The sequence below is a fragment of the Erpetoichthys calabaricus genome, chromosome 9 (genome assembly GCF_900747795.2).
Source record: "Erpetoichthys calabaricus chromosome 9, fErpCal1.3, whole genome shotgun sequence".
Classification (NCBI taxonomy): Eukaryota; Metazoa; Chordata; class Cladistia; order Polypteriformes; family Polypteridae; genus Erpetoichthys; species Erpetoichthys calabaricus.
Genome location: NC_041402.2, coordinates 37706439 through 37778527, shown reverse-complemented (window position 1 = coordinate 37778527; position 72089 = coordinate 37706439).

Genomic DNA, 72089 nt, shown 5'->3' with positions numbered 1-72089 from the left:
CTGGGGTTGTTTGGTAGGCAGTGCCAACCCTCGAGTGGTTAGATGTTTGCTGGACAGTGCAGGATGGCGGAGAATTGAAAAAATGATTTCCTAAACACCTTCTATTTAACACACCAGGTCTCTGTGCTTCACTGAAACAGGAGCATCATACTGCTGGGCTTCTTTTCCATAACCTAGAAGGAGCCCATGTAAAGGTTCCTTGGTGGCTTTTTTTCAAATTTAGTGCCATCAGGTAAACCTCTTGAGCAGTACATGAAGTTCAAGATGCTACTCAGGCTGTTCAGTGTAATGTCTATACAGTTCTGGCATTGATCAGTGGTACAGGACTAATTTTACATCTTTATTGGCTTGTACTGCATAGCCTTAAATGGGAAAGGCTAAAATAAAAAAGCACCAATTTTAATGGAGAGAATAAAAGCTCGTAGTCTTTAAGTCCCCATCCTTAAAATGGAAGGTTTACACTCACTTGGGGTAAACCTAGATCACTGTGGGGCCAGTAGAGCCAGCACTTCAGCAGGAAACCAATTTCATATAATGCAAAAAAGAAATTTTCCTCCAGATAAAGAGTGATAAGACATTACATTGAGCATATAATGGAAAATTGTGAGAAAAGTGCTTAAGAAAACAAAGTTAACGGTTGGCATGGATTTAAATAATAAGTTAAATAGATGAGGGAAGCTTATTACTAATTTTGCGCGACATCTGGTGGGGCTGTCTCCCTCTGGCCCTTAATGCAGAAATGCCACCATATGTCAAGGTAATAAATGTCCCAAGCTCACTTCACCAAGCTAGGCTTAAATTCATAAGTCTGCGATGAACTGCTGAGTGAGGTGTATTCTGGCTTATGGCCTCCTGGGGCCTCTGTCACTTCGAAGATGACAATTCTGACCCGGTTTAAATGGCTGACTATCATAATGCAGATTCCAGTTGCTTGCATGTTTGTTGGTCCCCCTCAGAGATGCCAGCTCTTTCAAGAGACTGTAGCTTTAGACACACAAAATCCTGAGAAGGAGCATTCACAATCAGAGGTGTCTGGATTCTTTTTTGGAAAGTAAACCTATCACTAGTGCAGAGTCATCTAGTGCTAAAACTAAAATGAGTTAGACAGCGTGCCAGCACACCTGTCTTTCATTTCTTGCAGCATTCACTGGGTACGCACTGGCGACAACCACCCCAGAGCCTCTAGGGCATTCTGTGTAGGCTTTTCCCAAATTGCCAGCAATCTCTAGGTCTGATCCCAGGTGAATGAAAAGTCAAAATGTCATTATATGCATGATTGCCTTGCCCGCCATCCCACCATTATGCAGGTTTATTTGACAGAGCTGATCCTGTCATGTTTATTTACAACAAAAGGACTTTGGCTGCTTTCAAGCTTGTAGCAAGCACCCTCAGGTGGCTGAAAAAGGAAGTTACTGATGAGGGATTTTAAGAGAGCAAATGGGTCGGGGTAAAATCTTTATGGGATGAAACAAAAAGAAAAAATATTAATCAAATCATTTCGAGATGATCAGCTTTCCTTTCGCAGTTTAGCTAAGTAGAAATCCACTCTAATCTGATTGCTGTGGGATAAGGCTGTTTCAGTTTTTCCTTTGTGTGACAAGCATTACAAGAGACCCCCTCTCATCCCCCACCACCAGCTTACATACACACACACACACGCGCACACACACACACACACACACACACACACAGAGCACATACACACACTCCACCAGTGCACTCCTTTCCATGTAAATATTGAATTGGGTTGCTGGGGATTCATGCAGCTTGACCCAATGGCTTCCATGCAATCACAGGCAAAGACTGACATCCATCTCACAGTAATTTCCAGAAATTGATATTTACATTTATACTTACACCAGATAACAAGGATTAGTTTGTTTCCTCCAAAATTTAACAAAATGACAAAATTTAATGCATACCCCCATCTCCTACGATCCATCCACTATTTTATTTCTTAGAGTATACAACACAGTTGAGGGTTAAAGCCAGGAAAAAAATGCATAATTATAGAACTTTCTACAAAAATGTGAATTAAAAAACAAAATAATAATTGACAAAACTGATGAAAAAATAAAATGCAATCATTTTATTGTGAAATGGGCATTTATGAGAAAATGTTAATTATTAATTAACTAGCTGTCCCCCGCGGCTCTGCCCGCATAGTAGTGAAACAGGACAAACTTTAAAAATTATAATATTATATTGATAGCTTTTGTATCCGAGGTCCTCTTTATATACAATATTTTTGGTTTTTCTATCATGGGCAAGAATGTAGCTGTGATCACTTTGCCAAAAATGTAAACAGTTGGCAAGGTATCTCTGGCCAAGCGGAAGGTAGGTACCCTCCAACATCAAATGTTGTCACTGTATCCGATCGTGTTCAGCTCTGATGGGAAAGCGTCCCGCTCGTGGGGTGAAGAGCAAGGGGCCGTGATATCTCTGCCAATGAGCAGGTGGCAGGTACCCTCTAAAACACATGTAGTTGTGATCTCTCTCTCTCTCTCTCTCTCTCTCTCTCTCTCAAACGTTACTGTTTAACAATCTCTAGATGATAATGTCTGCTGAACAAACAGGTATTGGTAGCTATGCGGAGGCAAGGTACACTCCAACATGTAGTGAGAGGTAGAGTGACTCGAACGGAGGCTGGCATGTGAGTGAGGAAGGCTCCACCTGGCTCCCTACTCCTGAGGTCCCGCCTCCCCCTGCCCCTCGGCCCGCAGCTTGTCTCTCAGACTGTCTATAATACTTAGCACAATCACCCTGTGATTAACTGACTTCCTGTCTGGAAGTGTTTCTTATTTGCATGTAACGATACTGCAATATTCAATTCAGTCTTTAACTAGAATAAACAGGTTGAAGGAAGCATGGTGAGTCTTTTACAGGGACATTGGGGTAATAGTAAGGGGGTGTTCACTTTTTCTCTATCCTCCCTTCTTGAAAACAGAGGAACACCACCTGAATGGAGAATGGTGTCAGTTATCCTCCACCTATGGCTCCACCTTTTCCATTTAGGAAGAATAAAAAGCCCACATCCGGCTCACACCAGAATCATTGCTCCTGATGGTGACAGGAAGACTGGACTGAGCTCCAACAACTGTGTTTAATAACTGGTGTGATGTCTGCAGCACTACAACATTGCTGCTAGCTTTTTACTACATTATTTACACATATAAATGTCCCCAACTTCCATTTGAAGCCCCAACTTATTATTTGACTAATTACCCTTTACTTTAACGGAAAGTTCTGTTATGTTTTGTTATGTTATGTTACAGTATGCCAGGTTGTCTTATACCATTTGGTGTTATGCTCTGTACATGCTTTGCTACAATTTATTTCACTTCTCCCTTTTTATACCTGCTTAATTAGTTCTTTTAAGTATGCAATGATGGTGGACATTGAGACATAACAGTTTGTAGTACTGCTGCCATACATTTTTAAAGTTCTACTGTTGAACTCCATTGATTGTGTATCTGGGTCTCCCTGTATTCTTTGCATTTGTCATGGCTGCTCCAGTTTGCTCTCACATCCCAAAGACCTGTGGGTTAGGCTGATTAGTGACACTGAGTCGTTCAGATACAAGTACGTGCGGCCAGTAATGCACTGATGCCCTCCCAATGTCATTACATCTGACATTGCCGCCATGTCCCTTCAAGCCTGCACTGACCTAATCGAATTCAGAACTTGAATGAACAAGTCATTTGGACCTCTTCACACTTCTGTTTTTGCATAGTCCATATTTCCTAACTTTATTTTCCAATTTGTAACTTCTAGAATTATCCCACAGAAAGGTATTAAATGTCCAATGATCTTTCCATGAAAAAAAAGTGTATTTTATAGATTTTGGTGTGCTGAATCACTTTCTCAAAAAAGAATTTCTCTACCACAAAAGGTTTGCATGAGATTTCAAGTTTTTAGTAAAAAAGTTGATTTGAAAAAAAAATAAAAGATTTTTAAAAATTGAATTACATTTGTTTTATGGCATGATCAGAATATTATTTGAAGTATATTTTGAGCTGACAAATAACAGTCTATCTCATTCTTAAAGTTAGTTAGATTATTTAGATTCATACAACAGTAGAAACATAAATAAAACAAGGATACTGTCCCACAGGAGCACCAGAGGACCACCCTTCGAGTTCCTCCTAGGCGTGTGATGCCACCCCAAACCAAGAGTGGGCACTGCAGCTAAATATATTGTCTTCTTCTTCCTCCACATTGAGAGCAATTGACTCCACCCCTTCTAGTCCTTGAGCTCTAAAAGTGAAACCACCCAGAAGGAGACATCACTTATTGTCTAAGCATCTTTGAGCAAAGCAACTGCACATCCAAATAACGAGTTTAGAAGCCACTAAGAACGATTAAAACACATTGTTATGGGGGCAGCATTTTCTCTTTCTTTAAAAACACCATTGTGCGTTATTTTTGTTTAAAAACTTAACAACTTTAAAACTTAAAAAGTTAACAGGAATGGCTGATTTGGTGCCCAAAAAATTTACCTGCATATCAGCCTTTTCATTCCCTCAGACAATCACAATACATTCTTATAGAACAAATAATACAATCAATCAATCAATAAATAAATAAAATGAAAGTGGCAACAACCCAAAAACAAGTATTTGGTACACATTTTTTGTCTGTTAATCAGTATTTTGTTCTCTCTTGTTATTCCAGGAATTGATATTTGGAACGTTAAAAAGATGCTTTTTTATTGTCCAGAAGAAAGACTTTTTTTCATTAAATGGCTTTTGCAGAAATGTGCAAGGTTGGGTTGATCCATCCATTCTGGCTGCTCCAGTTAGCTCTCACATCCCAGAGACCTGTGGGTTAGGCTGATTGGTGACACTGAGTCGTTCTGATACAAGTAAGTGTGGCCAGTGATGCACTGATGCCCTCCCAATGTCATTACATCTGACATTGCCGCCATGTCCATTCAAGCCTGCACTGACCTAATCGAATTCAGAACTTGAATGAGCAAGTTATTTGGACCTCTTCACATTTCTGTTTTTGCATAGTCCATATTTCCTAACTTTATTTTCCAATTTGTAACTTCTAGAATTATCCCACAGAAAGGTGTTAAATGTCCAATGATCTTTCCATGAAAAAAAAAGTATATTTTATAGATTTTGGTGTGCTGAATCACTTTCTCAAATAGGAATTTCTCTACCACAAAAGGTTTGCATGAGATTTCAAGTTTTTAGTAAAAAAGTTGATTTGAAAAAAAAAAGATTTTTAAAAATTGAATTACATTTCTTTTATGGCATGATCAGAATATTATTTGAATATATTTTGAGCTGACAAATAACAGTCTATCTCATTCTTAAAGTTAGTTAGATTATTTAGATGCATACAGCAGTAGAAACATAAAAAAACAAGGATACTGTCCCACAAGAGCACCAGAGGACCACCCTTCGAGTTCCTCCTAGGCGTGTGATGCCACCCCAAACCAAGAGTGGGCACTGCAGCTAAATGTATTGTCTTCTTCTTCCTCCACATTGAGAGCAATTGACTCCACCCCTTCTAGTCCTTGAGCTCTAAAAGTGAAACCACCCAGAAGGAGACGTCACTTATTGTCTAAGCATCTTTGAGCAAAGCAACTGCACATCCAAATAACGAGTGAAGAAGCCACTAAGAACGATTAAAACACATTGTTATGGGGGCAGCATTTTCTCTTTCTTTAAAAACACCATTGTGCGTTATTTTTGTTTAAAAACTTAACAACTTTAAAACTTAAAAAGTTAACAGGAATGGCTGATTTGGTGCCCAAAATATTTACCTGCATATCAGCCTTTTCATTCCCTCAGACAATCATAATACATTCTTATAGAACAAATAATACAATCAATCAATCAATAAATAAATAAAATTAAAGTGGCAACAACCCCAAAACAAGTATTTGGTACACATTTTTTGCTGTTAATCAGTATTTTGTTCTCTCTTGTTATTCCAGGAATTGATATTTGGAATGTTAAGAAGATGCTTTTTTTATTGTCCAGAAGAAAGACTTTTTTTCATTAAATGGCTTTTGCAGAAATGTGCAAGGTTGGGTTGATCCATCCATTCTCTTGACCAGGTAATAGGCAAACAAACAGTAAAAAAACAAAAAACAAAAAGAGTATGCCATGAATTTCTTTGGAAGACAAAGTCAGAAATCTATGAGGAACTAGCTGAGGAGCTTCTCTGTTCCTACATAGCACTTGGGTGCAACAAACCATATCATAACATACTATTTTCTAAGCCTGCTTAAACCTGAGCAATGTCACGGGGAGACTTGGGTGCAGCATGTCTTTACAAATTCACTTCCTACATACTAATTTGTTATTTTTTTTCCCCAAAGCGGTTCCACCTGAACATCATTCAAATGGATAGACGTTACAGTGGACAGCGGAGTGAATGTGTCTGTGCTTGTAGACATCCACCGTGGCAAAACAGTTTCACCCTATTATAAGAGGAAAAAAATATCAAGTGACTACTTTTTGTAGTTATATTTAAAACAATTACAGGTATATTTTATCTTAATTTTTTTCCAAGTCTAAATAGTTCATTTTAAAAGTTATTATGCTTTTTCTCCAAAAAATGTTTTTTCATTTTAAACCTTCATCTCTCAAAGACTGAATGTTAGAGCAACCATGTTGTCCACTATGAATTGAACTCACTCAAATCTATAAAGAAGACCTAAAAATTTTGACCGGAGTGAAATTTGTTTTGTTTTTGTGCAGACCAGTGTCATTAATGTTGTTTTGTTCCTTCTTTAACATATATTTTAGTTCCATATGTAATGTTCATAATTAAAATTTGTGTAAAAAGACATTCATAATTTGTTTCAAATTACTATAACATATATAAATTATAAAATGATGTCAGGCTGGCAAGACGGTGTGGGGGTAAAAATGGACAGGAAGCAAAAGAGCAAAAGGACACAATTTTGGAATGGTTCATATTGTATGGAATTACCTGCAGCTGGCAGAATGCAGGGAAGGGTCTGCATACCTCATTAATTCATGAAATGGAGGCTCACCAGTCACTGCAGTGCTGTCTGTACCCTACAGATATAGCTGAAAAGTGGCGAGTAAAGGTGTGTTGGGGTAAGAGCCCACTTGAAGGATTGTGGCAATATATTTTGAATAATGGGCAAGTGTTTGAGCCACCCCACCTTATAATCAGGATTAGAAACCTGATGAGATATGCCCAGTGTTGGGTCTGGGGTTTCTTTTAGTTTATTTACTTGTTAAATTGTGCTCAGTTAGTATCTGCCCCTCTCATGTTTGTTTGATTTGTTTAATAAATTCGTTATTTTTGGGGAAAAAATATCTGAGCAACAGACAGAGGATTATGACATATATTTTAAAAAGGATATAAAATCGTTTTCCAAAATCAATCCCCTTTCATTTTATGTCTTCAGTGAGAAAGTTTTTGTATGAAAAATGTATGCAATTAATGGTGAGGTTTTTAAATTGGGAGCAAGTTTCAACTAGGTGTTCCAAAAGGCATGAGTAATTTATATTACTTCATAAAGTGAGTAGCACTATGGTGTAGTATCTGGTCCCACTGCTTTATAACTCCAGAAGACTGGATTCAAATCTCAGCCTGGTCACAGTTCTGTGAGGATGAAGCACGTTAGCCCCGAAATACGTTGGTTTTCTTTGGCCACTCAGATTTATTCTCACATGTGCTGATCAGGTCAATGGCCAAGTCAAAGTTGGCTTGGCCATACTGAGTGGAGCGAATTTGAAAACATAGTGAAAAATTGGAAAATAAATGGTGTTCTCTCCCTGCGAAATCTGTACCATTGGCAGAAGAAGAAAAGAATCTTGTTTCTATATGGAAACATTTACAGGTATTAATTCATGAATCTAATTTTTAAATAAAGATGTCTAACAAGAAAAAAAAAATCACCGAACTCATTTCCTAGCTTGGGGTACACATTCTGTTGAACTGTAAACCATGTGTTATGGTTGTTCTGGTGATACAATCCCCACTTTATCTATTATAATGACAACCTTGCTGCTCACAATCCTAAAGATGTATAGGAGACAGAAAAGAAACTCAAAGATTGACATTGCACAAAGCATAGTACAACTAATAATAATTTCTTTATATTTATGTAGCACTTTTCTCACTACTTAAAGTGCTCCCATGCAGGGAGGATCTAGGTGATGATCTCTTGCAAGGCAGCAGCACTACCACTGCGCCACCTTCGTGGTCCACACATCATGAACCGTTCAGTAAAAGCAGAGGTGGGAATCCGAGCTGCAGCTTCCCATATAGTGAATTTTTCTGTGGAGGAAACACTGTAATGCATGTGACTGTGCAGTTTGGGGTGTTTTTATGTGTAAAATATGCAGCATTATTTAAAAACACAATGCACTCCTATGTGACAATGTGAACAAGAGGTTTAAATAGAAGTGAATTTGCTGAAGTGCCTTATGAAGTTGTGGAAAAGAATACAGGTAAACATGGAAGTGTGAATGAGGTTTTAGAGAGCCATATTCCTTGTTTTCTATCCCCAAAAACCTGCATATTTTATTCCACATATAATATATAAAACATGTCATGTGTATATTTTGTTAACAAGTATTAGAATACCTTTGCATATTAATGTCTGCATACAGCAAAACAGAGGTGTTCTTACTTTCCTTTCAATTGCATCATTGTTGAAATTTAAATAACACTTGCTATTTTTTAAAGAAAATAATATAACATTTCCAAACCCACTTAACCCAATTAAAGGGCATATTGTTAATGCTTTGGGACTGATCCTGCGTCCTGTGTGGGTGCTTGAAATGACAGGAATTGTGCAAACGTGCCACAAAGAGGCTGGGCCCAGAAAGCTGGACCCTTCTGAAAGGAGCACTAATCACTGCACCAATGAACTGCCCTTAAAAGAAAATGTAAAAATCTTACACGTATAATATGTATGGTAGGACTTTTTGATTATATGTGTTTGCTATGCCTTCACGGAAGTATCAAAATGAACATGTTTAAAGTTATACTAACCAATAAAGATAATTATACTTTTGACTCACAATAACAGGTGAAGATAAACAATAATTTACTTACCTCAATGACATATTAAAAAGAAATGTATAAGTTATTTTCCAAAACAAGGTGAAAGAAAGTAATTAATACTTAACTCTGTCTTTCCCACCCCATAATTTTTATAAACAATAATAACACTTGCCTGTCAATCTTATTTATTGTTGTGTTACAATTTTGTTACAATTTTGGCTGCAAGGCAGAAACCAACTCTGAATGGGTCCCCAGTCATGTGAAGTGTATCAGGATACAGAATTGGTTTCTGCCTTGCACTCACACTATACATTAGGCCAATTCGTTCGCTCTACACATTGAGAAGGAGGCCACTTGACAATCTACCCAGTCAGAACACCCATAGCCTGGAAGGACAGGGGGAGACAGCTTGCACAGGGCTTTGTCTCCCCCAGAGTTCTAGATGGCAGCCCCCCTGTCCTATGGCATTGCTATGGATTCCCACAGGACATCTTGGGAATTGGAGTTTGTTGACACTCTGGTTCCATGGGGCTGCTGAAGGTACTGGCGAGCCCTTCTTGGTCTGGCTCCAATATCACTCAGAAGTGTTTCTGAGCCACAGCTTCAGGACACCTGAAATACTTCCAGTCATAACATAAAAGGAGTTGCCTGTCTCAACTCTGGGAGCCAGAGTCGGGATGAAGTGAATGAAGCTTGCTGCAGGAGTGGAGGATGCAAAGAGAGAGAGACAGAGAAGACAAAGACAACAGAGAAGCAAAGTGTTGCTTTGCTTAATCTGTACTTTGGTTGTGGCATGGGAAGCGCTTGCTGAAGGAAGAGTTTCTCCACAATAAAACTTTTTGTTTGTGATGAACTTGTGTTGTGTCGAATGTTTGGGGAGCTGCAGTGCCCCCTGGTGACCACAACATGTATGAGAACTTTAAGAAATCTGGTGTAATGCAGTAACCTTCATACACCAGACCAGCTCCAACAAAAACTATAACCTACTACAAAACTGACTGGTTATACTTCAGTAACTTCAGTTAGAAGATGATGAGGGATAAATCAATCAAAAGCATTTCATCTTGAGTGTTTCATTTTTATACTGTAGATTGTCTATTACACAGGCCAGATGACCATCCTTTTGCAACTGTCTGTAGCTCCTGAGTTGTGCTCTGTATAAAGAAAAATGAATCCAGGTCTCTGGAATCATAAAACACTAGAACTAACCACTGTACCACCATATCCAAAATTCAGTTTAATGTCTAAAATTCAGGCAAAGTGTGTTATGTCTGGCAGTTAACTTTATGTGCCTGATTATATTTACAAACTTCTATCAGTATGGTTCATGTTTCATTTGTGGACAGAGCAACGGGATCTGCTTTATTTGATTGTTAAATTCCTTTAAATATAAATCTGTGGCACAACTGGGCAGAACTGACCACAATCCTGATCTAAAATACTCCCAACCTAAAAACCTGTTATTAGACAGCAACGGTTCTCTTATTTTCAGTCAAGTCAGAAGTTCCTGTGAGGCAAATAGAACTGAAACCCTAGACAGGGTGCCAGTCCATCACAAGGCAGACACACCAAACACACACTAGGGCCAATTTGCAACACTGATTGACCAAACTTGTATGTCTTTGGACAGTGGAAGGAAACCAGAGCTCCCGGAGGAAACCTATGCAGAGAAGGGGAGAACATATAAACTCCCTGCTGGCAAGACCTGGGATGTGATAACAAGAGAGCTACTGCCACCTGATAACAGGCCTGTAGGTGGCAGTAAGCTGTGCTCAGATCTGCCCGGTTGTGCCACAGGTTTACACTTAAAGGCATTGACATTTGTTTAGAGCAGGTTCAGCTTATTGTGTCCTCAAATAGAACATGTTGATAGATGTTTGCTCTTTCTAAAGTTCCCCTGGTTGAATTCACTAGCAAGAGAGTCAGAGTGCTGATAACCGAGTTAATCTTTTCTGTTGCGGAGTTAGTAAACATTAACATGGATGATGTAACTTAACTCCCTTGGCAGTAACATGGATAAATTCTGAATCTCTCATTAAAAGAACTCAAATCTCAGAAGATACCATGTGTTAAATGTAGGTATTATGGCACACAGCAGTAACTGGAAGACACTGATACATTTTTCTGATACTTCACTTTTATTTTTATGGATTCATTCTTGTTGCACTTATATTTTGCTACAGGCCTCTCTGCAGACCTCTTGACCCAGAAGGCCTATTGCCTATTAGAATATACTGATTTTGTAACTGGAAGTGACTTTAATCCCATCAGGAGAATGTTCAACCTTCCTTGAAAACCACATGCACCCCATCTCTCAAAGGAAGAAGTACAAGGAAGCAGCTCTCTCAGATATTTGCTGGATACTCAATGAACTCCCTGGGTATTCTCTTGGGACACCCTCTCTGGGATTCTCTCAGGGAGGGAGAAATATTCAAAATGACCTTCTGAAACTTGGTTTCTGAAGCTTACAAAGCTATGAGCCACTCTTTATTGAAGAGCTGAATCCAAGATCTAGTTTACCAAGCTAAACAGTGAGCCAGTCAGAAAGCTGAGAAGCAGCCAGCACTTCAAGAAGGAAACTTCAGCATCTAATCTCTTGTGCCAGAAAGACTGATGCCTTTTCCCTACGAAGTGGCAAAAGACAGCAGAAGGCAAGCTGAGGAAGCAGCAGCACAGCACTGACATGCAGCAAAGACAAAGAGTGCACTCCAACACATTAAGAATCCTACACTTGAACCCGAACCAATGACAAAGGAACAACTCCACACAACATTGGACATTATCTTTTAAGACTTGGTATCATTAAATTATTTTTCTATGCCAAGATAAAGTAGAACTCTAAACACCAGTAAATGGCCAGCTTATATGTTATATGTTTGTATGTCTGTGTCCAGTCTTATATGTCTTTGTTTATCAATAAATTACATTATTCTAATCCTTAAAAGGAGTGTGCCTCAGTTATCTTGATTTAAGTCTAAATGCTGGAGTGGTGGTTAAGAAACTGCACTCATTATTTAAAATTAGAGTACAGAAAACAGCCTTACGTTGCTTGACATTTGTCATGCAGCATTTTCTGTTATGGATGGTATGTTGTCATTCAGAAATTTAAGGAAAACATATTGCTATGCTTTATAGTTCATAAGGAGTCCAAGAACACTGGAGAGATCATTGAGAGTGAGGTGATTGTGAGTAGTCAAAAAATGGAAAAAGGACAGCAATCTTGGCATTTCTACAGATGATTTATTTTGAAAGAATTACAGATCAGTGAAAAAAACAAGAAATAATCCTAAAAATCCTCCTGACATTTTATTATGCTTAACAATATGGACTCAGAGGGGCCTGCTAATCTTGGGAAGTGTGAATGTTAATCAGAGAGTGCTGAACTAAGGCAGATTAAAGAGAATTGCTAACCAAGTTCTTCTTCTTCAACAACACCTTTTCTCCTCATTGAATCCATCAATGTATCCAAGTCAGTCCACTTAGGATTTAGCTCTGAAAACAAAAATTTGGAAATTGAAGGCGCTGGTGAAAATGACATCATATCTGGAGTGGGCAAAAAATACAGCAAAATTTTATGTTTACCAGCTTCTTGTGATCAACTGCTGGAAAATGTAAGCCTCTTTGTTAAATATAAGAAGAGGAAGTTGACGATCACCAAGATCAGGAGCATAGCAAGATGAAGCATATCCTAAATATCCAATTGACTTTGTCCAACTTTGTGCACATGCTAAAATGATTGTTGGGCTCTTAAAAAAACAAAAGGAAAAGAGATTAGCTGAAATGTCAGGATGTCACAAAGATCTCACCCTTGATTTTATTTTATTTTTTATTTTCTTTCTTTTGATCTCTTCTTTTTTAGTAATCTGTTCTTTATTAGTTACAATATCATTAATTGTTAATTATTTTTATTAGTGATTGCTGTTTAACTTTAAACTTTTCAGATCACTTAGTACTACCATATATACTCATGTATAAGTCGGGTCTTGAAACCTGAAAAATCGATTATAAAATCAAACCCCAACTTATACGCCCATTCAGACACTTACATTTTTTTTTACATTTTCTTACCTCCTCCAATCTCACATCAGTTTCTCAGATGCATCAAATTTTGTTGCAGCAGTGCTGTTACCAATTTCTTTCGCCACTTCAACGACATTCAATTTAAAACCAGCTTCATATTTTCTTCTGATTGAAAGCTCCATTGTAGATAAGAGATGCTCTTACAATAAACGTGTATGAGGGTGTGAGATACAAAAAACACAAATCAGTGCAAATGTTGCTTTAGAATACAGTAGTTCAGGTATTACCATGTGGTCACGTAGGTATACAATACAGTGTGCTCCGTGGTTACTCTCTATCTATCTATCTATCTATCTATCTATCTATCTATCTATCTATCTATCTATCTATCTATCTATCTATCTATCTATCTTAGTGTGGACTAAGCCTCAAGCGTCCAGCTTTGTAGGTACACTGTACCACTTTCTTTGGTCAAATCTTTTCTCTTATCTAGCTGGGCAATTTTTTAGCCACATTGACACAACACTACACAGTTATTCCATGTTTCCATGCGCTCCAGCTGCCCCTCTTTATTCCACCTGGATAAACCTCATAAACCTTTCTGCAGTTAGGTGCCAGTACAAGATCATTACAAAATGGTCACAATCTTCTTCAGCAACCATTTCCCGGTCACCATCTCACCACACGTCAAGTCTTTCTTGCAAAACAGTCTGCTGGTTGTTCTGTGAAAATCCCATACACTTTTCATGATCTCCATCTACAGTGGGCTCCTTCATGACCATCTTGTCATTCTTTTATATAAACTCCACAAGCTTTACTGATGGCACACTCCAATGATTGGTCATCTGCTGCTGCAATGTCTCCAGACCCTAGTATAAAGAACTCTTTGTAGTGTGTTCAGCAGAAAATGTTTTATTAATTGCCATATGTTTATTGATTTCTCTTTCATGTTCCTTCTTTTGTTCTCCCTTTGTAGTGGCAAAAGATCCTTCTGCATCATCATTTGCAAGTTATCCGAAATGTCAAAGGTGTTCTTTTGATGTTTATTATAGAGTGCAGGCGAGGCGTCTCCTGTTCTGATGAGGCACTTGTCTGATTTATCAGCTTTCTGGACTGATGTGGCAAGGCTTATTTCATGACTTCTGCCCATTAACATTCACGCTGACAGCGCTACAGACATTCACCTCATGTCACCAGCTAGTCAGACATCATAAACTTTAGGCACTGTGCTTACTGGGTGTGCTGCTGAGACCGGGCTGGGAATTGCTTCAGTTGCACTGTTCACTAATCTGTCAAGTGTCTGTTGATATCATATACATAACATTCTCAATCTCTCTAGATCCAATTTAGGGTGGCAGCAGGCCCAAACTAAACCAGCCTTAACATGAAGCCCAAGCATTGCAGAAATCACTCACACACATGCCCATGTCCACACAGGGCATATCTGGAGTTGTCAATTAACATCCGAAAATGTCTTCAGGGATGTCAGAAAAAAATGATTACGGACACTGAACATGAAAACTTCCCACAGACATTGATCCCAGGATAATGGATCCATAAGGCTGCAGTGTTAACTAGTGTGCTGCCATACCATCCTATATGAAAAAATGAAAAAAGCAATATTGACTCTAACATCTGCTTTCTTTCACCCCTCATTCTAATGTTTGTATAAAAAGATATCAGTCTCCCATCATGTAATTTACAAACTAAGACTAGATTTGATGCTCTCATATTCATTATTAGAAACAGTAAAGTTATTAAAAAAATACTGTCGAGATCAGGCCATTCAGCCGAATAAGCTTGTCCTTTCTATTCATCTAGAATGTCCAAAATAATATCAAGTCAACATCTGAAGGTCCTTAAAGTCCTTTTCTCTACCACACTACTTAGTAATTTATTCCATGTGTTTGTGCTTCTTTGCGTGAGGAAAAATGTTCTAAAAGTTGTACAAAACATGCACTTAACAAGTTTACAGCCATGTCCCCATGGTCTTATTGCAGAATTTATTTTAAAATAACAATTGAGATCTATTGTGCAAATTTTTCTTTTCATCATTTTAAAATATCTCTATCATTTCCCCTCTTAATCACTATTGCTTAACTTTAGAGGTTCATCTCGTTCAATCTCTCTTAATAACCCATACCTCTTAGTCCTGGATTCAGCCTAGACACTTTTCTCTGGAGATTCCTCCAGTGCTGTTATGTCTTTTTTGTAACATGGAGACCAAAACTGAACACAGAACTCCAGGAGTGTTCTCACTAGTACATTATTTAACTTCAGCAAAATCCCCTCCACAGCTCATGAAATATCCTGTTAGCCTTCTTGATTGCTTCTGTACTGCCATCTTTTCTGGATGGGTGAATGTAAATAGTGATGAGTCCACAACGACTCCCAGGTCTTTCACATCCACATCCATTTCCTTTAACTTCTTACAGTCTTAAATAACACTAGATAAGAAACCATTTTAAAGTTTTGTGACTGTGATAGATAACTTCAACTTGAACTGAATTTCAGATTAACTGTATCAAATAAGAATTAATGTTGCGTATTAATTGCTTAATGATAATGATTTAATGCATTGGTTCAAATGAACTAAAATGTTAAGATGCTTATTTTCATCTGCACTCAATGTCTGCTGTTTCTCATTTCAGTGTCCAACAATAGTCAGCCAGTATTGTTGGATTGTACTTGTCCTGATACTGCTTTTTCATCATTGCAATGCCCCGGTGAAACCTTTCGCCATGCTCATCACTGACTGTACTAAGACTAAGAGGGAAGAAGTCCAAGTGTAGATGCGGAAAATGAATCTTAGCAACTTGTTGCACTTCATGGTTTAGTATACATGAGCTTGTTGTCAACCAGCTGGACATAGTTTGGTGCTCTGTAGATGCCAAAAATATGTCTCAACAACATCCTCGAATGCCTTCAATGTGATTTCCTACACTACCAGATTTTCAAAACTGCTTCTCATTGTTAACGTGCCTGATTTGTGGACCAATGAAAATGCCTTCTTTAATCTTAGCATCTTAGAAACATTTGTCTCAAATATCGAAATCTTTCACCTTCCATGTTTGTTGTTTTCACAAAATGTTTCATCAGTCCAAGATTTATAAAAAGAGGAGGCAAACATCTGTTTGTTGGGTGGATAAGAGGTTTATGTGCCACACTTTTCTTCCAGTTCTTCTTAATGTAACGAGACTCTTTAGCATGGCTGCCCCCTTTGCAAAGGAAATAACAGCACTTGGGTATCCAAACTGCATTCCTGGTAGCAAAGCCACTGTACTTACAGTAGATCACCATAGGGGGTCCAGTTATGGTTGTTGTACTGTGTATGTTGTGATACAAAATCAGACAGCAGACAGAAAAAGGTTTGGGGGTGGCCACCCGTATACTGAAACAAACAGCAAGTGAAGAGAAGTGGAGTTCACAACTGAACTCACTAACAGATTGAGACTGCTCTATAAATATGGTGAGTAGGAGGAAGAGGTGGAGTCAGTACAGCTGGAATAGGAACTGATGTGGCAGGGCAATTTTGGGTAGCAGAAATAATGTCATCAGGGTTGGCCAGAATTGATGTCAACAGGGGGTGGATTAATGGTGATGTCATTAAGAGTCAGGATCTTCAGCTGGTCTGCAAAGGAACAAGAGGAGAGAGGATCAGGTGAGAACATCAACCTCCCCATGTGCATGTGTGTCACATACAACATACAATATACATATACTTACAATACAAGTGGAAATCACAAATTCAGTTGATTGCAATAAAACAGTATGTGATAGGAAAATTTAAAGGTGACTTGACTCTTGTGAGCATGAGGCAAAAATCTATAAGATACATCCAAATTGTGTTCAGCAAGCATCAAATGTATTGTCCATGGAACTGTTTTTTTTTTTTTTTTTAATTTTGTCACTATTTTATTTAGCTATTATTATTGTAAACTACCCTCAGCTACCTTCATGTGTGAAAATGTGTTATATAAATAAATGTTAATACTTCACTTGAGGGGATTTGGATCCATTACCAGAACTGGAGATTTGAGTCACCATGTAAGAAGATAAACATCTCTGACATGAAAACTAGCAAAAAATGAGCATGGACATGTAGAGAAGATGCATACTCAGACATTCAATGAATGGACAATTTAAAAAAAAACAGTGTCATTCCGCAGTGAGGGAACATCCCTAGCCACTGTTCCAGACTTTCCTTAGCCATCCATTTAAGTATAATGTGATTTTTCATAAAATAATAAAATAATTCTATGTAGCTGTTTATATAAATTTAGATGAGTTTAAACTGGTAAAAGTTAAGGATGCTAGATAGTAACTAAGCTTACATTGTAAGAGAAGAGAACCGACATGTCCATGGCCCAGTAAAGTGTAAAGCAAATGTATTTTACAAAGATAACAGAGACAACTTTTCAGATGTGAGTCCAACTAAGAACTGAAAACTTCCAGTCATATGGGCTCCAGGCAGGAAGGGGTGAGTCCAGGAGGGCGGACAATGGAAGTAACATTAGTGGTGGAATGGCCATCAGTCTTCTGTTCTGCAGAGGGAAGAAGAGAGAAGGTTTCAGAAAACATTGCCAGCCCCTGGTTTGGCAGGTAACTACCCTCACCAGAGCTCTCAAGCTGCTTCCAAAGCTCACATGCATGACCATATGTACCCCATCATCTCTTGATCTGCTTTTTAAAGTGTGTTAATAACGAATGATTAAAGTCGTGTTAAACTTTCCTGTAGCATATAACTTGCTTCTGTACCTCAGCTGCCACATACCCATTCACCATACTTTCTCCTTAAGATTTTAAGAGCTCTGCCAGCAGAAGCACCACTTGATGATGGACTCATCTAAGCTTATCTGCTGGATTTATTAATGCTATATTGAAGAAATATTGGCTCTACTGAGAAATGCTGTTTACTGTCTGATCATTAGTAGATGTCAACCATCTGTGTCCTCTGAGTGAAACCTTGACCACTGCTGATGAAAGCCAAGATTACAACTATGAGCCCTCCTTGGAGTACAAAGAACGCTGACAAAATGTGTGGAATAAGACTCCTGAGATAACACAGCTCTTCAGCAAAGTAAGGTGGTCTTCTGCGGATAGGTGAAAGTCACTGGACTCACGCTGGATGTCCACTAGTGAAAGCTGTGATCCAATGGATCATGAATGCATCCTATAAAATACCTTAAAATGGGAGCTATCAAGGAAAAGAAATCTGGAAAATCTGGAAACAGCTTGGTACGGAACAATGATGGAGGAGCTTGGCAAGATGAGTCTGTTTTGGGGCAGAAGAAGCCACTAAGGCTGACAGCATTCAAACCAGTTGACTGCAGCTTAAAATCCTTCCAGGACTGTAACGATTATGGAAGTAGGTGACACCTACAAAATAATTTTAATGATTGGACATCTAAAGAATTTGACTCTAACTCCCCTGAAATATATCTGAAAACTGTTTTTTCAATCGGCAATGTAAGTGGATTTCTGTTTTTTTTTTCAGTGAAAAGACTAGAAGTTTAAGCCTGATCCAGAAAACAGGGCATAAGTCCAATTATCATCTAAAATGCGGATACTTGTTAGCTCTTGGAATGTCAGGGCAGAACTGGTTAAAAGTTTGCCACTGTAACTCCTTTAGGTGGTAGATCCAAAGACAAACCTCTGCCTTCAATGTAGTCCTAGTCTAATGAGATCAGCAGCTGTGGATAATGACTAGGACTCTGTAAACGTGCCTTCCTGGGACTATGATGATGAATTCAAAGGTAAACTGGCCTCCATGAATGTTTTATGCCAAATACACTTCATTGGTTTTGAGCTTTGATAAATTGACTTAACAGATGCACATCCAGTATGCAGAGTTGGCTAGAATGATATCGGGAAACTGTAATGCTTTTGGTCAAACACTGGCATGACGTAGTTGGCGGGATACCATGTTATAAACCCTTACTCCATATTTCCATCCATATATCCTGTTCCCAAACACAGGAGCTCACCTTGTCATGAACTTATGTCATAGCCTCGGTGGATGGCCAGGCTGTCAAGCCCTGTCGGTTTTAAATGTATTTACATTTTCATGTAGAAAAAAAAAATCTTCAAAATGAAAAGCAAGAAGCCTGTGGTGAAAAGAGCATTGAGCTGATTGCTGCTTGCTTTGTGACACTTCCTCTCACAGGACGGCATGCGTCTCCAGGCATTCGGAGAAACAGGCAGACACCAAGCCCCATCTGCTCCGTTTAATGATTTCTGTTTGATGAATATTTTTTTTTCTGCCTGCTCGCCCACAAAGGGAGCTGCTGTCACCGGGGATAGCCTGCAGCACACACACCCCTGTAAATTCAATCAGACTACCAGTGAGGCTCGTACCGGGACTTCTGATTAAAACCGGAGTAAAATCCAGAGTCATCAGTCATCTAACAACTGCCACTTGGCTTCTGATCCTTGGACCGTTAGCTTTGCACATGGACTGATTGAATCAGTGTTAATTAGGGGTGAGGCATTCACTCAAGGCAAACAAGAGAGTGCATCCGGGATCTTGGGCAGCATTCAGCAAACAACTGGGGAGCTTCCTTGAAATTTATACTGTGCCTCCCTTGTGAGCCAAAGAAAAAAATAAAAAGCAAATAAATATGAGTTTGTTTGCACTAGGAGGGTGTCTAGGGGGTATATTAAGGGATGGGTCTGTGGGAATCAAAGAGTAGGAGCAGGGTGTGTTTGTGCATAGTGCGAGTATGGACTACAATTTTGTACACATGAAAACAAATGAGTGCGCTCTAGATGGGTGCTTACTTGTAGATATTTTTGTGTGAGTCAATGTATGCCAGCACTGCACTTGTGAATGTCAGTGAGTCAAGAAGAATTCGTAAACATGTGTAGGTGGGTCGAGTTGGAAGGGGTGTATTAGATGGGTGTCTAGGTACATTTGTATATATGTGTGTCAAAAGTGGAGAGAGGGTCTGCTTCTGGATGTATTGATGTGGACGGTTCATGTTCATCTTAAAGTGGAAAAGGCATGTGTGTATATTTACTGTAGCCATCAGATGGATAGTATACAGTATGTGTGTCAAATGTGATCTGTAGGGGTATGTGAGTCTAAGTGTGTAAGAAAAGACAATGTGCAGGTACAGTATGTATAACAGTGGGCTGCCTTTGTGGATGTTTGTATATGTGGGTGTAGGAGTCTTTGGGTGAGAAACAAGGTGTAGGTTTAATACATCTTAGTGTGTCTGTTGAGTATGCAAATGTGTATATATATATGAACTATACATGTTTATGTATTTGTGCTTCGCTTCCCGGGTCCTCCCTGCGTGGAGTTTGCATGTTCTCCCCGTGTCTGCGTGGGTTTCCTCCGGGTGCTCCGGTTTCCTCCCACAGTCCAAAGACATGCAGGTTAGGTGGATTGGCGATTCTAAATTGGCCCTAGTGTGTGGTTGGTGTGTGGGTGTGTTTGTGTGTGTCCTGCGGTGGGTTGGCACCCTGCCCGGGATTGGTTCCTGCCTTGTGCCCTGTGTTGGCTGGGATTGGCTCCAGCAGACCCCCGTGACCCTGTGTTCGGATTCAGCGGGTTGGATGATGGATGGATGGATGTATTTGTGCATGAGAGTACTTATGAGAGATATGGCATGTTTGGGACTGTTTGGTATTAACTGAAGGTGTCCAGATGAGCATGTCTTGATAAGTACATCTGAATTTCTGCCAGGTGAGTATGAACATGACTACGTGTGTAAGTTAGGAAGCATACATGAGTATACAAGTGTGAATTCCATTTAGGCGTGAAGGTGATATGTGTTTTTATTGGTAAGTATGCTACATACAGGAGGTAATACAGTAAATGAAATTGTGCAGGCCAGCATGTCTTGGTGTGTCACTTGGTTATGTAGATGACTGTGTGTGTATGCCTAGGTTGGTAAATGAAAACCATTTATATATGTACCGTATGTACTTGCATATAAGCTGGGTCTTGAATTGATCATAAAATCAAACCCAGACTTACAGTATACACCCATTCAAAAATGCGACACTTCATTTTTTTTGTACATATTTTTGCTTCCTCCAATCTCACACCTGTTTCTCAAACACATCGATTTTTGTTGCTGCAGTGCAGTTACCAATTTCTTTCTCCACATCAACGACTTTTAATTTAAAACCAGCTTCATATTTTCTTCTAATCGAACGATCCATCGTAGATAAGGGATGCTCTTATGATAAAGGTATATGAGGGTGTGAGATACAAAAAACACTAAACAGTGCAATCATCACTTCAGAATAGTTTGGGTATTATTACAGTGTGGTCACGTGGGCACAATACACAGAAACAAAAGGCTGTGTGCTCCGTGGTTACTCTCTCAGGTGGGCTTTAGCATATCATAGTCTCTTGGACCAATAGTGTGAGTTCTCCACATTCGACTTATACGACTGACATTATAAAATACCAGAAATTATATGGTAAAATGAAGTCCCGACTTATCCGTGGGAGAACTTATCCGTGATTATCTATCTATCTATCTATCTATCTATCTATCTATCTATCTATCTATCTATCTATCTATCTATCTATCTATCTATCTATCTATCTATCTATCTATCTATCTATCTATCTATCTTAGTAATATACAGTAAACTCAAGCCCTGACTTATCCGCGGGAGAACTTAAACACGAGTATATATGGTAGGTAACACATATGTGACACAAGCTATGTAGTGGTCTATTTGCCTGCCGTAGCTAGGTGTGTAGATGTATATATGAGCTGTTGTGTGTGAGATAGTATACAGATGAATGAGTCAGTATGTGTATGTATGTGCAGGTGTGCTCACCAATGAGTTGCCCTTGGCTATAGTTGGACAGTTTTGTTAACAAGAACTAGAAGATGACAGGGATTATCAATCAATATGTCTTTGGTGCTCACCAAGCAGAGTGATTTTTTAACACCTTAATAAAAAAGTTTATCATTAAATACAAAGAAAGGAGAGTGGGTCCTGGCATCTTGAACTCAAGTCACTGACTCAGTTTTGCTCCTGTAGTGTACTGGCTCCAATTTCCTGCAGGATAAAGATCATTTTCTGTGGTGGCCATATGGTTCTCTGACTGAAGAGCTCTGGTTGGAAAGCTCTGGTCATTGGGCTGTCAGTCTGGTTTGTGGTTTCTTTATCTGATTTCTGCTTGTCACTAAACCCTCTACCTGATTAGATGTGAGTTACCTGACTATTTACCCTTTTTTATCTGTGTGTGGATGAAATGTGCACTGGGACACTTGGGCTGGAAGACAACTGCCTTTCATGCTGCCTTTTTTGGGGACAATGAGTTCTCAGATTGGATTGTGGTGGGCTTTTGGCCTATGTATGCTTGGCCACAGTGGTCCCTGTTTTGTTAGTGACATTCACAGGGTTTTCTTGTCTGGATAACAGTGACCAGTTGATCATTTGTCTGAACTACTCTCTGATTTGTTAGTATTTTATTATCTGTTTCATTAGATATTTAGCTCTCTATCTCAGAGGTAGGAAGAGCGTTTTGTGGCCAGAATTAAAAGTGGTGTGCTTAACTGTGCCCTGTGGTGGATTGGTCTTCAAACAGGATTAATATCTGCATTGTACACAGTGTTGTAAAAAAGGATAACAGTTGCCCAGCACCATGTGTTAGAATAGGAAAACTCTAAAGCAAGGTCATGGTCAGAATTCCTGCAACAGAAATAATCATCATCATCATCATCATCATCATCACCTTTTTCTTTTTTTTCATGGCCTGGTCCTTATTTTGCATCTGATGCAACATAACAGGAATCGGGTACTAAATGGATTAGTCAGGTTAGGTGATCGAAGGATGGCTAGCAGAGTAATCATTAGGGATGAGCAAAGCAGGCAAATCTGATTCATGTAGAGTTTTGTGAAGCTGACACTAAAATTAGTTTAATAAACAATTGTGCAATTGTGGAACACTGAACATATTTGAGTTTTTTGGGGGGGTTTATTATTTTTTTTCTGGGTGGAAAACAAGTAATACCGCTCACTAAAGCTGTGTTCACTCTTTTGTGTCTACCTGTGTTCTTTTCTGCAGCTGTTCTAAGCACATAATCTATACCACACTGGTAAATTCAGCTCTATTTATGCCTCTCTTTGATATTATAGTGTAGAAGTGCAGTAGTTTTTTAATGTGACATATTGCATATTTTTCACATGAAGACTAAAATGCATCACTGTGCACATTACATTACTGAGTTTTCTCCACAGGAAAATTTAGTTCTACACAAAAGACCTCGGTGCCATTTTAGCTAGAAATCGCCTTATCCCAGTTGAAGATCAGCGCATGCGTTTTTTTTTTTTCACTAGTTATCTTTATTGCAATAGTTAATGACAGGCAGAGAGGACATGTGTGGAACACGAACACTTCCAGGCAGGAATTAAACCTCTTCCTTCTTTTGTGAATGGCACTAATTTTGCCAGAAGAGAAAAGCAAATTATTTTGTAATTTATTTTGTTGGGAAGCTAAGCACTGACTTTCACTGCAAATTCAAATTTGTGCAAAGTGTTTTGCTCATCACTAAGCATCATTGTCGTCCTTATATGGGACTGATCCTGTTTTGCGCCTGGTACTGTCAGGTTCGGCTCCAAGCTCCAGCTCATATGACCATCAAATGGATTATTCAGATCAGGTAACATATGGGTAACAATGCAAGAAGAAGAAGAAATGACATACATACTATTATGATTCTTGCACCAAAATAACATAAACAGGTGAGGGCAACAAAAAGGCGACTAGCTTGCTCAAAACAGGCCTCACCCCAAGGCAAGCCTGACCCCAGACAAATGGGAGGCTAGAGGCCTGACTAGGTCTCAAAATGAAGGACAGGCTGTCAAAGTTCAAAAATCACAAGAAATGTCCATAAATATAGCCCAAGCCCCATGAGGGAGGATAGTCATAACCCTCCAGTTTGCAGTAAAAAGGACAAACAAGGAAATTTTTTGTTACTAATATTTAGTAAGAATAGCAAAAAGAAGAGCATAAACTAAGGTGAACAAGTCCCCAAAACACAATCTAATAATAAAGCCATTAAACAGAAGCAAAAAGTCACCAAAATAAACAGTAACTCAATGATCAAAAATATATTCACAAATAACTCCAAAGAACTTACTCAATGAAGAAGTGAGAATTCATTTCCCAGTCTGCATTTCATGGGCAGTGGGCTCTCTCTAGCAGTGATGAAAGGGGTTTGCCCACAACATACAAGGAACATAGAGAACATGATCAGTGATGTTGTTAGGGGATGGGCTTCCGGGTATTTAGAGACACCCCACCCATCCCGTGGTATGTTGTCCATTGTCCAGCACTAGATCCCCTACCCAATGGCAAGTTTGGAATAATCCCCCCCTCCGTGTGGTGAACTCCAAGTCAATTAGTAACAGTTATAACTGAGGTGGGGCTAAGCCCCTAATAAGTACTAAAGCTAACAACACCCCTGAACATGACTAACCACATAAACACAAAACAATAAGAAAATAAAACTAATAGGGAATACATATATAGACAAATAATAAAAATAGATAACAATATTAAAAGAAATGATTGTATTAAATGGATCAAAAATGAACGAAAAGACATAAAAAAGAAATTTACACAACTGCCAAGGAAAAATATTTAGAGTACTGAGATTTTAAAATAGATATTTTTAGCTAATCAAATCTGTTTACTATTGCAAGAATCCAATTACCATAAACTAAGTGCCATGCAAAGACACTTTCCTCAAGAACTGATTTCACCACTCTCATTTTACGATGTATAAAAGGGTACTTTGGTTGAAAATAGAACGAACAAACAATAGCTGTATCATCCTGTTTTATCCTCCAGCCCAGTAGCTTGGCCTCCACATAGCCATCTTCTTATCCTGATTCACAGATGGCCCCACAAATCTCATCAGTGTGTGTCAGTTTTAATTTCATCATTGTCACAATTAAAGGAAGGTGATTTTATTATGTTTAATTTTATATTTGTAGCTGTGTTTTTTTTTTGAGAGCATGTTTTAACTGAAGTTCGTCGTACTTTTGACTTTGAGCGATTCTGTTCTTGCAATTGCATCTCTTGGAATTGATTAACTAACTGTTCGTCAGATGTATGTATTAAAAGACTATTTGTATCTTTCAGCCATGCTGCTGTAATTGTGCCTTCTTTACTTAGCGCTGATAGTAATCTTTTATTCAGCTCTTCAATCTGACTGAGCATCTCACGGAAGATTCCAAGCTTTTGCGCTACTTCTACAAGATTTTCTTTAGTATCTTTAAGGCTGTCGATTTCAGTCATAAGCACAGAAAGCTGATCTTTCCTTCTACTTATATGATCTTTAAGATCTCCAATTACACTCTCTGGCTTTGAGTCTGTACTCAAATCACTCCCGACTTCGCTTGAGCTATGCTTAGACGTTGCCATGACAGCAGCTCGAGTAACTGACAGCGCGTTTCCTGATAGCAACAAATGTCACAGTCAAACACTGACAACAGACGACTTCCTTACAGCGAGACTTCCATGACTCAGGCAAAAGCACAAACAATCATCCACAGTGTCTTTTATAATATCACAGAATCTTAATTCTTCTCAAGTTCAGGTACGGCGACCTTGCTTTCATTTACGATCATGCAGAGATAGAAGGTAAGAGCACAGTACCTCGGAATGAGTTCTGGAGCAGAAGCATCCTCTGTCCTCAGATAGTAGATTCCAGTTCAAGCTCAAGGCCTTCAGATGGCAAGTTTTCTGATGAAAACTGATAGAACCTTCTTACTATAACTGAGAAACAGTGTGATAATAGATTCAGTTGTGTTTAGAACAGGTCACAGTAAACAGGGACTTGAAAGACCCATTTTCAACTTAGAAATGGGATAAGCATACACTTTTCTGACCGTTTTGAAATGGTTCAGAAATGATAAGTAAATAGTAGCGATTTAAGATGTAACAAGATTAATCTTAGAACTGAATTTTTCATTAACATGAATTTTTTCCCTTTTTTGCTATTTTAATTTTCTTTTTTGTGTGAACTGTTTAAACTTTTAAAAACGAAGATATTTTGTCTGTGGAATCATTTTTGCGCATCAGGCTTTTGTTGAATCCCAACTTTTAAGTTAGAGCTACTGAACTTTGGTAACTTTGGAAAAACGCAGCTACATTTTCGTCAGAAAACTGTATGCTTATCCCATTTCTAAGTTGAAAATGGGTCTTTCAAGTCCCTGTTTACTGGGACCTGTTCTAAACACAACTGAATCTATTATCACACTGTTTCTCAGTTATAGTAAGAAGGTTCTATCTCTTACTAACTTATAGGGGGAAAAGACTATACCATTGTCTATGACTATGGAAGAAATTATATTCTATTCAAATTAAGCAAACATTAATATGAGTTTAACTCAAAACTTTAACTTTCTAAAATTGGCTCTTACAATATTCTTTAAACTGTTAAGCAGTGTTGTAGACAATATTTCTTTCTGTTAAAACTTGTTCTTTTCTGTAACTTCAACTTTTAACCTTTATAAAAAGAACTTGTTTAAACACAGAAAGAGGAAGTGTTAGTAGAGACAGCAGACAGAAGGCTAAACTAGAAAAAATAAAACACTGCAGAAAGTCGAGAGTCAAGCAAGATGAAATGTCAAAACTTGAAATGGTGAAATGGTCATTTTATGGACTTTCCACAAGCTCACAGATTATTGGTTCTCTTTGTGCATTCCCACCTTGTGAACATGCACTGATGTGGTCTGTCAAATTGGAGCCATTAGTATTCAAGTTGACCCTGACAAGATTTTAAAAATCATCGGCTTAAAGTGAAAGTTTTGAAAAGAGAGAAAGCCAGGAAGAAGACAAGAGAACCAAGAAGGCAAAAACAGCGGTGTAACCTTGAAGAGATTGACTGCCACGCACATTGGGCGTGTTGGTCAGCGTCGTCTATAACAGCTACTGAAATATTAAGAGTATATAAGGATGTTAAAGACTATAGTGACTAAATACATTTTTATAACTCCCCTTAATTACACTTAGCATGTGCTCTCTGTTCCTACCTGAGGTATAAATGAATAAAGAAGAGACGTCTTCTGATAGGAAAAATGAAGCACAGTAGCAGTCAGTTCTAGGTGAAGTCAGTCCGAAATCTCAGCAGCAAGTGCATTGTGACTGCAGGATTGCATCTCCTATCAGACCAGATGAGTACAATGTAAGACAACAAAAGTTGTGGTGGGGGACACATGTGGGGGCCTAAGTAACAAAGAATCTGGTTGTAGGAATAACAGAATCTATACTTTAGGAAAGGGACACCCCAAGACCCTTTCAGGATAAAACAACTTCTTTTATCACTTGTACATGTTTCCTTTGTACTCCTTTTATAGATACACACCTGAGAAAGCCTTCAGAGCCCAGATTTCCTATCTTTTAATGTTTAACAGTATGGAAAACAACCTTAACCTTTAATTTTCCTTTTGCAGATTCTCTAATGTACCTCTGCAGTACATCTCAGGTAGCAAGTATGTCTTAAGTTTATTTAGCCATTAGCTCACTTCAAAGAAATCTGTCCAGCTACAAGATTGTATGTATGTTGTGGGAAATCAAATTCATGGGGGAGACATGAGGGAAAATATATTGGGGAGATTTTCGTTTTAAGTAGACGATTCTTCAATTTGCTTAAAACAGCCTTTTGTAAGGTGCAGCCAAATAGATACCGATTTTTATTGAAGGTGCTAAAATGGTAGTGGCAGAGGGATTTGTTGCCATATTTATACTGTACAGATATATTGTGATGGAAACCAAGGTGTCAGCGAGCCGAAACCCCGACACAAACACACAAACTCATTCCCAGGTTCAAATGAAGGTTGGGTTATTCACCAAAAATCCTTTTCACAGTTGCAAAAGCACAAAACACAGGTTTCTCCTCTCTCCAATATACACAAAATGTCTCTCCTTCCAACTCTTACCACCACACTGCCCTCCTCCAATTGAGTGTTGCCTCTTTTCCACTCAGCTCCAACTCGCCTGGCCAAGGGAATGCAGTCCCTTTTATTAAGAACCCAGGAATATTTCAAGTGCCAGGGCTATTGTAAACACTTCCGGGTCATACGGAAGTCTATCACAGCAGGGAGCTTGTCTCCCAGCAGCACCTTCTTGTGGCACCCAGTGACCCCAGCAGGGGTGGTCTCCCGGACTACATCTCCCTGCATGCCCTGCTGCTTTCCACTGGGAACCGATATCCAGGGCTGCTGCCATCTAGCATGCTGGGGGAGTAAAAACCCCCAGTAATATTTTTTCCTTTCAATGGGCTGTCCATCCATCCCTTCTGGTTCTTCCTTCTGGGTCTGCTTTCTTCTCTTCAGCCAGAATGCTTATCTATCTATAGTAGAAGTCTACCATCCGGGCAAGGAATCATCCCCTCTCCTGGCCAGGATGCCTGTCTATGTATATATATATTTATATATATATATATTGCATAGTTTATTGTCAAATAAAAGAGTATGCGACACGTGTTTTGCCCTCATCTGGGCTCATCAGGCGAACACACTCTACTGCTTTGGGGAATCGAACCTCGGACGTCAGCGTCAGAGACGAAGCCCCTTTACGCTGCGCCATGGCGTGTGGTTCGTTTGTTTGACAACCTGTAGGTCCGGAGTAATTACATTCATTGCATTCGTAGTCTGAGTCTCAACAGCCTGAATTCTGTGGGTGGTTACCTAGCAGGCTCGCAACTGAAAGAGGGCACCGTGGCGGATGTTTGCTGAATGGCAGACCAGCCACAAGCGATACCTGGTAGGTAACCACCCACACAATTCAGGTCATCGAGACTCAGACTACGAATGCAATGAATATATATATATATATATATATATATATAATTTTATATTTATAAGATAATATAACCTCCAGTATCCCCATTACAGTATGAAACTGGGTGAATAGGTGTGGTTACATGTATTAACACATTGAAAAGTGGTAATGGAAAAATGACTTCCTTTAAGCATAATTCATCAAGTGTGATTTTTGTATAGTTTGAAAGACATTATAAATGATTTTCTGATTTATGAATACATTTTCCACAATTTTATTAAGCATCATGCAGAATAACGCTGAAAAATCCATTTTTCATTTTCCCTCTTACAAGTACATCTCACTGATTGTTGCTTTTATAAAATTATGATAAATCCGCACATATCACTTCTTTAAAAACTCATTAGGTGCATTAAATCTGAATCTTTTGCATTAGCACTATAGGGAAGGCAAGCAGGGGGGATTTACTGTGAGCCAGAGTCTAAATACTTTAATTCCTCATTAATTTAATTGGCTTAGAATCTGAAGAGAAACATAAGGAAAGACTGCAGTGTGCAGTCAATTAAAGCCATCCTCTCACTTTTCTGCCTCCATCTCCAATAGCCTTTAGTAAAACAGCAGCGGTCTGTAGTGCTGCATTGTCTGCCCCATCCTGGGCTTTTCATTTTCGAGAAAGCAGGATGTGGCATCTCAGGGGACAGTCAAGGGTATTTAGTCCATGTGTGCAGACACACGGGCACCTGAGCTTATGTGAGCATGTGAAGGCAGAAGATACTGGACATATCTGCAGCATAATCAGGCAACATAATTAAATTTGGAGATGTGAATTAAAGCATCGTGTGAAAATCTTCAATTTCATAGTCATAAGTAAAATTTAAATTCCTATTTCCAACCACACTTCTTTGCAATGATCAGCAAGGATTAATGGTCAAACACAATCTATACCATGAAACCACTGGATTCTTCCTTTGCCAAAAAAAATTGTCCTAGGTGTGAATATGAAATCATTTTTACAAACTATTAATTTGTCCAAGCTTTAAATGTGTTTATCCCTTTTGGCTATTAATATCTACCCTTAAAGTAACAGGTGCAAGGACTCATCCAGGATGACAAAAAAGATTATTGCAGGGCAATAATAGGGCAAGTTAAAGTGACTATTTGATCTGACGTCAGAACATTAAACCCACATAAACACAGAGAGCATCCCAGTTAGAAGTTACGAAAAGAGCAGCATTTGAACTGTAGCAACCCACATCTCAGGCACGGCTAACACATGTGTGGGTGGCGGGGAAATGTTTAGTGACCTGCTATGTTCTGCGAACACACTCATTTTATATAACTAGACTTTATTTGTTGTTAGAAACATGAACTCTCTAACAGTCTGGGACAGGTGTATTGCTTCTAGCAGCATCAATGGAATCCTAACAGTCTGGAGGGATGTTATAAGCTATTTGAGAGAACAAAATTGAAATCAAATAGAAAAATGAATATTTGCTAGTGTTAAAGTATGTCTTTCCATGAATGTTAGACTGACATAAAGATGATAAAACAGAAAGCAAGTCCGGAAGGCAGTTGAAGTCCTCCAATGAATGAAGAAATTCATCATGCAGAAACTCCCTTTCTTATACTAAAGAGGCTATGGATTTTTTTTCTGGTTTTCTGTGTTTGATTTTTTAGTTATGTTGGGATTTCATTTGTGCCTTGCTCCTGGCTCCACCTTTTTACCTTAATTATTTTCAATTTAGATTGATTTCAGATTGGGCATATTGCTTCATGACCTTCATATACAGTGGTTAATAAAACTGCAATCACCTAAGAATTGGAGCCACAGATCATTTGTGCCCTCCATATCTTTTGCATTGGTGTTTTTCATTTTTATTTACTATTACCTTGGGGTTTTTTATGTTTCAGGCATAAAGTATATTTCTTTCAATGCCATTAATGCCCTTCAAATATTATTTTTCATGTACTGTATTTCTTAGGATTATATGTTCTGTGGGTGGAACCCAAAGAAGCAGGTCCACTGTGGCATCAATGCTTAGGGCCACAATAAGTCAGGCATAGTGTCATTAAAAATGCAACGATAGTATTGAGCATTGTGAGTACTGTTTTGCTTTTCTGGTCATTTTGGATTCTTCTGCTTTGTTTCAGGATTCTGATTCATGAGATTGCGGATTTGTCTTGTTTGCCTTGGGTTGCTTTGTTAGGCATACCCTTTATGCTTTTTTCCCCCTAATTTTCTCTGTTTGTTTATATAAATACATTCTTTACTTTTAATTTTTTTTATTTGCCTTTTTCTTCTTAAGCCAGAGGTTTATGGTTATCCTCTATCTTTAGGAGCATTTTTGCGTATTTTGTACTGCTAAAGCCTGTGTCTAACTTTGGAACTGTACAGGTCTCAAAGCCTGCCTTTTCAGTGTGGAGCCAGACTGCCTGTCAGACTGCCTTGGTGGTCAACTTCTCTCTTCTTTGTGTCACTGATATCTTAACAAGATTATAGTAGCTCTCGATTTATTTATTTTAAAATATTAAAAGTTGTGTGTAAGGATTATTGTTTCTGTTTTTGACAGCTGTACTTGACCAGGATTATGATTTTGTATTCTGCCTTGGCATACTGGTGTAGAGTTGTTTTTTAGTGTTATTGTTAGTTTTTGTTCATTTTAATTTTTGTTCAGTTTAACTGTTTCATTTTGATTAAATCTCCTTGTGTTGATAATGTAGCATAACTTGTATTTTTGAGGCATTTTAATGACTCAGATCGAGCAGCTCGTTCCACTACCTTCATTATGGATTGGATCTTGTATATGGGATTGACAGTGGGTGGAAGAATTAGATTTTTCCTCTTGCATTTGCGTCTGTCTTGTTGTTTCCTGGTTTGTTATTTTTTTCAACAGACAAGGTATTAATTAACACATTGCCATTGTCTTAATAAGCAGGCTTGCAACACTCAGGCAGTAACTGCTAGGACCTTCCTTCAAGGATCTACATGGAGCTCCATGTTTACTAAATGAAATTAAATAATTAAATTACTAATGTCTTAGCCTGAGGAATGTGAAGCAGAGTCGAAGCCTGTGTTGGTGTGACATCATTGTCCTCTTAGACCACAGTTTCCACAAGTCACCATTACATCACAACACTTCACTTAGGAAAAGCTATTTTACAAAACACTGTATAGTAGTATAGGTTATATCTGAATTGAATTTGCAAATTTTTAAATTTACTTTTATAGATAGAGTTCCACTGGAAAAAATTTGGACACCCTAGACCAAATAACATATTTTATTGAAATCTGAAGTAAAAAATACAGGTAAAATTCCATTACAACGAACCCCCAGGGACCTAAAAAATATTTCATTGTAACGAAAATTTTGTTGTAATGAGATTCTGTATTTGTAACTATAGTGCTTTCCTTAACTTGCGTCCAGGCATTTGCAATCATTTCAATAGCTTCTTTCGCATTAATTTTAATCTCCTCCTGCATACAAGTTATGCTGATGAGAATTTTTCTCAACATTTCCTTGTGATGATACACTTTCACGGTGTGAATGAAGCCCAAACCCAATGGCTGAAGCGCTGTCGTGCAATTGGGTGGGAGGAATTCAACGCGAACATTATCTAAATGTGGAAGCATGTTGTGGGCAGCACAGTTATCAATCAGAAGCCGAAATCATCCTTTTTTTTTCTTCATATTGTGAGGTTTTTGAACTCTTTTGAGACCCCCCACTCCCCACCAAATGGGAACGACACGCTGAAGTGCATCCTGATGCGCGATCTGTGGAAGATTGTTTGTCCGTTGCTGGGGCAGGACAATAGGAGGCTCACAGTACTGCAGCGAAACGCCACAGAAGCAAATCCTAAAAGATCACGGTCGCGCTCTAAGTCCCTGTCTTGCACCCAAAAACACAAGACTGAGTCTCAGTACTTTAGCAAAACCAGCTTTATTCAGCTTGAAACAGGAACGGCACAGTTATTTATTGTGGCGTGATCTGCCACTCTGCTATACACAGACACAGCAGTCAGGCAGGGTTGTGCAGGTCAGTGATCAAGTAATCCTGTTATCTGCATTTACAATGTACGTGCTCCTAATCTTGCATCACCCATTGAGATCTTTTCTGTTTACTTTGGCGGAGAGACGCAGCATATCAGTGAGAATGCTATTGCCCCGTACAGACGCGGAGATCGCACTTCGAGATGCTCTTCGGCTTGCTCTCTAGTTGTGGGAGGTCCCAAGAGAGTTTACAGACCTCACATTTTCTTGAATGAGTGCCGCATTAATAGGAATGTTTCTTGAACGAGCCTCACTGAACCACATAAAAACGGCTTTTTTGACGTCTTCAAATGCAGCAGTACACATACGTTTGCAACCCGAGATTTTTCTTCTTTTTTTACTCTGTCTTTCAATAAAGTTGACAGTGTCTTTTTTCTTTTTGCCGCAATCGAGAGCTGCAAAAAATTAAGTTTTTTTTTCTAATATGAACTGTTATCGTTTTTTCATGTCTGCCGTTTCTATAGGACAGTGACAATGAGTTAAATTCCAATGGATGTTTTTCAAATGTTGACAAGCAATAAGCAAAAGGTATCACTGAAAACCGCAGGAAACAAAAAGGGCAACAAAAAAAAAACAGTACGAGGAAAGTTCGAGAGAAAGATAAAAAAATGACAGTGTTTCTGTTTGGGTGATTGTTGTGCACAACTGAGCTGCAGCCACAGAACTAACTGCTCTGTGGATGATTCATTCAGGCATTTCAAGGTCTTTTGTGTACTTTGTAGTAATGAGATTTCTATAGACTCGTGTCTTATGGGGAAGCTGTCAGGACCATAAAAATACTTCGTTGTAATGAAAATTTCGTTGTAAAGATATTCGTTGTAATGGAATTTTACCTGTAGTAAATACAACCTTGACAGCAAATGCACTGAAGCAATTGCACTTTTATGGAGATGTTAATGTAGAGTTACAGTTCATTTGAAGAGCTCCAACATTGTAAAAAATAAAAGTGTAAATGTGACATTTGCAAATGTTTGGGCACCCTGCTAAGTCCAATTTAGAAACACTTAAATTTTGCAAAACTCACAGGTTTCAAATATTTTTGCAGCCAGCTTTGAGTTTTTGGATTCTTGCTTTGGAAAGCTTTCACTACTCCACCTCGCAGATCACTTCCATCCGTGAGATATTCTTGGGCTGCCTAAGATCTACGCACAGATTTTCAATGTCATTCAAGGCAGTGGACCATACGGACATTCCAAAAACTTATGTTTCTTGAAGTACTTCATGATTTCTAAGAGTGTTTTGGTTCATTGTCTTGTTTTGGAAGCCTTGCTTTTTCTGTAGCTTCAGTTTCCTCATTAACTGTCTGACATTCTACTTTAGGACTTGTTGATATTTAGTGGAATCCATTTTCATCTGTTGTCACACACGTGCGAGTAGGAGGAAGCTGAATGGACTGAACGACAGTAATTCCACGCCAGGCCAGGGTTTGGCGGGGTGCACTAAACTTTTCTCTATTTTCTTTGCAGATCAAACATGGGAAAACCTGCCTGATTTCTCATACAAAACATCACTTCCAGTTCCGGCGCCAAGAGTGATGTCACTTCCAGTGTCGACCCCCAGTAAGATGTCACTTCCGGTTCTGGCCCCAAGGAAGACGCCACTTCTGGTTCCCGGCCCAAGAGATGACATCATTTCCTTTGATGGCCTTTAAAGCCACCATATTTACCACTACTCATCAGTTCATTTTGAGAACTCGTCCTGAGCACATCTGTGCAATTTCAGTTAACCTTTACAGCTAGGTACAATATATGGATGGCTGCCCCAAATCTTTTTGTGTGTCCAAGGGTGACTTCTTTCACATTGTATTCATGCAATGTTTCCTGTGCCATTAGCTCCCACACAGCATAATACATCCTCATAATTAACAGTTAATTTTTCTTCAAATACTGCTTCTTTATTTCTCAATCAAATCTTTTGTGGTTGAGGCTAAAGAGTTTGATTTTTAACTTCATTCATCCAAAGCCCTTTGTTCCAAAATTCTTTTGTCTTATGTTGTCATCATTTTGCAAATTTAAGACAATGTTTATTGTGATGAAATTGCAGGAAATATTACCTTCTGATGGTTTTTCCATGACGGCCATGTGCATGTAAGTAATGCAGCACAGTGGAGTAATGCGCCATCATTTCTTTCTCCGCTAAACCTGCCTGCTGGTCTATTACAGTCATATGTGGATTTTTTGTTGCCTTCCTGCACAGTATACATGCTGTTGTGTCTGTTCATTTTCTTGGTCTTCTAGATCTTGCCTTGACCTCCACGGTTGCCCTTAACTGTCATTTCTTACTAACATTTTTGACTATGAAAATTGCTAGCTAGTAGTGCTTTGTTATCTTTTCATAGCCTTTGTAGGCATCAATTATGATCATTTTCAGATCTTCAGTCAGTTGCTTAGAAGAGCCTATGGTTGTTGAGTGCTGCATAACGTTTAAAGAATCAAAGTATTAATTAGGCTTTGGAATTGTCATCAGCTGACAACCTCTAATGAAAATTCTTCACCATACTAACACCTAATGAGGTAAGTCAGACCAAACTAGCGACTTACGAGTTCTGAGACTTTGCAACTGAAAGGGTGCTCAACTTTTATAAATGCTGCATTTACCCTTTGATTTTTTTTTACATTTCCTCAGTTTATGAAGTAAATCGTAACTGTAAATTCATTTTTTGAATATCTTACAACAAATTGGTTTGGACCAAATTATTAGAAACTTACATCGGCAGCAATCAGCAAACGTCAAAGAGAAGAATAAATAAAAACACATGAAGTAGAAATAAAAAAATGAAGTACAGCAAGGATGCATATGTCACCACTTCTGTTTAACATTCATTCAGAGAAAATAGACTAAATGGGTTACACTTAAACAACATAAAATATGTGGACAATACAGCACTGTTAGCCAGTACCTAAGAAGAGCTGCAAGATCTGTTGGAAATAATGGCAGATGCAAACACTAAAATTGGTCTAAGTTTCAATGTGAAGAAAATAATATTCATGGTTGTAAGTCAAAACAAGATTATCATCAATATTAGAGAGGATAACACTCGAATCGAACAAGCTCACCGATACAAATTTGTTGGAATGATGGTCAACGGCCACTCTAACACTAAGGTGGAAGTAGGAGCTAAAAGAGAACAAGTGCGTTCTGCGTATATCAAAATGAAAAACTTTCTTTATAATAGACAATTAAATCTAAAATTCAAAGTTCGGATTCTAAAATGTTATATTTAGTCAATGCTTCTTTACAGTTGCGAGTCATGGATACTTGAACCAGACAGTCTATGCAGGGTAAATGCACTTGTGATGTGGACTTACAGGTGATTCTACTTATATCATGGGCAGAGAAAATCCAATGAAGAGGCTCTGCATAAATCGAATAAGATGGTGGAAGTGGGAAATATAATTAAAAAGATGAAAGTTGAAATACTTTAAACAGGAAAGAAGGTACAAAAAAGTACAAGGTAGTACAATACATTCTAGAAGGAACGATTGAAGGAAAACATGAAAGAGGAAGCAGAAGAACATCCTGGATGACTGATATAAGAGACTAGCTGGGACTTAACTGAGAAAAATTGATACACACAGTGAGAGACAGATGGAGATACACCATGCTATTAGCCAACCTCAGTCTCTGAAACGATACCAACAGACAGAAAGAGCACAATAACATTTTCATAAAAATGCCATTGTTGTACTTTGATTGTACTTTGGAATTTCGGCAAAAAATATCTGATTTGGCCAAGGGTGTTAAAACTTAAGCTTGGAACCGTAGATAGATAGATAGATAGATAGATAGATAGATAGATAGATAGATAGATAGATAGATAGATAGATAGATAGATAGATAGATAGATAGATAGATAGATAGATAGATAGATAGATAGCCTTGTGTTATCTTTAATCATTTCTTTCCTCATATCAGCCTACCACGACACCTAAGATCCTCTGTCATCAGCCTTCATTTTATTTCTAAAACATCAATACATACATCATAAATACATCATAATGCACTCTGGATTCTCATTTACATTTGTTGCTCCTTCCTTTCTTCCCTTCTTAAACTCTCTTCATTTGTCTGTCTGTGAAGCTCCAGAAGTGCTCATATTCAAATCATGCTTGAGTAACCATATTCATTTCTTTTAAAATCTTGATCAAATGTCTAATTCTTTTTTAATGGATCCTTCTGTACCAAACTGTATGTGAAGTTTAGTGAATATACTCCTATATAATATCCATTTATTTTCACTTTTGTTGGCTCCTTACCTGTAATTTATGATGTATTATGGTGCTAGATGAAAGGCAACGTGTACTGTCCATATCAACAATGTTGCAAACAATCAAGTAATACTAACAGTTTACTTCTTGGAACCTCTAACATAGGTTCAAAACCTAAAAGTCTGAAAGGATGTGAGGATAAAATATCATTTCATTTTCTGAATGTTCTTCTTCCAGTATAGGGTTACCATACACGGTACTGTAGTGTGGCGTGGTGGAATACAGTAGTTCTCAACCTCCTGGTTGTTTGGACATCTCTCTATTATAAAAGAAAATCCTGTGGTATGAATGACTAGGAGACGATACGTGATCATCGCGGAAGACAAATAAAAGACTCGCGAGACAAAAGATAATGGCCACGGAGCGTCTAGTGGGGATATAAAACATGAGATTCTTGCACGACACGATGCGACAGCATCTGACCAATCCCCCAAGCCCCCCTGCCCCCCCCAGAACGGGAGTAGCATTATACATCCTGCAAGAAAGAGATTTAACCACGCCCGGGGCTGGAAATAAAGGACAATTATTGTTTTTACAATGTCACGCGAGGTTGTGAGGCAGTGAGCCATCATTTAAAACAAGTCCACAGACATCTAACCAAGCAGTTGTTGGATTGCTTTTGGCAGACACGCATCATGTGTTCCCAGCTCTTAAAACAACGACATGCGACAAGCACAACAGGCAGCTTGCCAGCAGCAGAAAGAAAGCTGATGATCCGACGCTTAGCGTGCATTCAGCCGTAAGTCCCCCCCCACCTCCAACGCGAAGAGCGTTATACGTCTTGTGAAAAAGAGATGTAACCATGCACGGGGACGGAAATAAATGACAAGTATTGTTTTTACAAAAGTTTTTAACGTAAAAGTGAAAATAATGCATATGTAACAATTCCCACGAAAAGAACAATTTCTTTAAATTGTAAATCCGTAGCATGCACAGATCATGTGCCCTCAGCACATATAAAGCGTATAAGGACAATACGTTCTAGATGAAACAACACAAAGAACAAAGAGCAGTGTGTAGAAAAATTTTAACAGGCGACAAGAAAGGTGATGTATATATTCCGTGATTAACATTAGACACCAAAGGAGATCGTGATATGCCATTTGTATTAAAATGTTTACAGATTACCGTGAGAATAGCTTTTGCTATGACAATTAACAAATCACAGGGACAACCATTAGAAAAAGTCGGATTATTTTTTAGAGAAACAGAAACAATATTCACTCACGGGCGATTATACATTGCATTGTCACAATGTGTCTCCAAAAACGGATTCAAAATTCTATGCAATCTTGAAGAAAAGGTAATTCCAGCGGCGCGGTGGCGCAGTGGGTAGCGCTGCTGCCTCGCATTTAGGAGACCTGGGTTCGCTTCCCGGGTACTCCCTGCGTGGAGTTTGCATGTTCTTCCTGTGTCTGCGTGGCTTTCCTCTGGGTGCTTCTTCCCACACGCCAAAGACATGCAGGTTGAGTGGATTGGCGATTCTAAATTGTCCCTAGTGTGTGCTTGGTGTGTGGGTCTGTGTGCGCACACCCTGCGGTGGGCTGGCACCCTGCCCGGGGTTTGTTTCCTGCCTTGCACCCTGCGTTGGCAGGGAGACCCCCGTGACCCTGTAGTTAGGATATAGCGGGTTGGATAATGGATGGATTAACCAAACACAGGGGTTGGCAAGCGAAGTGAGCAGGGGGCGGAGCCCCCTAGTTTTATATAAGATCAATGCAGATGTCCACGAGTGTGATGTGTTGTATTTAGTATCAGCTTTAGGCAGGTTCCTGTTGTTGTTGCCTTTGACTCACCATAACCATGAATAAACATAAGAAACTGGAAAGGTTTTCCTCTTTCTCTTATTTTTGTTTCCTTGACTATTAAATATTTAGGATTGTAAAGATGTAATTCTGAAAATAGAATCAAATAGCTCCATCTTTCTGTGCTCAGACTTGTTATCACTTGCTACAACATGTTTTACTTAGGTGTAAATCATGCCTACTTTTGACTACCATTATACCCCAGAATATTTTCTTCCAATTGAGAGAATCAAATCACATTTATTTGCAAATGTACTCTTTTCTTTTCTTTTCTTTAAAATGATTGAACATATGTGTCCTTTGCTAGCTCTGCCTCAGACTTCCCTCAGACCCAGTGATTTCTCGATTTTGAGACCCATCTTTGTGCTTAAAGAGATTCTCACTGTTTAAAAAATTTGAGCATTATTTAAGCTGACCCAACTAGAATGGCTATGGGCCAGCACAAAGGGTCATCCACAGAGTGGTGTCCACAAGCAGCCGATCCACTAGTCTAATCACAAACCACATTTTGTTGCAGCTGGCGGAAGCTTGGAAAACAGGACGTTTTTGTTTTTTCAAAATTTGTACAAGATGACAAATTAAAGGAAGACAATGTGGTCTCAGATACATATCTTAAACATCTCCCTTGGAAGGGGTCCAAAATTAAGAAACGAAAGGAAACATTACACATGAAAGTACAGGTTCTGAAAACAGTGGGTTGCTTATTAAAATGACTTTGATCCTGACTTCTTTGATATCTGTGCACTCATAAAGAATTCACTTTCAGCAGTAAATATAGGTAGTTCAGAGAGTCTTTACACCACATATCCTTGTTTCTTGTAAAGTCTGTTTAAATTATCAACACCAGGCTGAAGAAAGAAAGAAAGAAAGAAAGAAAGAAAGAAAGAAAGAAAGAAAGAAAGAAAGAAAGAAAGAAAGAAAGAAAGAAAGAAAGAAAGAAAGAAAGAAAGAAAGAACTGTCACTGGACACGTGGAGAGTTACTTACCAAAAATCTACACTCCTCACATGGGATAGGCCACTTTATTTAGCCCTATCACCACCATCCCAAACCGTCCATCACCAATTTGCTTTTTTGCTGCTCACATATTTAGAAATATATCAGGCACCCTGCAAAGATGTGGTTACAATCCATCAAAGCAAGCTGCCGCCCATGGAGGATAGCTCCTTAAAAATCTCAGGATTTTTGTTGCACCTGTTCCACTTGCTTCTTTTTCATCTTCACTTTAATGTTATATTAAACAATGTAACTTTAATCAAACTCCCAGAATGGGATCAAGGGAGCCAGAGCAAGTCCTAGAGTGAGTGAAGAGCTGGTAATTATGTGTCCTCCTAAAAAGTGAGAGTCCCCGAGTGGAAGCAAATGTTTTTTCCATATGCGTCCCGCTTTACAATCCCCGAGTGTTGTTTAAATATATTAACAAAATACGCTTTATGGAGCAGCGCACCTGAGCCACACATCAAACACATAAACTGTACAGACTGTTTTCACAAGATGGTTTGGTTGTGACCACTTTACACCCAAATTAGACCTGATGAAGGCAACTGGCTTCTACTGAGAGAAAGAATGTAAGAAATGGTGGGAAGCACTTTCTATTATGTTGGTCCCGAACAAGGCAGCTTTCACTTTATACATGGCTCAGTTACTTTAGGAAATGCGTTCACCCCTCCCAACTCTGGAAAGTAATTTGAGGATTCGAACAGCAAACCACTGCTCTCAAGGAACTAGATTTTTAGGAGGCCTTTCAAGTTTTTCTTGTATTTTTTATTGATTCTACTTATTTTCCTGACTTTGTCCCAAATTACATAGTTTACATAGTTTAGCACAGTTAGAGCGGACAGAGACGCAAATACCTGCGGGAAGCACAAAGGAGGTGGACTCACACTCTATGTTAATACAAGATGGTGCAACTCTGGACATGTAAACGTTAAAATCTCCTCTGGCTGCAGGGACATAGAACTGTTGGCCGTAAGTCTGCGTCCCTATTACTTTCCCAGAGAGTTTGGACACGTCATTGTTGTTACTGTTTATATGCCTCCTTGGGCGGATGTGGAGATAGCAAGTGACATTATCCACTCAGCTGTTGCTAAACTGCAAACGCAGCACCCCGAAGCACTTGTGCTAATTGCTGGAGACTTTAACTATGTGACGCTGGACAAAACATTACCTGCCTTCTCCCAGTATGTGGATTGTAACACCCGGGGAAATAGGACTATTGACCTAATGTATGCAAACATTAAAGATGCATACAGCGCCACCCCGCTGCCTGTGCTTGGGAAAGCAGATCATAACCTGGTTCTGCTTCAGCCTCACTACAAACCAAGAGTGAGAGAGCTACCTACAACCACACGCTCATTCAGGAAGTGGTCCCGTGAGGCAGAGCAGACTCTGAGAGAATGCTTTGGAACTACGGACTGGGATATCCTGCAGGGGTCACATAGTGAGAACATTGAGGAGGTTGTTGACTGCACTACTGATTACATCAACTTCTGTATGGACATTGTAGTTCCAGTAAGAACTGTACTCTGCTATGCTAACAACAAGCCATGGATTACAAGTGACATCAAGGGCCTTTTGAACCAGAAGAAAAGGGCTTTTAAAGGCGGTGATCAGCATGAGCTCAAGCGCGTGCAGAAGGAACTCCAAGTCCAGCTCAGGGCAGCAAAGGAGCAGTATAGGAGAAAGCTGGAGCAGAAGTTGCAGAACAACAGCATGAAGGAAATGTGGGATAGGATGAAGATCATCACTGGCTGCAGCTCGAAGCGGGGTGCCACCATTGAGAGAGATGTGGAGAGAGCAAACCAGATAAACAACTATTTTAACAGGTTTGACCATCCTAACCCACTCTCACCTCAGAGTACTGAACCCTCCAACCATCCTTCTGCTGGTACCAGCATAAGAGAGAGTTTTCCCCAACCCACAATTACAGCAGCGCAGGTGAGCAGAGAGCTGAGGAGACTTTGTGCCAGCAAAGCAGTGGGTCCAGATGGAGTATTGCCATGACTGCTGAAGGCCTGTGCGTTGGAGCTGGGGAGCATCTTCAACCTGAGCCTGGAACAGGGGAGAGTCCCGAGGCTTTGGAAAACATCTTGCATCACCCCAGTCCCAAAGATATCACATCCTAGTGAGCTGAACGACTTCCGGCCTGTCGCTCTGACGTCACATGTGATGAAGACCATGGAGCGGCTGCTGCTTCACCACCTAAGGCCACAGGTCCGCCACGCCCTCGACCCTCTGCAGTTCGCATATCAGGAGAAGGTGGGAGCGGAGGACGCCATCATCTACATGCTACACCAATCCCTCTCCTACTTGGACAGAGGCAGTGGTGCTGTAAGAATTATGTTTCTAGACTTCTCTAGCACCTTCAACACCATCCAACCTATGCTCCTTAGGGACAAGCTGACAGAGATGGGAGCAGATTCATACCTGGTGGCATGGATCGTGGACTATCTTACAGACAGACCTCAGTATGTGCGTCTCGGGAACTGCAGGTCTGACATTGTGGTCAGCAACACAGGAGCGCCGCAGGGGACTGTACTTTCTCTGGTCCTGTTCAGCCTATATACATCGGATTTCCAATACAACTCGGAGTCATTCCACGTGCAAAAGTTCGCTGACGACACTGCTATCGTGGGCTGCATCAGGAATGGGCAGGAAGAGGAGTATAGGAACTTAATCAAGGACTTTGTTAAATGGTGAGACTCAAACCACCTACAACTGAACACCAGCAAAACCAAGGAGCTGGTGGTGGATTTTAGGAGGACCAGGCCCCTCATGGACCCCGTGATCATCAGAGGTAACTGTGTGCAGAGGGTGCAGACCTATAAATACCTGGGAGTGCAGCTGGATGATAAATTGGACTGGACTGCCAATACTGATGCTCTGTGTAAGAAAGGACAGAGCCGACTATACTTCCTTAGAAGGCAGGCGTCCTTCAACATCTGCAATAAGATGCTGCAGTTGTTCTATCAGGTGGTTGTGGTGAGTGCTCTCTTCTACGCAGTGGTGTGCTAGGGAATCAGCATAAAGAAGAAGGGACGCCTCACGCCTGGACAAACTGGTGAGGAAGGCAGGCTCTATTGTAGGCACGGAGCTGGACAGTTTGACATCCGTGGCAGAGCGACAGGCACTGAGCAGGCTCCTGTCAATAATGGAGAATCCACTGCATCCCCTAAACAGTATCATCTCCAGACAGAGGAGCAGCTTCAGCGACAGATTGCTGTCAATGTCCTGCTCCACTGACAGACTGAGGAGATCATTTCTCCCCCACACTATGCGACTCTTCAATTCCACCAGGGGGGTAAATGTTAAAATTATACAAAGTCATTGTCTGTCTGTATACCTGCATTGTTAACGGCATTGTTATCACACTTTAATTTAATATTGTTCTTTATCAGTATGCTGCTGCTGGAGTATGTGAATTTCCCCTTGGGATTAATAAAGTATCTATCTAATCTAATCTAATCTAAATCATTTGTTTAGTTCCAAGCTATAGTCTTCTTCTGTAACCAGTACAAAGGGGCTCCTCTTCGGGGTTCAGGAAATTCCTATGTTCTCCATATTACTGAAGAAAACATTTTTGTTGATAATGTAATATGATAATCTTAAAAATACAACTGGCGGCACGGTGGCGCAGTGGTAGCGCTGCTGCCTGGCAGTAAGGAGACCCAGGTTTGCTTCCCGGGTCCTCCCTGCGTGAAGTTTGCATGTTCTCCTCGTGTCTGCATGGGTTTCCTCCGGGCACTCCGGTTTCCTCCCACAGTCCAAAGACATGCAGATTAGGTGGATTGGCGATTTTAAATTGGCCCTAGTGTGTGCTTGGTGTGTTTGTGTGTGTCCTGCGGTGGGTTGGCACCCTGCCCGGGATTGGTTCCTGTCTTGTGCCCTGTGTTGGCTGGGATTGGCTCCAGCAGACCCCCGTGACCTTGTGTTCGGATTCAGTGGGTTGGAAAATGGATGGATGGACGGATAACAATACAACTCGGAACGTTTTTGGGATGCCGGTCAGGGTTACATGATGAATCAGTAAGTGGAACAGTACAAGGCACACCATCAGCAAACACTATTGACATGGAAAGTCTGCTCTTTTTTGGATGGCCAGTATGATAGATACTGTACATTATATTGTGCCAAGTTGACTATGGGCAAGTCCAAAAAACGTTTTTGCTAATTTATTAGGAATTAGAAAATGAAACAGCTTCTTGGAGGAAAAAATAAAAAAGCAGATGCAAGTCCGACAGGGATCAAATAACTAGGAAAGAAGAAGAAACTGCTAATGCAAAACACTATAAGTGCTCCAAAAATCATTAACCAGAAATCAATGCACTAATGAAATGCCATCGTTCATAACAGCAACAAGATGACATTACACATCAAAACACCAGCAAGGCAGGTGACTGGCAATGTGATTCATGACTGACAACACATGTGACAGAAAGAACAATGAAAGTAAATAATCATTGAAATAGCAAGACCATCATCGCAAACAATAATACAGAATAATTCAGGAGATGCTCAAAGATAGTTTTCAGGACCAACTTCAAATATGAATTGGTGGAAAGTGTGTGGATGTCGGGGGAAAAACTTTTGTATATAAGTTTCCAAAGTGCTTCTGACTGTGACAGCCTGTTTAATTAAGGCATTCTGTACCCTTTGTACCCATCAAATTACCAAGGGAACAATGAGATAATGACATTGAATATTTTTTATTTTGCTCTCAATAGTAATTTATATATAAAAAGTTCATCTATAGATATAAATGTGTCAGCTTTAAATCTGTTTAACTAGTTTGGGACCTTTAAATATTTAAAGATATAGGTGTGCTATAGATTATACTATTTATCTGTATGCTGATTGGTACAAACTGATGTGCTTCTTAACCTTGTTATACAAATGAATCTAACTTACTTAAAATCATTGCTTGCTAAATTATCCAGTCTTGCCATGTTGAGCTGACTAGTACAAGCCTGATGTGATGAAAGACATCCGTATATGACGATGTTCATAATAATATATTGACTATTCTTTATTTACACAGTATTGCTCTGATAGTGGACATGAATTGTGATTTTATTCTAAAATAAACGTAGTGTTTTCTCTCTGCCCATTCATCAGTTATACCTCACCAAAAAGGGATGGGTACAGTAACCTTAGCTATTCTGTGACACCAGAAAAAGCATGCTAGAAAATTAAACTTACTTAAAATCGTTGTAGGTTATATTATGCAGTTTTGTCATGCTGAACTAGCCAGTGCACATAGCAGGCACCTTCAAGCTTGTAATAAAGCATATCCATCTTTGATGATATTTATAACGGTGAGCTCAAATATTCTTTATTTACAGATTATTTTTCTTTTATAGTTTACATTTATTAGTGATAAATTCTTCTAGACTAAACATAGAGCTTTCTGTTTTATAAGAAAGCTGTACATCACCCAAAAGCAGTGGGTACAGCAACCATAGCTAGCCTATGACACCAGCAAAAGCATGGCATAAAATTAAACTTCAATGAGCAAATAGTAAATTGAATGGGAAAAGGAAAATTGTTCCATTCTGGTCACTCATGTGTAGTGTGGTGGGTTGATGTCTCACTCAGGATTTATTTCTAACTGCAGTTTTTCCACCAGTATCAACTCCAGCTCTTTGTGATGGTATTCTGATGAAGGTTATTTCAGATAAGGCTGAAGGAGCTTTTGGCTTATTATAGTGTAATGGTTGTTAGTTTTCACAGCTAATATATATTAGTCATGTTAGAAAGTATTTTGATCCTTCATAGTGAATTAATGTATTCTTTCATATACCAGTTCTCTGAATATGTTTAATACAAATTTGTGAACAAGGAAGGTGGAACCGTAGCCCAACAGCATCAGAAAGCAGTTCAGAGCAGTATGAGAGTGCATGGCAGAGCGTACTAAACACTCACTCAGTTTAGCTTTCCTAGTTAACTGAATTTGCACGACTTTTTGCTATGTGGGAAAAAACAAAATAGCTGAAAAAAAATAGAGAGATATAGGAAGAAGGTACAAAATACACCCAGGACCCTTAACTTGGAATGGACCATTTTAACTTGTGATTGTATTGTATGTGCTGTATCTTGGAATATGACTTCTGATAAGGCCTTACTGCCTTGATACAAACAGCAGCTTCAGTTGCAGAATAAACCTTGAGGAGTAAAATTCCTTTGTTTTAAAACCTCCCAAACTTTAATTTAGTGAGGTTCGTAACTGACAATTGTGAAAAAGTAAAAACAATTTTAGGGTCAGTTTCTAAAAATTGTACATCAAACTAAACAGCTGTTTTAGTCATCACTAGTTGTTTTGAAATAAACTGTCATCCAGTCTGGTGAATATTAACAGAGCACAACGTGTTCAGTTTATCATGAATGAATGAATAAATGACCAACATCACAAAGAGTCCAAGCCACTCCTTGTCAGTTTCACTTTTATTTTGTTCTACAGTACCTTGCATGATTGTAATGTTCTGAGTTTACAGGTGTGATGGACGGCTGGCTTCATATTCCGGCCCTCACCCCCAGGCCGCTAGGTGGAGCTCTCCTGACAGCGTGGACGTGCCCCGAATTCCAGCAGGGCCTCATGGACTTTGTAGTTTCTACACACAGCCCTGCTGGATACCCTGGGGTCCACCGGGTGTCGCTGTAGGGAGGCTCGTGGACTCTTACATGCCCTATAACCTGGAAGTACGTCCTGGTCACGTGAACAGGAGAGATGACGTACTTCCAGGTTGAAGAAAAGGACTTCAACCCTGACCCGGAAGGAATAAGGACTTGTGGGTAATGGAACAGGAACACCTCCGGGTCAGGGGGTATAAAGGACTCTGGGAAAGCCCAGTACGCTGAGCTGAGCTGGGAGGTAGGGTGGCTAAGTGTCTGGGAGAGGAGGAGTGAGTATTGAGAGAATTGTAATAGTTGTATGAGTAGTGTGGAGTGGAGGGTGCTTTGTGCACGTGATCATTGTAAAATAAAGAAGTCTTGTGCTTTTACCTGGTGTTTGGAGTGGTACCTGAGGGTTCAAGAGGTGGATCAATACCTCTACTGCTACACAGGTGAAACTTAACTAAACAGATCCTTATATTCAAACTAGCTGTGTAAACCTGTGCTGTTAAAAGCCCAGGGTCCCACAGACTATTGAAATCGTCAGAACAAAAAATGAAATGTCAGGTAATTGAATGGAACTACTCTGGGCATCTCTGTCTCCTAGGAGGATTTGTGTTGCCGATGCGCTCGCATCGCTTGTGCATTAGCGGTGGGAGGAAAAGTAAAAGGGATACCAGTTTGTCGAATTTAGCGGCTAAACGACTTTGTCTTTCTTTGGAGGTTTCGTTTTGCAGACGTGCTCGCTACGGTTGTGTTATTAGTGGCTAAGCGAGTTTTCTGTTTCCTCGGAGGTGGAACCCTTACCCTGATTCCACCTCTCACTTCTGGGCCGGACAGACAGACACATACACACACACTTCCACACGTAGATGTTTATACATAAGAAGACATATTAGGATAAGTTGACATTGTTGAGAGTACAGGTATAGTATATTCTGGGGTTTCAACGTACCCTGAAGGCATCACTTGTTTAAACAAAGTGAGGTATGAATGGACACTATATGGCCACAAGTATGTGGACACCCCTTCAAATTATTGAGTTCAGTTGTTTCATTGCTAACAAGTGCATACAATAAAGCAAATGGCCATGCAATCTCTGTTGACAAACTTTGGCAGTAGAAGGGTTGTACTGAAGCTCAGTGACTTTAGACATGGCACTGTCATAAGCTCCTACATTTTCCACAAGTCAGTATATGAATATGAGGGGTAGACCACACAAACCCACGGAGCGGGTCCACCAGGTGCTGAAAAGCATGGTACATAAAAATTGCCTTTCACCTGTAACAGTACTCACAACAAAGTTCCAAACTGTCTCTAGAGGAAACATCAGCACAACAACTTTGCATTGCAAGCTTCATGAAATGGGATTCTATGGCTGAACAGCAGCACACAAGCCTAAGATCACTATGTGTAATGACAAGAGTCTGCTAGAGTGGTGTAAAGCACCCCACCGTTGGACTGTGGAGCAGTTAGAGAAGACAGATGAATCACACTTAACTAACTGGCACTCTGATGGACAAGTCTAGTTTTGGCAGATGCCAGGAGAACACCACCCTTTCGATTGCTTAGTGCTCTCTGTAAAGTTTGGTGGAGGAGAAGCAATGGTCTTGAGTTGCTTTTCAAGGATTGGACTCAGCACCTGGGTTCCAGTGAAAAGTACAGTTAATGCCACTGCATACAAAGACATTTAGACAACTGTGTGCTTCCAACTTGGTGGCAACAGTTTGGGAAAGGACCTTTTCTGTTCCAGTATGAATTTGCCTATGTACACAAAGCCAAGCCCAAAAGACATAGAGGGACTCAAGTGGCCTGGATGGACTTAAACCCTATCGAACTTCATAATAATGCCAACACCACCTGCCCCTTCAGAACAGATAATCCACCTGAAGCTAAGCACATTTTGGGCTTGGCAAGTACTTGGATGGGAGATTATCCAGGAAAAGGTTAAATGTTGATTAAAGAGATGCTGTCGAGGCCAGCATGGAGTTTACCCTGTTGTCTGTGTGGGGTTCCAATGCCCCAGTGCAGTGTTGAAGACACTGTGCTATGAAAATGGTGCTATCCTTCTGATTAATCATAAAAGTGAAGTCCTGACTCTCTGTGGTGATTGAAGATCCCTGGGCATCTTTTGTAAAAAAAAAGAGTAGGGGTTTATCCCAATGTCCTGGCTAAATTGCCCACCATAGCCTTGTTCATTCTGGTCCCCTAATCATTCCCTGTCTTTAATTAGCCATCTCTCTCACCCCTTCACCAACTTACAGCTAATTCATAGTGAGCATACTGGTGCAATAATATCTGCTGTTGCATCATCCAGATGAGTGCTACACATTGGTGGGGTGGTTGAAGTGGCTGTTTGCTCTCGATGTAAAGCAATTTGAGTAACGAGAAAAGCTCTATGTAAATGCAATCATTAATATTAATTATTAGCTTTGGAATTGGATCTCCAACAAGCTCATATAGGTGTGATGGTTAGGTGTCCAGAAACCTTTGTTCATATAGTATACCTAGTATTTATAAATGATAGATCACAATACTCAAAATAAATGAAATATGAAGAATATCTGAAGTGTTTGTAGCCAAAATTCTTTGATTTGATAACAAACTGATCAGTCCAAGTAAGGATGGCAAGGTATTTGGAACCAGCTAGACTTTAAGTTATTTTGTGGGTCTATGGTGATACAATCTGCTCATGCGTTTGTTACTCTCATCCACACACTAATACTAGTCGCTCACATTAGTTGTTTGTCTTCCATAAACCAACCACTGTTTAAAACAGTGTAAGTGCAATTAGTCTGACCTACTACTGCCTTCCATTGAGGCCATAACTCCTGCTTACTATTCTTCCCTGACTCTGGCAGGCCTTCCATCTGACAAGATAATGATCACACGGAACTTTTCTCCTTTAAGGATTTTAGCTTTTTCTTGTATCTCCATCTTTATCATGTTTATTCTTGGACAGATATTTCCAGCACCTCAGTGGCTCCCAACTCCACTCCTAGGGGACCAGAGAGACAGATACTGTGTTTTCTTAGATATAAATATTTATTGTACAGCAGATGCTCAGTGCTTTCTAGTGCACCTGACAAAAGACTTCAGGGCAAGTGACAGTTCAGATTCTCTAGAGTGGTTGTGGGATTGTGTCAAGCTGGCCTTAACAAGCAACACAGTGGGCAAATGCACACAGAGCTTGAAAAATCACTGAAGAGACTGCTTATCCAACCAGAAGCTACTGAAAAAAATATACAATCTTGTAGGAGGGCACCTTAAAATCTAAATCATGTAAGACAGCACATAGGTCCAAGTTTAGAATGTAAGACAATTAAGTTAAAGATAAATCAGTGCTCACAGACTCATAGACTTGACTTGATTACTACAAAGATTAGCAGATATGGAAGTGTGGAAACCCGTGACAGCCTAAAATGTGCAAACATTTCATCTCCATCCCACATGTGTCAAATGTACAGTGTGGATGAGGGCTTTGTAAAGTCTGGGATGGCGATATATTGCAGTCTGCACAGGTCAAGCTTCTAGTGGTAAGATGCACCTCCTTCCATTGCAGAAGGGCTACAATAGTGTTCTAGAATTTTAAGATCAGTTCTATGTTAGGGATTGCAAAGATACCAGGAATAAACAGAGGAGACTCTGGCTTGGATTTTTGGTCAACCCAGAAGTTGTTCTATTGGGACCAAGATGGACCTCGAAAATTTTGATGGGTTAGGACATCCAGAGGGCTATCAGACATGGAGTAGGAAGGACAGACAGGAAGAAGAAAAGCCAGGGAGAATAAAAAGAAAGTGTTGGAGGCAAAGTACGCATTAGAAGTGGCTGACAAGGCCAGCACATGTATTGTTTCCTACTTTGAGTGCTCCCCTATTTTATCATCTTTGTATTTATTATTCAATAAAACACCTTTGTCTAACCAACTCCTTGGAGTTTTGTTGAGTTCAGAGACCGCTCAGAAACACCCTATCTAGTCTGCAATAGTTAACTGTGTAATAGTTTTAGACCTGGCAATGGGCTAAGGATAGAGGTGCCAGGCAAGAGGAAGAAAGAAAGGCCTAAAATGAGGTTTACGGATGTGGTGAGAGAGGACATGAAGGTGATGGGTGTGACAGAGCAGGAAGATATGGAAACAGACGATTCGCTGTGCAACCCCTAATGGGAGCAGTCAGAAGACGATGACGAAAAGAAGAAGAACGTAAAGAAATTGTCACCTGTTTCTAGCACAGTGCTGCACAAACTCAGTCTTGGGCACCCACTGTGGCTGCAGGTTTTTATTCCAACCAGATTCATAATGAGTGACAACAACTGAAAACAATCTTATTTAATTAGCTAGTATTTTTTTTTCTCTTATTCTACATTCAGAAAAGCACAGCAGCATGATTTTTACATTTATAAGACATTTAGAAATATTTCTGCTTTTGCTATCGATTTAAATACTTAACTCTCTTTCTCTGTGGAGTTTTCCCCTCTTTGTTGTTTTTTATTAATGACAATTAAAAACGAGTAGAGCAGACACCCAGGCAAACAACACTGAATAATCAGAGGCTGCAGCTACTTTAGTGTCCGACCCACTAATTAGTAAATAATGGATTAATTAAACAATTAGAACATCTAGAAAAGTAGGATGAAAATCAAGATGAAAATATTGTTAAAAGAAAAAAATATATAATTCCCATATAACTGCCCATTTTAATAATATATATATATATATATATATATATATATATATATATATATATATATATATATATATATATATATATATATTGTGAAAGGCGCTATATAGCGCCCGACCCGGCACAGACTCAGGCAGAGGCACGTACTTATAAACAGTCTTTTATTTCTTCTTTAGCTGTGGGGCACGCCTTCCCCATGTCCCACAGGCCCAACACAGTCCCAAAAGCACTTAAATACAATACAACAAACACTCACACTCACAATCTCTCTCTCTCTCTCTCTCTCTCTCTCTCTCTCTCTCTCTCTCTCTCTCTCTCTCTCTCTCTCTCTCTCTCTTCTCTCTCTTTTCCCTTTACCACCACTCCTCCTCAGGCTTAGTCGTCCTCCTCCTCCCGACTCTGGCTCTCTCGAGTGGTGGTGGCTGACCCTTTTTATACCCCACCCGGAAGCGTTCCAGGTGCTTGATTACCTGGTCCTAATTAAATTTCCGGGTGGGGCTGACGAGTCGACCGGCTGGGCTGCAGACGTCATGCAGCTCCCCCTAGCGGCCATCCGAGCCCCCAACCAGGCTGTGGAGGACTCCATCTTCCATGGAGCCCTGCGCCAGGTTGGGGAATCATCGTCCACCAGGGAGGCTGCCACCAAGCCTCCTGGGGGAGGTATTGAGCTGCCCATGGTGGCTTACCCGGAACAGATGCAGCAGGGGCATCCCTGCTGGGCATGGGACGCGGCTGTCCTTCACAATATATATATACTGTATATATATAACAGTTCACTTAATTAGCCCAGGGGTCCAATTTAAAAAACAGAAGCTGGTTGGAACAAAAACCCACAGCCACAGTGGGTCGCCAGGGCCGAGTTTGGGAAGCACTGCTAGCACGAGGCTTTTAATTTCTTGTGTTTCTCTCAGTTTCTCTTCTTACTTGCTGCATGATAAAATGTTTTCCACATCATTTCCTTATGTTTTAGGTACTATAATCTTAACTGGCCTGTGTCCTGCTGATTACTTATGAAGTCGCAGTATCATTTCCGCCATCATCACTAGTGATGCCAACCTCACTAGTATAAAGACACTAGAAGCTTGTTTATATGCATAAACAGGGATGGCCCCAAAGCCACTAACGCCTTATGCAAAATGTGCAAAGATTAAGTGTAAAGTGTGGCCTCGACCCCCAAGATAAAGGAATACTCCACCCCAAAAGTGATTTGTTATGTTACTTAACCAATGTCGTTTGTAGTGATGGCTGAGAAAAAATTGTAATCTCATGTTTTTGTGGAAAACGGACATAACACAGTTTCTAAATGACCAGGACCCAATGCTGACCAATACTTACTGTGTTTAAAATTTTTAAAAGTGTTTAAGATTATGATGGGAATTAGTATAGCAAATACCTTTGTTAATTTAAAATACATTCTGCAACAAGAATATGGGGACAAGTTTGTTAAGGGCAGATTGGACAGAAATGTTATAAATCTTTTCTTCACACAAAAAAAAAACAGAGACACATGGAATAAATTACCAAATGGTGTGGTGGAGAGCAGGACTTTAGATACCTTCAGATCCTGCCTCAATGTTATTTTGAACATTCTGGATTAATGGGAATGCACACGCTTGTTGGGCTGAATGGTCTGTTCTCATCTCAACTTTTCTAATGTTCTTCAAAAGAAATTAATATATAGGAGCTTTATCCTGATTTAACTTCACATTTGTCTCCATATCATTTTTGTGCTGCTTCACGCTTGTTTGTGAGAAGACAGAAATAGTTGAAATGAGATTTACTGTATGTCAAATAAGTGGCCTGGTGCTTTGAACTATAACCTCACACCTTCTGGGTTATGAGTTAAAATATGCATCTTTGTCTATTTTTTTGGTAATTTTTTAAATTTAATATACTTCACTAATCCCGGAGTAAAAAGTATCTTTTTGCATGAGACAGAGCACAGGGTCAGTCATTTTACATCACCCCAGTGCAGTTTTCAGGTTAAGGGCTTTGCTCAAGGGCCGAAAAGAGTAGGATCCCTTCTGGCAGTCATGGGATTTGAACTGGCATCCTTCACGTTACCAGTGTGGCACAGATCCTTAGCCACAGAACCAAAGATGAAGAGTACTTGGTGACCCTAAAATTGCCCTGTATTATTGGGTAAGGCTGACTGCATGAGTATGCCCTATGATTGCCTGGCATCTTATTCAGAACTGTTTCCTGTCTTGTGCCCAATGCTGCATGGATTGGCTCCAGACCCCTATGACTCAGGATTGGAATTAAAGTGTTTGGAAATGGAGTGACATGCATGTATAATCAACATTTGCTTGGAGCCATTTTTCTCAGTTCTTAATGGCTATAGACACATGTCCCTGTTCTATCTAAAAGTATCTAACTAGTTATTGTCATCTTATATGCAAACATAGTCTCATCTTTTGTTAAAGAAATTGTATATGTTCTATAATACCCAAAATTAATATAGAAAATGAAACAACTTCTATGCTCTTTAAATGCAATGAAAAGAGTCACTTGGAGGCTGTATTAGTGCATTGTCAGATACTTAGCTACACATTTATTCTTCTCATCTATAAAGGGTTAAATGTTATGCAAGTTTTGCCCGTGTCTGACTGCTTTCCTCCTGGTGCTCCGGTTTTTCCCCCACAGTCCAAACACAGTTGGGTTAGGTGGATTGGCGATGTTAATTTGACGGCTGGTGTGTGTGTGTGTGTGTTCACCATGCAATGGGCTACTACCCTGTCCATGGATTGTTCTTACCTTGCACCTCATGCTTATTGGGACAGGCTCCAGCTTCCCCTGTGACCCTTGGGCTGGATAAGCAGATTTAGAAAATGGGTGGATGGCGCTCATATTAGAAATTATCAGCAGTGTACATACTATGTTGTGGCCCAAGGAGCTTTTGGACTTTAGATAGTTTCTGTAAAATCCCTATGTGAGGTAAGTTCTTTAAGTGATGTAAGATATTTACTGATAAATCAATACATTGGCCTAAAGAATAAGACTCCTGTTTTCTGTACTGTGTATCCCTATGCTTATTCTGCAACCTCAAGGTGTTTCCTGGAGTGTTCTGTGTGTGCTGTGCTCCCCACTGCCTTAACAAAAAATGATGACTGTAGATGGACAGCACAAGTAGAACCTCTGCTACAAAAATTGTCCTTAGCCATGGTTGGCATTCAGGTCACATTCTGCATTATTTAAGGGAGGGCTCTCCTTTCATGATATTTGATTTTACTTTAAAACTTGCACAATTTTATCACTACACAGTTTGTAGTCCTCATGACGTGAGTTGTGTCCAGGTGTGTTTTATATGCATAATATCCTTAAATGAGTATCTGAAAAATGAACACTCAGTAACTTGGAAAGTATTATTCCACTTGCGGTTTGTGTGGCACCATGTGGTTAGCATTTGTTATTTCAGCTTTTTTGTGATTAAACAAACAAGCTATGGCTTTATTTGTACTTCTTGATCACTGGAATTGGGATAAGTTAATTATAGTGTAACAACTGAGTCAACAAGTATTTGTAATTATTATTTAAGCAGCTGCTCTTCAATATACTTTACACGGGGATTAGTCTTTCATATAGACATTATGAGATGCCATGTGGTTTACTCTCAATTATGCAACGCTGGTGCTTCATTTTGTCAAAGGGGGGAAAGGTTTACTCTTGGAACAAAGAAAAAAATGAGGTTACTAATTTAAGACCATGTTAAGATTTTAAAGTGTGCCTAATTCATGTAATGAACACAAAGATATATATACTGTTGTAGATAAAAGTTGTTTAATTATTTTTGATCTTTCTAAATCTGAGGGTGGAGTGCTGGCTCTGAGGCTAGGAATATGCCCCGGGAATCGGAAGGTTGCTGTTTTGAATCCCGTAAAAGCCAGAAGTGACTCTACTCCATTGGGGCCTTTAACTTGCAATTGCTTTGTCCTGGGTAAGACGTTAATCTCCATCCAGCCCTGCAAGCAAGTCATCCAACTTACAGAGAAAATGTGGGGGTTGATGGCAGGATTGGCGCTCTAGCCATGGTAAAAAAAGCTTACACTGTTCCAGTGTGGTGCTGAAGTGTCACCCAGTGCACTCGCGTCCCAATCCAGGTGGTTCGACGTGTGGTAGGTGTGGCAATGTGCTATCAGCGCATGCTCCCAAACTCTCCTCTCTCTTTCTAAATTCCTGTGTGAAAGGCTTCCAAAATATCTGGTCTTCAGCTAAGTCATAAGAATAAATGAAGACAGTCTGATTAAACAAATAACATGGCCTGCAAGGGCATATAAATGGAGTACAATTCCATGGCTTAGGCAAATAACAGCCATTATTGAATTTTCAGTTTTTTTACTTGACTGAGAAACTGAACATTCTTGTTTATTATTATTATTATTATTTTTGCTAAAATATCATTGATTATAAGACGTGCAAAAAATGTTTAAAAACGTCTCACATGATTCATCTTTAAATTTAAATTTCAATAAAAGTGTGTAGCCTAAGAAACTTAACATATATATATATATACAGTACACCCCCAAAATTTGAAATTGTGAAAAACTGAAAACTTTTGGATGTGGTTAAAAAATGCCTTTTAAATGCCTATTTTTATAGTTTCAACACTAAATACAGTATGCCCCCAAAGCACTTTAATTTTGTTGCAAACTCAGCTTAATACATTAATACATTACCTAAAACATTACCTTAATACATTACCTAAAAACAGAATGTAAAGGTAAACCCATATACTGTACAGTACTGTACTGTTATGTCTCCCGCGGTGCTAGAATGTAAAATACCATTGTTATCGCTATACGTACTGTAATTCATGCAAGCGCGTTTTCTTTGGTATGCGCTGTAGTTTTCTTTGTTATAAGTAGAGTAAATACATAATAATTTCATTTAATTAAAATACAGTAAAATGATGAAGTAGCTGTGCAGTACGATGCAGAGGATTGGGTAAAGGAAAAAGACAAGGAAAAGAAGGAAAGTTATGTTGTACTGGGGAAGAAGTCTGTGACAGAGATGTTTTCTGATTTGAACCCAGGACTGTTACCTGTTGTGTTATATGTATGTATATATCGGGTGAGAGAGCAAATGAAAGTGGGTGAAAAAATATGCTTTGCCTTCACTGGCATTATTTAAAGTGCCATCCCTGTGTTAGATATGTACTGTTTATGCTTAGCCTGATTTCCTCTTTGGAGAATATTTTTGTAGTTAAAGATGAAAATGCCACTTGCTCTAACCTGAAGCTTTTATTACTGTATGTAAGCAATATATGGGGGTTCATTCTTTTGCTATTAGTTTTTAAAAGAAACAAAGTAAGGAAGAAAACTAGATTAGAGAATTGAAAGCCAGTACTATAATGAGAAATGTGTAAAAATGTAAATAAATTACAGCAGCATGTGACTGTGACTTTGGACAAAAATAGTAGTCTTTCAAAAAGATGTTTTTTGTAGTGTGCAATATCTACATCTTGGGAACTGCTGCTCTGAACTACTGGACCCTAATGCTACGGTTCTGTTCTCAGGTGAGTCCTTATTGGCCGTAATCCTTTCTGATTATGTGGAATGGACAACTTATGATTTTATTACACATCTCTCGTGGCCTTATGGAAAGGCTTTCCAACCTGCATTAATCATAACAATATGAGACCAAACTCATCCTTTTTCTGTGGAGCTGGGTGTTCTCTTGACTGCCCTGCAATGAACTGGCACCCAGTCTACGGTTAGAGTGCTGTTAAACACCTCTGCTGGAATAAGCAGCTTCAAAAAAACAAATTAATTCACCTATGATCATTCATATCTGCAGCAATGGGATGTTTTGTGGAGGGTCTCTTACTGGACATATAGCTTTCTGCACAAATGGATAAGTGCAGAAATTATGAAGTTAAATTCTTTGAAAACAAACAAAAAAAAATCATGTCTGTCGTTTCACCACTGTTCTCTTTTCATAATTTCACTGGTGATTTCAAATAATGCATGCAGCAGAAGGAGTTAGAAAAAAGTAGATGCATTATCACACTCCAGGGGATGTCTTATTAATCTTATTTATTCATAGAGAACTCATGAGCAATCCTTCCTTTCCTCCTAATGACATTTCACTTTGCTCAGTGGGATATCTTTTATACATCAATAAGACCAATTATCTGTTTAAGAAAGGGCCTGATATTACTGGCACTAGCCCTACTCGGAGATGTTTGATCCTGCATGCTGAACACCAGAGGGACCCACGCGCATACTGACCTCTAGGCCTCAGCCCATATAATTAATAAAAGCCTCTGTTGGATTGACATGCTAAATTGCAGCTGGTCGAAATGTGGCTTAAAAACTGGCAAATGCTGTGTGAGAGCAGACAGCTTCTGTCCAGGTATTTAGGAGACTACAACAAGGGGGTTGGGTGGTCTAATCCGAAAACAGGAAACAAGGAGTAAAATCAGGTTACTAGCTCCTTTTACCACAAGAGGCTCTGGCAACACTCTTTTTATTGAGAAAGAATGATCCATGGGTTGGCACCCTGCCCGGAATTGGTTCCTGCCTTGTGCCCTGTGTTGGCTGGGATTGGCTCCAGCAGACCCCCGTGACCCTGTGTTCGGATTCAGCGGGTTGGAAAATGGATGGATGGAAGAATGATCCATCGATTTGTTTTATAGAAATGGATAGGGCATCAGTCCATCACTGGGCACACTTACGCACACATGGCCATTTTTGAGTTGCCAAATTACCTAATGCTGTCATGTTTTGGATGTGGGTGGAAAACTGGATTATGCAAGCCAGGGTGTGAACCCAAGACCAGTCAAGTACTTGACACTAACTACTAGGTGATCATGGCAATTGCATAAAAAAAATCATTTTGACTAATTTTGCCACAAAAGAATAATAACTCAAACGCAGACACAATGCAAAGAATGTGGCGTTGTGAAGCATCTTCTCAGCTAGTGTTCAGTTCACACACAGGAGATCAAAACAAGTGAGGCATACATAATGGCAGGGCAAGAAAAACACTGTTTTTCCTTTTTCTTCTTAAATTATTTACTAGTTACTAGTATTTAAAATTAGAACTGATACGGCTTCTGGCTTGTCACTGATAGTAGCCACTAGATTTTGAAAGGATTTCAAAATTATTGACGAACTGCAATGCATGCAAACCCAGGCTTCGACTTGTCTTGGCTGCATTACAAATGGGCTATGAACTTGGATGGAGTCACAAACAGGACTCGAAGGCTGCCTTATGACTACAACACATGAAACAGTAAGAGACAATGAGAAAATAAAAGATTGGTGTATTAAATACTCCTGTAATCGGCTACTTGCACTGTGATCGCGAGCGCATAAGCAGCTCAGTTACACTTTACTACAGCAGCTGTTTGACCGGCATTAGAATAAAAGCAAAATGAAAAGGTTTTAGAACTGGTCTACCTTCTATTGTAATGGGAAATATTCAATCACTGTCAAATAAGATGGATGAACTGCTTATGGCGGACCATAGAGCATACAAGTACTGTGGCATTTTGTGCTTTAAACCTGATATACCTGTCATTGTTTTAATGCAGGACAGATTTCTTCTTATTCAAGCAGACAGAGACCCAGTGCAGTGTGGAAAAAAGACACGACTGGTCATCTATGTCCGGGGTGGCCAACTCCGGGCCTGGAGGACCACCGTGGCTGCAGGTTTTCATTCTGACCCTTTTCTTAATGAGTGACTCGTTTTTGCTGCTAATTAACTTCTTTTGATCTCATTGTAAGTGATTTTCTCTTGAAGATTCAGACCCCTTCATTGTTTCTTTTTCCTTAATTAGCAGCCAAATAATAATAAGATACAAAATGAGCCAAAACAACTGGTGTCCATCATACAATATCTGAAAATAAAGAATGGTGAAGGTCTCAGGAATGTTGGTCTGCACGGTCCCCAAAACATTTTAACTGATCTCTTAGAGAAACTCAACAATTTCAGAAATGTCTGCTAATGCATCACGAGAGCAGCAACAAGCCATGGCATTAAAGAACGGGTTTAATTAACAACAAGACTTGACGCCTAATCAAGCAACTGGTTGGATTGAAATTGGTTGGAGTTTGAGGCCCTGACTTAGTTGGTCTTCTCTTGGCTCCCTCACTTCACATTTCATTTCTGTTTGGGTGCCATTTAAGGAAAGAAATGAAGCAATTCAGAGAAACGATGAAGATATCTTAAAAAAGCAATTCAATTTAAGTGAAATCACAAAAAGTTAATTAGCAGCACAAACAGGGCACTCATTAAAAAAAGGGTTAGAATGAAAACCTACAGCCACGGTGGAGCTCCAGGACCGGAGTTGGTGACCCCTGATCTATGTGAATGAGGAATGGTGTAAAAGGGAGCAGATTACAGTGAAAAGTACAGTTTGTGACAAATTCCTGCTGTTGGAGTTTGTCTGTTATTTTGCCCAGGGAGATAAATTACATCATCTTTAGTAATATTTATATTTCTCCCTCTGCAATTGGGGACCTAGCAATGGAATTGATTAATTCTGTAACCAGCACTTTAATGATGACTCACTCCGACCATGCAATTATAGTATGTGGTGACTTTAATTATGTGACTTTGGAAGGGGCTATGACAAAGTTCTACCAGGAGCACTTGATGGACTGATTGAGTGCATTTAGAGCACTTGGGATGAAACTGTTTCTGAACTGCGAGGTCCCTACAGGAAAGGTTCTGAAGTGTTTGCTGAATGGGAGAGTTCAAATAGACTGTGAGCATGGCTGAGGCAGTGCTGTATACCAATATTTCTCCCCGCTCTTGACACAATCTGCCATAGAGCTTTCCAATCAGCTGCTGTACAGCTGTGATCCCACGCTCAGATACAGTGAGTTAAAATACTCCAAGTGGTACACTGAGAGTAACAACGCTAAAGCAGCTATGGTATTTGGAATAGTTTGACCATTCCATGCACCATTATATGGTTACAGGTTGATTACAATCAGATGCAATAAACTAAAAAAATGATAAGCGGTTAATTTCAGTGTATTTGATAAAGCTGCATCAGGGATATGAATCTAAAAAAAAACAAGGGAAGCCACCCAAGAACAGTAGCACTGATCTGACACTTGTTTGCAAAACCGATGCAAAAACTTGCGGAATGGTTTGGCTTGGTGTGAGAATGCGCGTAGCTTTACACCAAGTTTAGATTTTATACATCATGATGTGAGCGTGGAAACGGACGTAGGCAACATTTTTGTGCATACACACCGTTTATAAATGAGGCCCCTGGTCTTTTTCATCCATCCATCCATCTTCTTAATCTGCTTACAAGGCATAAACCATAGATGATACTGAGTAAACTTTGAAGCAGCAATGCTAACCACTGTGCTATGTCCCAGCCATCACATAATATCATTAAAAACAGTCAGTCAGTCAGTCATTTTCCAACCCGGTATATCCTAACACAGGGTCACGGGGGATCTGCTGGAGCCAATCCCAGCCAACACAGGGTGCAAGGCAGAAAACAAACCCTGGGCAGGGCACCAGCCCACCGCAGTCATTAAAAACAATTTTGCAATATCCATCCATCCATCCATTTTCCAACCCGCTGAATCCGAACACAGGGTCACGGGGGTCTGCTGGAGCCAATCCCAGCCAACACAGGGTACAAGGCAGGAACCAATCCCAGGCAGGGTACCAACCCACCGCAGGACACACACAAACACCAAGCACACACTAGGGCCAATTTAGAATCGCCAATCCACCTAACCTGCATGTCTTTGGACTGTGGGAGGAAACCGGAGCGCCCAGAGGAAACCCACGCAGACACGGGGAGAACATACAAATTCCACGCAGGGAGGACCTGGGAAGCGAACTCAGGTCCTTAGGTCTCCCAACTGCGAGGCAGCAGCGCTACCCACTGCGCCAATTCTGCAATATGTCTTTCAAAACATGGAAGGCCATGCACCTTCAGTTCAAAGCAACATGGTGCCACAGGGGTTAGTGCATTTAGCCTTCCAGATCCAGCATCCTAGATGTGACTCCTGTATGTAGTCATTAGCTGTGTTAACTTTGCACTTTTTCCAAGTGTGTGGCTATACCTGAAGGTAAGAGGACTTTTCCTCCACTTCCCTTCCAAGTGATGTGCTGGTTAGGTTGACTGTCAATTTCAAATTGGCCAAGTGGATATGTGAATGAGCTGGCCCTGCAATAGCCTGCCACCCTTGCTCACATTAGATTCCCACATTGTATCCATTGTTACTAGGATAGGCTCTGGTCTACATGACCCTGAACTGGATTAGGCAGCTTTGAGAATTTTATGTTACTTTAATATTGAATGAGCAGTTGGGTGCTGCAGTGGCTAGCACTGCTTCTTCCACAGTTCCAGTCACTGCCTGGCTTTGCATGTTCTCCCTGTGTCTGAGCAGACATTTATCCAGGTACTGTGAATTTTCATTTCAATGATATTTGCAATAGATTTATTGGTGACTCTATACACAGTGGTGTGTATGAGAGTGCCTTCTGATGGACTGGATAAGATCTGGCTCACTGCACCTAAACTGGATTAAGCAGGTTCAGTAACAGAAAAACAGACTTTGTTACTTAACCTCCTTTTTTTACTTTGAGGACCCTCTTTATAGCACTTTATGGGGAATCAACTGCTGCCGTACAAGCTGTCTGCAGCTTCATCTCCACAAATCTGTCATCTTGTAGAGTCACAACCTTCTAAAGCTCAGCTAATATTAAGCATGTTGTACAACCAGGAAAATCTGTTTCCAGTTGTTGTGGAGCATGGTTTTGCTTGAATGAATGGCAAGCCTTATGTTTAGCTCCCACAGCATGTCCAAATCCATGTTTGTGAACAAGAGGGAATCTTAGTTTGGTTTATATTTATAACCGCATGGCCATTTACTGCTGCTGCTGTATCAACTCAGATAATTACCACTGTGTCTTCAGCCTGAACAGACCAGACATTTGTCTGATCCACATGGACTTGGGCCAAATTGGCTCTCCAAGCACTTGCTGAAATTAGATTGGCCTATTCAGCTTGGCTTTGTTGGCACCCGCTCACGTTAGCTGGGAATTTCTCAACTTCTTTCAGGGGGTTTAAGCTGAAAATCTGGGGTTGGTCTGTGAAGCTGAATACGGTGGTAACCATATTAGTGTGGCACCTCGGCTTCCCTTCGTCTTTGCTTTTGTTTATGAATGTCTGAAGCATGGCTAATCTTGTAATGCATATCTTCATGAAGCAGTTAAAAGCCCAAGGCAGCTGAGTTTTATTTAATGCCAGCCAAATTAAAGCAAAGGTTTGCAGACAGCACGCAGATATGGGGTAAAAGGAAATCCTTCAAAGGAACAGTGGCAAGAGTGGCAGATATTGAATAAAAGAAGAGGAGGGTGGCATTGGAAGGCACAAACCCAAAGCACAAGTAAACAAAATGGAGCTTAAGAGATTCAGAGGGCCAGGATACCATTCTGGTGGCTTTTCCTGAGACAATCCTTATTCTTGATCATATAGCTTTTCCTCTCTTCTTTTTAAGTGACAGCCACACACTCAATGTTATATATGCGACAATTATTTGTCTTCTGAAACTACTTGTTTCAATTTAGGATCACTAGGGGTGGCACTGGAAGCACACTCAGTCCTTCATACACACCTTCACTGCACATGTTCAATTCAGATGTAGGGTTGTGAGTATCCATAGTCTGTCAGTAGTCTCATGTACAAGGCAGGAACCGACTCTAGAAGGAGCACCAGTTCATGCAAAAGCACAGTCACTTATGCATAAGGAATCAGAGCCTACCTCACCATAATCAGGTACAAAGCAGAGTGCAGTACCAGTCCATCAAAGGACACATTCACAACCTTCTTTATTTATTTAGTCCATCTGTAGCATTTGTAGGAGACCAGAGCCAGTCTCAGCAGCAGGAGGTACAAAGCAACAATCAATTTAAAATGGCGTGCTATTTTACCGTACGGGACAATCCCTCCACTTGCTGCACCTGTGTAGTCAACACGAAGGGTCACAAAGAGTCTGGGTTTGTCTCTCTCTCTCTCTCTCTCTATATATATATATACATATATATATATATATATATATATATATATATATATATATATATATATATATATATATATATATATATATATATATATATATATATATATATATATATATATATATATATATATATATATAAAATCCATCCATCCATCCATTATCCAACCCGCTATATCCTAACTACAAGGTCACGGGGGTCTGCTGGAGCCAATCCCAGCCAACATAGGGCGCAAGGCAGGAAATAAACCCTGGGCAGGGCGCCAGCCCACCTCAGTATATATAAAATGTTAATTTTATAACATTTTATATACTGTAAAAATATGTATACAAGTGACCAGTTCCACAGTTGACAAAGAAAATGTATTTGTCACTGAGCTTGCCACAAGAATCATTATGAAGTGGCATTTTCAGTTACACTCCAAATGTGCCATGCCTGCTGGCATTCGTAACAAATTAAGTTGCTTCAGGAAGCTAGGAAGCTTCAGAAACCTCTGACTCATAATTCCATGATTGTATTTCACTTCTTTTCCCCTTATTTATTCACTAACATTTCATTTATCTATTTGGCTGTGACATTTAGCTGGAAATGACTTACTAATAATTTAATAATTTTCATCTTTTTAAAACTGGAGCACCAGCATGGTAGATGACTTGCTCAGGTCATACAGCAAGGCAGTTGGCTGGGTTGGGCCGAACCTCTCATCTTGTTGTTTATAATCCACTTCTTTAGACAGTAAACCCCCTCATTATACACAGGATCAGGAAATCAAGAGCACACAGGTAGCGGTGTAATGGCAGCATAACAGGAGGCTGGGCCTGTCACTGTCAGTGTGGAGTTTGCGCATTCTGTGTCTCCACTGGTTTTTCTTCAGGTACTCTGGTTTTCTTCCCATTTTCTAGTTGTTACATTGCCTAATTTGACTTGCTGTGACTGAGTTTGTGTTTCTACATAAGCGTACCCTGTGACGGACTAAAGTGTTGGTTCCTGCCTTGCACCGAATGATGCTGGGACAGGCCCCAAGCCCTGTGACTCTGCATTACAGAAAGCAGTTTAATGGAACAAGTCAATACGTTTTGATCTGTTAAATTTTGTGTCACATTTTAGAAGCACACTCTGCTAGACATCCTTTAAAATTTTGAAAATATGAAATCCTTTTCCGAATTTTCTCTAGGAACTCAAGATGCATGTCTGTAATAATAAAAATGAGTTTGCAGATTTACATTATGTAAAGCAACTCACGCAGCTCTTGCAAGGATTAGTTCTTTAAAGGGACAATGAAAGAACCCTAAAATTAAGACATTATTAAAGGCAATAGGGAAGATGTCTGACTTGGAAGCTGAAAAGTTGCTTGAGGCTTCTACTTTCACCGAGCTGTCAGTATCTGGGTAAATAACACAACACAAGTGATTTGATGGGAATAAAAAAGGCCCCTTGGTCTATGTAATAAACATGTCTAAGTGTCACTACAGATTACTGAAACATTCCCGATATTGTAGTCAGATTTCTTCTTGCCCATCCCATCTGCGTGCAGCATTGTAAGATTTCTGCAGGAAAGAAATTGTACTGTAGGAGCTCAGCTAGGCCTAATGTGACAAAATGTGAAAAACGGATGGAGGCTGTGGGGCTTGTTCCTGTGGTGTAAAGTGTGCCTTTGAATCCTTGTCCTTGTTCAGGAAAAAACTGACATATTTTAATCATAATTGCAAGTAGGGATAATAGGGTATGTTGGAAGTGAAAAGAAGAATATTCTATCATTATTTAAAGGAATACTCCACCCAAAATGTTCATTTGTGCATCTGTTACTTCACCCCATGTTTTTTGTTGTGTGTTGTCATGTATCCAGTCATATACTCATACGCATTTTTGGTAGCATATTATTATTAAATAAGACATTTCTGTGAAACACTTGAATACGAAAGTGAGGTGTACTCAAAAATAATTGGGCTTTGAACTGAAAATATGTCTTGCCCTCATTCATTGGCTAACAGTCTGGCTTATTCATTGGCTCATTGGAATTACTTCAGGGTTATTCAACCTTAAACCTTCAGGTCATGCGACACAAGTAATCTGAAGAGTAATTTGTGACATGGACATTTTGGTATTGTTTACTGTAGTTCAAATTGGGTCCCCCGTTCCAAGTCCATTGTTCTTCCTGGATGGAATTTGGCAGATTAAAGTAAAGAATGGAAAGAATGGTGTACTAAGTTCAAAATCAGGAGGCAGAATATTCAGAAACAACACAACTAAATCATCAGGAAAACTTCCAAAAGTCTCTGCTCTGACAATGTTCTAATTTACTCCTGACCACAGTGAAAGGACATTTTATGCATGTAAAATAAATAAGGTCAGAACCGGTAGATTCAAATACACAAGTAAAAAAGCCAACGTGTGAGACAAAAATCAATGTAAACAAATACGCTGCTAAAGGTAAGAATCAGAAGGACAATCAAAGGTAAATTCAGCAAAACATTTAATTAGAGTTTTCACAGTTCAGCTGTGTCTAGATCTGGGACAGGAGGGGTACCCATGTTATCGGTCTCTGTTTCCCAAGTTAAGGGGTGAAAGATGTGGAGGCAATGATGACCTTAGGGTCCTCAGGGTTTTTCAGGAGCTACTATAAAAAGCCAAATTTCCACATGGGGACAGATATCTATCTATCTATCTATCTATCTATCTATCAAAATTAATGTAATATTTTACAAAACATTAACAATGAATGCATAAAAAATAAACAGATACCAAATCGCAAAACCATTAAAGTCTTGTTTTATATTCAGAATCTGTTATGTCTCAGCCAGGGTTGCTGCAATGGCTCAAGTTTATTCTTGTTTGTTTAAACCTTTAATTTGCTTTATAAATATGATGTTTGTGTATTGTGTTATGTATTCTGTTTTTTTGTTCTGTGATTAACATATGTTATATTGTTTATTGATTTCTTTTCAATTTTCTATTATTTTAAGTTTATTTGCCCTGTCTCCTGTATGTTGAGCCAAAGGAGGCGAGGCCACCTGATTATGATGCCTAGTACTTGTCCCAGCTGGTTTTTAAGGAAAAGGTGCAGTTACTTTGAAGCTTTAGCATTGCTTTCATTTTATGATTTCTGTTCATTTTGAATCATTTACTGCCCTCCGTGAAGTTTATTAATTAAATAGCCTATTTCAATATAGGTTTTGGGGGTTGTAGAATCAATTTTGTTAGCAATATATTGATTAGATTTCATTAGCTAGAAGTTATATATTTTTATTTTTTTTAAAATACATTATCTTGGTTGATTGGGCATCATCATTTTGAGTATTAAATGTTATACAATGTTGCCATGCAACAACAATCAGCAGTGCACGGTGCTGACATCATTAGCACGACGGGGTGAAAGGTAAGCACTGTACACTTCCTGGTCATACGCGTTTGTGGATAAACCTAAAGAGATCATTGTGTGTTATTGTTCATTATGAGTGCTTGTCTGGCATTGACTTTGATTTTTGGTGCAGTGTTTAGGATTGCTGAAAGAGAGGACAGATTCTTGGTTACAAACTTTTGGCTTGTATCTGTGATATATCTTCTCCCAGTTATCTTCATTATTCTGAAAGTTTGGCCCTTTCAATCGGCAAACATAAAAGTCAGTTTTTTTGGATTTTTGTTTTGTGATTTTCTTAGTTTATTTGAATTTTCTGTTTTTCACCCATTCGTTAATTTAAGATATTGTTATTGGTTTTATCATTTTTTTTTATCTTTGTCTTTTTTTAAATTGCTCAATAAATATTTTAATATTCAAGGAACTTTGTTTAGTTCTTTTTTATGGTTTTCCTCCCTCCTTGTTGGTTATTTTGATACTTAAATACCTTACCCCCATTTGGGGCCTATGAAGGCAAGACATCTGATGTTTCAGTTTGGGGCTAGACTACCTCGGATAATGCCAGTCAAGGGGGCCAAAATCTGTAATAAGGGTGGGTCTGTTTTTTTGGGTGTTTTTTTGAGCTCTGCTCCATTTTTCATACTTTGTTGTGGCAGTAATTCACAACACAATCTTAGACAGTTAACTTCTGTACAACACCAATTAAAATTACATCACATAGATAACATCACCAGGGGTGACTTGTGGTAACTGCCTCGTAGTGACCTTCTGTCACGTCATAGCAACAGCAGCACAAAAAGCAACAACCATTCCAAAGCTAAATGGTATCACAACAAAAGCTAAATGAGTTCAATAACATCCACCAAATAGGGTATGTATTTGTGGTGTTACAGCCAGGATTTATTCCCTAGTTTGTGTTTATTCTCCTTTTTATTATTGTTATAGTAATATTGTTCATGATTTTATGTATTTTCTGTTTTTATTGTTTGCGCATTGTTGTTTAGTATTTATGAATTACAGAATGTATTCAAGTATTTACATTCCTTGTATTTTTTGAGTGAAGCCCAATGAGGCGGGGCCACCCTGATGTAAGTGTTGCTGGGACCACCATGGCCTTTATTGGAGGGACGTTCAAAAAGTGTACACACCTTTTTTTAACTGTATTTATTAAGAATTTCAAAAACAAATTACATTGTTTTTTGACACCTTCCTTTGCGATGCAATTTTCCCAGCATCATACCAATTTTTTAAAGCCCAATTACTATTCCTCTTTTTGAAACTTTTTGAACATTACTCGTATGCAGTGGTGTAGCTGGGGGTTGGGGGCAAGGGGGGACATCTGTCACCGGGCGCAGCATCCAGGGGGCGCCAAATTGATGTTACAAAATTTTAGAATAAAATGTTTTCCATTCTTAAATGCACTAAAAAGTAAATAAAAAACATACCCAACAGACAATAATTTATCCCCTCCACTACTCTAACATGCTTGACTCCCATCCAGAAACATTTTTGACGTTATTAAACAGGTCGTGCAACTGACATGAGGCATTAGTGTATCATTGTCTAAGTTGTTGCAAACGCCATTTCTGTGTGCCAAGTGATTTGTGTTTATGTGTTTGATAGAAAATTGATTGGGTTGTGGTGAAGTATTCTAGTAGATGGCTGCAAAAGTCTAGACGTTTCCCCATCATATTTACGTACGAATAAATTGTAAGTAATGTAGTTTTTATAAATATATAATTATTTTGCTTTATAATTTGCTATATACTTTCTTTAAAATCATTTTTAAATGTGGAAAATGAATTTTTTCTTACAAAAGCTAATGACGGATTTAGATTTTAAAGAACACGAGGCGGCGTTATCATTTTCAGAGACTTTTTATTTATTAAATTATACAAACACGTACAAACATTTGACTTTTTAATTACAATAAAATAATCAGGATCTCATGCATTCTTTCATAGTGGTATCTATTTTTTTTTCAATGTTTCGGACAACATAGTTTAAGGGATAAGTAATCGCCAGTTGTGAAAGATCTTTCAGTAAATTAAAACTTATCTTGTCCTACCTGAGATCATCCATGGCACAGGAAGGATTGTCAGCCTTGGCTTTGCTGAGTGTGGAGCGGGAGGTTACCAACAGCATACATTTTGATGAACTAATCGATAAATTTGTAGCAGCAAAGACTAGGAAAATTTCTCTTTGAAGTTAATAATTACATTTAAAGAATTATACATCAAACTATTTTTTTTACTTTATACTAACTTCATTTTCAGGTTATTATATTATTATAGCCAATGTAATGTTGAAGTTTTTACAATGTTATATTTGAATAATATTTTAGAATAATTATATTTTCGAACTACTATTGTTGTCTTAATTATTTTATTTTGTTCTATCTTTATAAATTTAGCGAAACCTTGAAAATATACGCATAAAAGTGCTTTAAAAAATTAAAATATTTAAAGATTTAAAACTATTTAAAATAAATAATAATTTTTGTCTTAAAATACTATTATTTTAAAAACATTTTTTTAAATTTTCTTTCCCTCCCCCATTTCATTTTGGCAAAGGGGGGGGGGGGGAGGGGCGCAAAAACTTCAGTTGTCCCTGGGCCCTGAAAACCCTAGCTATGCCTCTGCTCATATTTTCTTAAGACAGCTGGTCTTAACAGTGATTCTTTAATGTTTGTAGAGTGTGCATTAAGAGAATTGTTTTTGTGGTTTTGGATTCTTTTGTTTGTCATTAATTTATTTTTCATGTTTGGGACTCATTTGTTCTGAGTTACCTTTGTAGGCGAATCCTTTTTCCTTTTTTCGCATTTGTTTGTTCTATTTATAAAAGAACAAAAAAATGAATTTACTTTTTTTATGAAGTTGTATTGTGGAATGTTTCTAATCAAACCAGATTATTTAGGGTTCCTCTCCCTTAAAGAGCATTTTTGTGCATTTTTGGAACATCTAAGACATATTTTAAATGTTAAAAGTCAGGGCCTCAATTTAGGCCTATGCAGGGTGAAGTCTGCCGGTGGTAGCCTGGGAATGGCTGTCTAGAGTGGGAAGGCTGGTGAAGGTCCTGGCCTGGTTTGTGGGACCTTTTGGAAGATTTACCACTTTTTGTATTGTTTGTTTTGCCCATTTATTATAGTATTAAATACACAATTATCTCAAAACAGAACAGAAACTAATAACTTTGTTACTCAAACAATACAGAAAAATGATAATAATGATATAAAATGTATTAAACAAAAGGAAAATTAATCATAATCAAATCCCAAATTCAGGCATTCATTAAAATTGCATCATAATTTTTATTAACACTATTCTTCATGAAAGCATGAGATTAAAAATTTTCTCAGTCATTGTTATGTATTAACATATCTTGCTGACCTTTGGTGGTACATTGGTACATTTATTAGTTTGACAATGTAGTAGTCGTATGATGAACGCAGTCTGCTTCTATCTCTGTAGTTCTCATAGAAAACAGTTAATACGCTCGGTTGTTGGTTTCTTAAGGCAGGTTTCTAAATTGCCTTTGTTGTATGATCTGAACCAATTGTTTGACTTGCATTATTACTCTGTCCAAGCGTGTGTTTTGTAACAGTTTATGACGAAACTCTTCAGGAATTTTGCAGGCCTTTTGGATATGATTCAACTCTTGTTTCCATAAACAAGTATTGATAGCCATACTGTTTGGAATATGCACTTCTTGATGTTGATTGAGATGATTTGAGAGCAGATTACGTTTTTCATTGTCAAAAGGCAGCCCAGGTGTGCCGTTTCTATATTCTGATGTCTGATTCAGTGATGTTTTATTTCTTATTTAGACATCAGAATAATAAGTAATAAGTCGGACTCGTTTTCCTGTTGAGGTTGGACTCCGCCAGGGCTGCCCTTTGTCACCGATTCCGTTCATAAGTTATATGGACAGAATTTCTAGGCGCAGCCAAGGAGCGGAGGGGGTTTTGTTCGGTGACCTCAGAATCTCGTCTCTGCTATTTGCGGATGATGTGGTTCTGTTGGCTTCATCGGACAGTGACCTCCAGCTCTCACTGGAGCGGTTCGCAGCTGAGTGCGAAGCAGCGGGGATGAGAGTCAGCAACTCTAAATCCGAGGCCATGGTTCTCAGCCGGAAAAGGGTGGAATGCTCTCTCCGGGTTGGGAGCACAGTACTGCCTCAAGTGGAGGAGTTCAAGTATCTCGGGGTCTTGTTCACGAGTGAGGGAAGAATGGAGTGGGAAGTTGACAGATGGATAGGTGCGGCATCCGCAGTAATGCGGGCTCTGCAACGGTCCGTCGTGGTGAAGAGAGAGCTGAGCCAAAAGGCGAGGCTGTCGATTTACCAGTCGATCTATGTTCCTACCTCACCTATGGCCACAACTTTGGGTAGTGACCGAAAGAGCAAGATCGCGGATACAAGCGGCCGAAATGAGTTTTCTCCGCAGGGTGACTGGACTTTCCCTTAGAGATAGGGTGAGGAGTTCAGTTATCCTGGAGAGAATCGGAGTAGAGTCGCTGCTCCTCTGCATTGAGAGGAGTCAGTTGAGGTGGTTCGAGCATCTGGTTAGGATGCCCCCTGGACGCCTCCCTGGGGGGGTGTTCCAGGCATGCCCCACTGGGAGAAGACCACAGGGCAGACCCAGGGCACTCTGGAGGGATTATATCTCCCAGCTGGCCCTGGAGCGCCTCGGGGTCCTCCCAGAGGAGCTGGAGGAGGTGGCTGGGGAGAGGGAGGTCTGGGCTTCCCTGTGTAGGCTTCTGCCCCCGCGACCCGACCTCGAATAAGCGGTGGAAAATGGATGGATGGATGGACATCAGAATAAGAAAAATCACTTGGGTTTATGGTGTCTATATGGGGTACAGACTACAGCAGCAGTACTTAGAACCAATAATTTCCTAATGAATTACTCTTTGATTTTATATGTGACTTGATAGATAGATACATAGATAGATTATACTTTATGTCAGCAAAGTTTTCCTTGGTATATCAGCAGTACCATGCAAAATACTGATTTCCCCCTCAAACAAAATACTGATGCTTGTTATCCAAAATAGCCCCACTTGCATGGTTCTGCCCCTTTAGTGTTCACTAGTGAAAGTTCATTTTGGCAGAGCATAGTTTTAGTTGATATAAAACCCACATGCTGTCTTGGTGGGTACAGGAGGATATTCCCACACATTTTCCAGTTTTGGCCTGGCTTTTCTGTATCCTGAACAAAGGCAGCCACAACCACAGCCTTCACCAAAGCAACATGTACTTGTTGTTTTACAGCTGGACTCCCAGGCTAAAGTATCAGATTCTTAAACAAAACATTGTTGTAGGCAAGCAACCCTCTGGATTTGAGTCAGGATATCTCATAGTGAGAGAAATTACTCAGTTGAAGCCATGTTCAAGCCAAGCTGCTTTCTCATTTGGGCCAGAAATGACTGTGTTTTTACATTGAGTCTCAAGAAGCACATGAAAGTCCACTGGGCTTGGCTTATAGGATAGAGTTACTCAAAAGCACCATGTGTGGTGGAAACA